Source organism: Microchirus variegatus (genome assembly GCF_963457635.1).
Source record: "Microchirus variegatus genome assembly, chromosome: 10".
NCBI classification, from domain to species: Eukaryota; Metazoa; Chordata; class Actinopteri; order Pleuronectiformes; family Soleidae; genus Microchirus; species Microchirus variegatus.
The window spans coordinates 22,150,919-22,211,866 of record NC_139811.1 but is presented as its reverse complement, the minus strand read 5'-3'; the positions used below and the strand labels follow the sequence as shown (position 1 = coordinate 22,211,866).

At 40.2% G+C, this 60,948-nt stretch overlaps 3 protein-coding genes across 3 annotated transcripts; all 3 read left to right on the top strand.

Annotated features, from left to right (window-relative positions):
* The first annotated feature begins 678 nt into the window (after positions 1-678).
* ints1 (integrator complex subunit 1) lies at positions 679-24,829 on the top strand. Its single transcript, XM_083895941.1, has 48 exons — positions 679-798; positions 1,201-1,260; positions 1,867-2,157; positions 2,257-2,453; positions 2,701-2,838; positions 2,926-3,085; positions 3,190-3,295; positions 3,679-3,865; positions 4,919-5,064; positions 5,152-5,293; positions 5,387-5,563; positions 5,883-5,991; positions 6,091-6,211; positions 6,458-6,535; positions 6,624-6,781; positions 6,921-7,017; positions 7,097-7,188; positions 7,378-7,438; positions 7,518-7,715; positions 10,302-10,431; positions 10,848-11,027; positions 11,159-11,308; positions 11,391-11,570; positions 11,652-11,756; positions 11,859-12,026; positions 12,269-12,380; positions 12,475-12,633; positions 12,882-13,028; positions 13,114-13,212; positions 13,641-13,765; positions 13,873-14,127; positions 14,213-14,372; positions 14,459-14,590; positions 15,123-15,291; positions 16,518-16,641; positions 16,747-16,862; positions 16,953-17,040; positions 17,132-17,385; positions 19,333-19,462; positions 20,621-20,754; positions 20,846-21,038; positions 21,132-21,256; positions 21,374-21,483; positions 22,813-22,926; positions 23,022-23,092; positions 23,177-23,268; positions 23,427-23,536; positions 24,700-24,829. Exons 2-48 carry the CDS (start codon positions 1,206-1,208, stop codon positions 24,813-24,815), a joined length of 6,561 nt encoding a protein of 2,186 aa, XP_083752067.1. The 5' UTR covers positions 679-798; positions 1,201-1,205; the 3' UTR covers positions 24,816-24,829.
* A 16,083-nt stretch (positions 24,830-40,912) lies between these two features.
* Positions 40,913-43,577, top strand: LOC310932555 (uncharacterized protein; the record flags this gene model as incomplete). The annotated part of the gene is made up of 3 exons (XM_083895881.1): positions 40,913-41,147; positions 41,924-42,081; positions 43,143-43,577. 3 exons carry the CDS (start codon positions 40,913-40,915, stop codon positions 43,575-43,577), a joined length of 828 nt encoding a protein of 275 aa, XP_083752007.1.
* Positions 43,578-47,000: 3,423 nt separating this feature from the next.
* micall2a (mical-like 2a) lies at positions 47,001-58,691 on the top strand (the record flags this gene model as incomplete). Its single annotated transcript, XM_083895880.1, has 17 exons — positions 47,001-47,143; positions 47,400-47,448; positions 50,339-50,480; positions 51,261-51,427; positions 51,502-51,632; positions 51,718-52,227; positions 52,386-52,540; positions 53,426-53,480; positions 53,952-54,100; positions 55,090-55,197; positions 55,349-55,413; positions 55,569-55,692; positions 57,714-57,816; positions 58,100-58,173; positions 58,256-58,370; positions 58,485-58,531; positions 58,612-58,691. The coding sequence occupies 17 exons, from the start codon at positions 47,001-47,003 to the stop codon at positions 58,689-58,691; spliced, it is 2,217 nt and encodes a 738-aa protein (XP_083752006.1).
* Between the last annotated feature and the right edge of the window lie 2,257 nt (positions 58,692-60,948).

The window sequence follows — 60,948 nt, the reverse complement described above, 5'->3', positions numbered from 1 at the left end:
CGGATTTTATGAACTTTTTAATGATTTACTTAACTTATTTTCTATAAAATATTTTATAAGCTATTTATTTTGTTCGAGTAAATATACGTAAAATGATTGTTTTAAAATACAGTATTATTGACGAATACAACCGTTGTGGGATTTATTGTGAAAAAATATTCTCCACTGTAGTGCTGTCTAACTTGAAAGTATTTGTAGTAACCAACTTTGAACACTAGAGAGCACTGTCCATGACTCGTAACTACACTTCTCCGAGGAGAATAATATTACACTGAAGAGATTAAAGGATGAAAGCGTGGTACTGTGATAAAGACATTTGAACTGTAGGAGGCGGTATTGCACCTGTCGGATTATTATCAGAAGAAGAAATAAATGGTCAACATACCCAGATCGAAAACTGTACATCTGTGTATAGAAAAACAATACATTTTCCATTTTATTTATTCACACAATAACACATTATGAGCTGTAACCACCTTCTTATATTGATAAACAGCTCACTTGACCAGTTTAACAGCTTTTGAGTTTGCTCAATCTGTGACGTCAAGGTACAAACGTTATGTACGATAACGACATGAGTATCCGGCACGTAATTTCAAAATAAAATACTTCCGAGTAAAACCCTTTGCCACTCCTTTGCAATAGATGGCGCTGTGTGTAGATTTCAATTAATTCAGCGAAGAAGAAGGCGAAGCTCATCAATGGCTGTTTCTGTTAGCTTTCGAACACAATAACGTTATCTTTTGTGTTCAGTGCTGCGTTTAGAAAGCGACCCGTTTAATGAAACCCATGACAAAAGTAAGCTATTTTTAAAAAGTTAATCAAGATCGTTTATGTAGCGGCTTGCTAGCTTGTTGACACTGCCCAAAACATGGAGGCTAGCCATACATGCTAAAAGCCGCCTTCATATGTCTTATTGTTATGTGTCACAGCGCTTGATAATGACATCTTTCAACATTACAGGCGGACAATAGACATTAAACACAATGTTTACGTTACTTTTAACGTGAAATTCCAGTGTAAGGTGCTATATTTTCATTGAAAGTTACTGGTCGTAACTAGCTCAGCGATGTTAGGTGGTACTTGCCTGCTATAAAAGTGTGTTCTTCGTTTATTATTCTGCGTGTATTTGTGTTCACACTGACTTTTCTGCATTCAAAAACACTTGCAGTACATTCAGCTTTTGCTTTTGCGCTTTAGGCAAAATGAATCGCCCCAAACCTCCAACTTTGAGGCGCCCCAGTGCTGCAAAACCATCAGGTATATTGACAACACACCCTTCATTTTATTTGGTTTGTTTGTCATGAACTATGTTATTAAACGTTTGCAAATGTAATATAGTAAGTTAAAATGTTTGTTAATTATCAGCAGTCATGTTTTAGTTGCCTCCCTTGAAAAGGAAGGTGAGTATAAAAGTATTATTGTATCATTGATAGTATTGTTTACAGTTTAAGTGACACCTTTAAAGCACAAAACAAAAAGGGAACTATGAGGACATGATTTCCTGTTAAAGAAGTTGAAACTAAAGCCAGGGTTCTTCTTTAGAAACAAATCTTTTGACTTGTACAGTAGCTGCCACTTTCTTTTCAATTATTGACTATGGTGACTTTGTTTACATGAATGCCACAGTCCACCATGGAGCCCTTAGATTCATAACTGACTGTAAACACCTCACCCACTGGTGTACTCTGTATTCTCTGGTCATCATTGTCCACGTGTAGTCTTTTGCATTGGTACATCTACAAATCAGTCCTTAGACTGCTATCCTCATATATCTCCTCCTCCCTATGTCATGCATTATCACATGAAACTTAGTGCTAGTGTTCTGAATAACAGCACAGCTATGATATTGCCGCTTTCGTCCAGGTCACCCACCTCCAGGGGATTTCATTGCCCTTGGATCAAAGAGCCAGGGAGGGGAACCCAAAGCCCCGGCTGTGCTCCTGAAACCAGCAGCTACAGGTTTACCAGCTGACCGAAAGAGGGAGACATCCTCCGCTCTGCCTTCCTCATCGGGTCTGTCCAGCCTCGCCAAACGTCCTAAACTATCCACCACTCCTCCAGTCAGTGCCCTAGGAAGACTTGCTGATGTAGCAGCTGTGGACAAGAGGGCTATATCACCCTCGATAAAGGAGCCATCAGTGGTGCCAATTGAAGGTCTGTTTTTATGGAAGACATGTTCAAGTTTACACAGAATGGCTATAACCCTGCAATCACAAGGCAGGTTAAAACACTTTCTTTCCTGTTTAAATGTAGTGTCACCGGTGGTGCTGCTGGATGAGATCGAAGCTTCAGAGTCTGAAGGAAATGACGATCGCATTGAGGGGCTGCTGTGTGGAGCAGTAAAGCAACTCAAGTTGAACAGAGCCAAGCCTGACATCACGCTGTACCTCAGTCTCATGTTCCTGGCCAAAATCAAGCCCAATGTTTTCGCAACTGAAGGAATCATTGAGGTGAGACTCATGCACTAATTCTTATGCGTGTGTATCAGTTGGTTGTAGCTGATGTAGCTGTATTGTAAGTAAATGTAAATTGTAAATTTTGGTATTAATGTTTTTGAACAAAGAATAATAATTATTAGTACTAGTAGTAGTGGATTGCTCATCTAAAACATACTTTTATGTGATATTTTTAGTGCTGCAAATTTATTGAGTCACAATTATTGAGTATTTGGTCTTTTGTACTTGCTCTCATCACCAGGCTCTGTGTAGCCTCCTGCGTCGGGATGCGTCCATCAACTTTAAAGCCAAAGGCAATAGCCTGGTGTCCGTTCTTGCCTGCAATCTTTTGATGGCGGCCTACGAGGAGGACGAGAACTGGCCAGAGATCTTCGTCAAAGTATGAATTCCCTTAGAAATAAATGAAAACGAAATATTGAGTTTTTATTACGTTTATATGACCTATAATTCTGAAATGTGTTGACAGGTGTACATTGAGGACTCTCTGGGTGAAAGAATCTGGGTGGACAGTTCTCACTGTAAGATTTTTGTTGACAATATCCAGACTGCTTTTGGCACAAAGATGCCGCCAAAGAGTATGCTACTACAGGCTGACACCACCCGCTCTGGTGGAGATCTCAGTGCAGGTGCAGTGCATTTTCAACAAGGGGAGATTAAAAAAAAAAAAAAAAAAGAAGCTGATTCGAGAAAATAAGTGCTTCAAAATAATGGAGTTTTCTGGGCCTTTTAGGTAGCAGCCCTCACCCTTCGACTCCTGATGAGGATGACAGTCAGACTGAGCTGCTCATTGCGGAGGAGAAACTCAGCCCTGAGGATGAGGGGCAGATGATGCCGAGGTATGAAAACTATCAATATAGATGCTACAATTCTCTAAACCACCCAAAAACTTCCTTATTTATTCTCAACTAGTCCAGTATCCATGCAATGTGTGCCTGTTTATCAACATCTCTTGCATTTCATATATAAACAATGTCAAAGTTGACATTGCACACATTGGGGCCCTCAGGAAATCACCTACCAAGGTTGGCGCCTGTCAAGTGAACTGTTGGACAGTTATGTGATTAACAGACTACATTCCTTCCTTCCATTTGTCGATATATCTCTAGATACAATACAGCTATGAAATCTTCATCCTAGATTTTAAAATTTCACGAACACCTAAATTAATTCCCAAAAAGCGTCCCAGGAGTCGCTGAATGTTTTTGCCTTTTGTCTGTAGGTATGATGAGCTGGCAGAGAGCGTGGAGGACTACGTGCTCGACGTCCTCAGGGATCAGCTGAATCGCAGGCAGCCGATGGACAACGTGTCTCGAAATCTGCTGCGGCTGCTCACAGCAACGTGTGGCTACAAAGAGGCACGACTCATGACCGTGCAGAGGCTGGAGATGTGGCTCCAAAACCCGAAGGTAAGAAACTTTAAAACTGACCCTGGAATAAATTGACTTTTGCCAGGCTTTCATATAAACCGTATCTCTCCAGATATAGTTAAATATAGTTGAATATTGACTAGGGATGAGACTTTTTTTGTCGACAAAATAATCGTCAATTGACACGTGCGCAAGACAAAAAAACAAAAAACAAAAAGTGTCACAAACACCTAAAGTTCATGATCAACGAGGTTAAGGAAGCTGTGCACGAAAAGGTGAGCCTGCTGTCCAGGCTGTCCCTGCACTCTCAGATGATGGTGCGCACGTTGAGGAGGACGAGTCACCGGCCTGTTTTTGTGAATGGAATAGGTGAGGGTGGGTCGGTGAGGTAACTATGGAGCTTCGGCCGCTGTCCGTGGTGCTAAAAGGCTGGTTTGCAGGATGAGTGTGTGGCCAGTCACCTGTAATGTTAGCCCACATGGTGACAACAGCGTGTCCAAGCGTGCGTGTGAACGAGCTTGCGCTTATGTTTAGGACAGGGGTGGGGGGGCACACAAATGAACTACACAAATGAAGACGGCATCTCAACCAGTCAAGATCCTGCACTCTGGTGGACACCTAACGAGCGCAGGTTCAAAAACCTGAGCCGTCTGGCAACACACTCGTAAAACTCTCCGCTGGCACTCCGCTTTTTTTTCTTTTTTTTTTTTTTTGCCCCTCATTTTTATTATCACTGCTTTGATGGTAAATATTGGACATTACAGCCATGTTTTTGAGCCTAAAATTAAGTAGCACAGTGTAGAATAGTTTCCACCCCTGCATTGCTGCTAAGATAAGAAGTCCTTTATTCGTCCCGCAGTGGGGAAATTTACAGCTGTTGCTGTAAAAAAAAAAAAATAGGTATGGCATAGGCAATAACTTGCCTATGCATAAAAATATAGCAAAGGTTGATTCTTTGCTGCTATAACACTGTACATTTCTCCTTTGTGGGACTAATAAAGGACTTATCCTGTCTTGTCTTGTAGTAATATATCACTAAATGTATGTTAAATACTGATCTCAAGCTCCTACTTGTTTTTCCCCTATGTGCAGCTGACTCGCCCAGCCCAAGACCTCCTTATGTCTTTGTGTATGAATTGCAACACCCATGGAGCAGATGACATGGAGGTGATCTCTAACCTGATCAAGATTCGGCTCAAACCCAAAGTCCTCCTCAACCACTACATGCTGTGTGTCAGGTGCAGCGTCTCACTTTTCTCTTATGTATCTTCTCACCATGTTTTCCTGACTCCCACTAACTGGTGCTTTGAATATTGTTTTTCCAGGGAGCTTCTTAATGCGCACAGAGACAACTTGGCCACTATGGTGAAGCTGGTGATCTTCAATGAGCTGTCTAATGCCAGGAACCCCAACAATATGCAAGTCCTCCACACGGTACTGCAGCACAGCCCAGAACAGGCTCCGAAGGTAAAACTTGCTCTTTTCGCTGTTATTTGTATCGGTTTCCTTCGTTTTGTCTTATCTTAAAATAAATGTTTCTGTCTCCTGTCGTGTCTACAGTTCTTGGCGATGGTGTTCCAGGACCTGCTAACCAATAAGGACGATTACCTCCGTGCCTCACGAGCATTACTGAGAGAGATCATCAAACAGACCAAGCATGAGATAAATTTCCAGTCCTTCTGCTTTGGTTTAATGCAGGAAAGGAAAGAGCCCAGCTATGTGGACATGGAGTTCAAGGTAAGAACACAAGAAAGCTACTCTCTTGTGCTCCTAGCTCCTTCCTCTTTTAACCTTTTAACCCCACATGAAAATGTGTTACTGACCACCTTGTTAAATATATATATTTATTTATACCATTACAAAGTTTAAGGTGGAGTTCTGCAGATTGTGACTCAGGTGCACCATCGAGCCATGTTTTTAGATTTGTGTAAACATTCTGAACAGAAGCTTGGAGAGAAACATGTTCTCAGCCACAGATTTCTAATATTTATAAAGTGTATAAAGAGGAGAATCTGCTTTGTCTTTAACTGGTTGTCACTGCATTTGTCTCCCATAGGAGCGTTTTGTTATCCAAGTGACAGATTTACTGACAGTCTCCATGATGCTGGGCATCACCGCTCAGGTCAAAGAAGCCGGCATTGCATGGGACAAAGGCGAGAAGAAGAGTGAGTTTTTTTGTTTCGATTACATATTTATTAACTGTAAAGCAATATTCATTATTGTTAAGGCTTTAATTAAACCTGTGTGTGGTTGGTTTGTTTCAGATCTGGAGAGCCTGAGGTCATTTCAGAATCAAATTGCTTCCATACAGAGAGACGCTGTGTGGTGGCTTCACACTGTGGTTCCCACCATCAGTAAAGTTGGTGCCAAAGATTATGTTCACTGGTTAGTATCTCCAGTTTAAGCCAGGACTGACCAATTTATGGAAATACTGAATTTTCCGTTTTACTGACAGATAATGCAATATAATTGTTTTGTGGAGCATAAGTTAGATTTTATTAAAACATACAATATTAAGTTCTAGATAAGAGCCTTCAGATTTGCTGCCTAAATTGCTGCTTCAATCCACATAAGCCAATGTTATTTTCATTTTTATGAATCATTATTTATCGTCATATCTTATGTCTGCAGCCTCCACAAAGTGCTTTTCACAGAACAACCAGAGACGTATTACAAGTGGGACAACTGGCCTCCAGAGAGCGACAGAAAGTAAGTCTACTTATCTGTTTAGAAATTGAGCATCTGTAGCATTATGTTACTTTAACCCAGCTGATATATCTTCTTTTTCGTTCCTCAGTTTCTTCCTTCGTCTCTGCTCTGAGGTTCCTCTCTTGGAGGACACACTGATGCGTATTCTGGTAATCGGGCTGTCACGGGATTTGCCGCTGGGTCCAGCTGATGCCATGGAGCTTGCAGACCACCTGGTCAAGAGGGCGGCTGGAGTTCAGTCTGATGGTATGTGATAGTTCTAGTTAGTGTATTACTGTAGTCATCACTATATGTGCTCCACTCTGTACACAATGTTCATTATTATTATTTATTATTATTTTCTGATGTCAATTAAAGTCATTCTATACAGTTTCTTTTCACATAGACCTGGAGGTCCTGAGAGTGGAGAGGATCCAGCTCATTGATGCAGTGCTGAATCTGTGCACATACCATCACCCAGAGAATATTCAGCTGCCAGCGGGGTACAGTGAATATCTGTTAAAAACACTTCCAAGTCCGACGGTTAAACGTTGAGTATACTGACTTTTGATTAACTTTAAGGTACCAACCACCAAATTTGGCGATATCCGCTCTCTACTGGAAGGCATGGCTGCTGCTTCTTGTTGTGGCTGCGTTTAATCCCCAGAGGATAGGTATAATTCATTTTATTTTACACACAGAAGTTTTTTTTGGCTTGTTGTTGTTGTTGTTTGATTTGGTAATAATTTATGTAATTTGTGATTGCGAATTGCACCTCAGGGTCACCGTTGATCGGTTACGAAATGTTTTAAATCATGAAAATGTGTCTTTTGATATACTCTGTGACATTTATTTCCCTTGAGGTTTGGCTGCCTGGGATGGCTATCCAACGCTGAAAATGCTTATGGAGATGGTTATGACAAAGTAAGTAAGACATTCATCGTGAATTGTGTCCCAAGTTTATTTGTCCTGCTTAATTTGACAGCAATGTCTGCGTCTACAGTAACTACACATACCCTCCTTGCACCGTTGCGGACGAGGACACAAAGACCGAGATGATCAACAGGGAGCTGCAGAGTTCCCAGAGGGAGAAACAAGAGATCCTGGCGTTTGAGAGCCACCTGGCAGCAGCTTCAACCAAACAGACCATCACAGAGAGCAACAGTTTGCTGCTGTCTCAACTCACCAGTTTGGATCCACAGTAAGACGAATCATGAGAAACTATTTCACTGTTAGTGTTTCACAGAAGCTCACAGGACTGTACTGTTCCCTTAACCTCTTCTTCCCTGACCCTCTTTTTGGAGTCCCTGCTCGAAAATGACATGCCCAAACTAAATAGAGTAAACCTCTGCAGTTACAAGCTCTATGTGGATTATCTTGGTATCAAAATAAAGATAACCCTTGTGAGATTCCACCAGAGGTGTAAGTTTCACTGTAGATGCCACTGTGTCAGAGTAAATGTACATGGAGCACAGCATAACTGAAGGATTTTTTTTCTCTCGCCTAAAAAAATATTGCATTTTTAAAGCAAATATCACCTTTAAAATATGCAGTAGGAGCTTAAAAACACATGGAGGTCATGTAACAACACGTGGACATGAGCTGTGCAAAGTCTGATGCTGCTGAAATAAAGCAGAGTGAAATTACAGAGGTTTTAGTAAAGAGATGCCTGGGCGTTCTCACTTTTGGCTCAGCTTGGCACCATCTGTGCCATTTGGGATTTCTTAGGTACCAAATTATTAAAAACCAATTTAATTTTATTTATATGTCAATATTGGTCTAAAAAGAACTTGTTTTGAAAAAAAAAAAACTAGCCTACGCTGTCAGGGGCCGACAGCAAGGGGTATATCCGCGAACTTGTCCAATCCTCAACTTTCCAATATACCCAAAGTACACGCACTCGCACCTGCCACTAACTGTTTTAATTAATTATTAATAAATTCAACAAAATAATTGTTAAATATTATGATATAATGCTGACTACACTTTATACATGTTCAAAGTATCCATATAAACTCGATATTGAACACAGAATACCTGAACTCATAAATTTCTCTCTAGTTTTTAATAAAACTAGTTAACCTATTATACCTTGTTAAATATTATGAATATTAAAATGCTAACCACACCTGCCATATCTTCAAAGTGTCCAAATGTCATGAAAAAGCATACACTATGTTTATTAAATTTCATGAAAAAGCATACAATATGTTCAAACTTTCCATTCAATGCATTAATAAAGAAATGGAGGCTTAACTATTTTTTATATGATAATTAATACATTGATATTATAATGTAATAAATATTATGAATAAGTGCTAAATAAACCCATGATATCCTCAATGTGTCCAAATGAACTCAATAATAACTATTTTTTCTGTGTTCACTAATAAGTTAACCAGTTAACTTATTATGTAACTATTACCAATCATAGCCAAAGTAATAATGATTGCACTTGTAGATAGTTGTTACATGAATCATTGTACAAAATTTGAAGGCAATATCTCCATCAGTCTGGAAGATAAAGCCGAAAATGTGTTTTTAGCATAATAAATTAATTAATTTGCTAATTAATAATAAAGCTAAAAAGATAGGAATAATTCTCAGGTGGTATTTGATGCAATTTTAAGCCAATACATGCAATACTTTGGGAGATACAGGCGAAAATATTAACATTAATTAATTAACTAACTAATTAATAATAATGGTAGACAGCTCAAAATCAATAGGGATCATCTACAGGGGGTATGTGACCCATAAAAAAAAAAAAAAACTTTAATCTCAAACGCCTTTCCAGTTATCGTGTTAACGGCTAAAATCTGGCAAGACCGATTCCATAATATCTGCGCGCGTTTCGCGCGGATATAATGAATCGATGCTCCCTGTGCGGTGCGTAATAACAAATCTGTGGCTCTGTAGCGTCTTCAGTTACGCAGCGCCATAGCTCTGGCTTTCCTTGGTCAATTAGGGTGATTGACAGCTCGTTTTAAACGTCTAAACCGGTAGAATCAGATCCCGGTCTCCAAATGTGTGTGAATCACTTCATTGGCGAGTCAAAATAACATAAATGCATATGACGCATTTGGGCGGACATTCGCCCTTCTCTAATCAGAACGAATCTAATGTCGCTCTGTAATGATCAATCAGACCAGGATTTGTTCCCAAAGCATGCTGGAAAGTGTAGTTCTTCATTAGAAGTGGTTTTTCCGGTGGAAATAATTTGTTTTGATAAACAGCAAAGGTAAGACAATATTTCTGGTTGTATTTCTTGAAAGTCAGTTGTTGTTTTGCTCTTATTTTGGGGCTGGATCCGTGAATCTTGGTCGTAGAGTGATAAAAATGGTACCACTGGAATCTGTAGATTCTCCGCTGTCCAGCCGACACGTGTTTTTTTTGTTTACATAATCACGCTGGCACTCCGGTGCCGCTTTTCATTGTGTGCGCTGTGATGGTTTTTTTCCGCTCCTACTGTTTGATCAATTGGTGTTTTAACTGTGTTTCGTGAACATAAGAATGATGAGCTTTTAGCTGAGTTTCTGACCTTTCTGTGGGTATGCAGCATGTCTGTGTTTGTTAAAGTTAGATATGGTTTTATGACGCTTTTGTTGCTGCGTCTGATGCTGCCCCCGATCCCGGGGGCAACCGTGAAGAAGAGGTTAACTCTATACCGTATTCCCATTTCTGTTAGATATTCCACTTGAAGGCAAATCCTAACACAAACCGTTAATCAATTAATCCTTTATTAATTTAGATAAATATGCACTTACATCATTGTTTGTCTTTTTAGGGGTCCTCCTCGTCGGCCTCCGCCACCGGTACAGGAGCAGATAAAGAGCCTCAACCAGTCTCTGCGTCTGGGACACCTCCTCTGCCGCAGCCGTAACCCAGACTTCCTCCTCAACATCATCCAGAGACAGGTAACACCAACCGTAACACCAAGTAATGTTCAAGAGTAATCCTGAACTATAAATCAGAACAGGTTTCAAGTCCGATATTCATAAAGCAAACCTTTGAACTATCAATAATTTAAAATAGTGTTTGGTGTGTTTATTAAGTGTCAGTGTCTGATCCAAGAATATTCTCTATTGTGCCATGTTTTAGTCCAGCGGGTGTTGAAACACAACTGGAGCTTTGGTCAAGAGATTAAAAGGCTTTGTTTTATCTGTCCATGAGAAGATTTGGAATAATAACCACCTGTGGCAGCAGAGGGCACCTCTTAACAAAAGTTACACTGTGTAGCATTAGACCAATGAACCGAAACCTCATGTAAGAGGAACTAACACAATTGAGTCTGTCACCAGCTGTTCTAAGTGCATTTTCACTCCCTTCACAGGCTTCCTCTCAATCCATGCCATGGTTGGCTGACTTGGTTCAGTCCAGTGAGGGGTCCTTGGATGTGCTCCCAGTGCAGTGCCTGTGTGAATTCCTCCTCCATGATGCCGCTGATGAGAGTCAGTCAATAGAGGATGATGACGAAGCAGAGAGCAAGGAGCAGAGAGCCAAAAAGAGACAAGTATGTTGATCATGTGAAACATTTTTGTTGTTGGTGTCAAATATTCTACATTTAAAACACATATCCATTTGTATCTGAATACAAAAATGGTACTTAGTGACTCTTGACTGAATCATAATCTTACAATTTAGAGACAACAAAAGCAAAGGCAGCTGCTTGGAAGACTCCAGGATCTTTTGTTGGGTCCAAAGGCAGATGAACAGACGACTTGTGAGGTGCTGGATTATTTCCTGCGTCGCCTTAGCTCCTCTCAGGTGGCCTCGAGAGTCCTAGCCATGAAGGTATTGATTGTAGCACAAAAGTCCTATAATCTCAAGTAGCATGTGCTCGGGATTCCACTAAACAAGACAAATTTGTGTCCAGGGTTTGTCGCTGGTCCTCGGTGAAGGAGGTTTAAAGGACGGAGATGAGCGAGATCAGCCCATGGATGAAGATTCAATGGATGCTGAGCTTTTGCCTGGATACCAGTGGCTGCTACAAGACCTTCCAAAGCTGCCGTTGTTCGACAGTGTCCGGGGAATGACATCCACTGCTCTGCAGCAGGTCAGTGTCTGTCAATGAACTAATGAACAAAGGTGGTTTAATGAGTTGGAGTTCAAAACATGCATTTATGCTCCCTCACAGGCCATCCACATGGAGACCGATCCACAGACAATAAGTGCCTATCTCATCTACCTTTCCCAGCATGCACCAGTGGAGGAGCAGGCTTCTCATAATGACCTTGCTCTGGTAATTGCAGCAAGTTGCTTAGATTTCACCAGTTTTTGGAAAGATATCCTCCTTGGTTGTTTTCATCCAGCGTTGCCGTTGTGAATCTGGTCTCTTTTACAGGACGTTGCCCGACTGATCGTGGAGCGCTCCACCATCATGAACAGCCTCTTCTCTAAACACTCGTCCAGGCCTGAGTCTGAAGCCATGCTCTCTGCTTTCCTCAACATCTTCTCTTCTTACATCAGGAGGATGAGGAAAACCAAGGAGGGCGAGGATCTTTATAGCTGGGTGAGCACTGCTACCTGTGCTACATTTTCCTCTATAATATGGACATTTATCAGGGCCTAGACGCCATATTTCTCCCATATTCCCTGGCAGTAGGTGATGTATGGAAAAATACAAACAGGTCTTTTATTTGTTTGATTTTGTGCATAAATGTGATCAATTAAAAGACCAAATGAGTTTGTGTGTGCTGGTGGGAATATCAATCGGAGTGGGAATTCACCTACCTTTTACTTTTGTATTTTTAGTCTGAGTCTCAGGACCAGGTGTTTCTGCGGTGGACTACAGGAGAGACTGCAACGATGCACATCCTTGTAGTCCATGCCATGGTTATTCTGCTGACTCTAGGGCCACCCAAAGGTAGTCTTTTTCTGTGCTTACAGAATGTAATACTTGCATTGATGAAGAACATGTTTCCTAATGTGTGTGTGTGTGTGTTTTGTTTTATGTACAGGAGAGAGTGACTTCTTTCATCTCTTGGACATTTGGTTCCCTGATAAGAAACCTCTTCCCACTGCCTTCTTGGTCGACACATCAGAGGAGGCCCTTCTCTTGCCTGACTGGTTGAAACTCAGAATGATCCGTTCGGAGGTTTCCCGACTGGTTGACGCAGGTACAACCTCTCATAGCTCACAAAATGACAATTATTTTCAGAATCGATTAGTCTATTTTGATTATTTTGAGTAATCGTTTTGTCAGAGTGTGTCAGAAAATGTTGAAAATGTTAATGTGTGCTTCCCAAACCTCAAAATGATGTTCTCAAACCAATTAATCGATTTTCAAAATGGTTGATGATTAATTTAGTACCAAAAATACATAGATTTCCTACTCGTAATGGATACTTCCTCATGTGTCCCTCAGCTTTACAAGACCTGGAGCCTCAGCAGCTGCTGCTGTTTGTTCAGTCCTTTGGAATTCCTGTGTCCAGCATGAGTAAACTGCTGCAATACCTAGACCAGGCCGTTTCCCATGATCCACAGTCACTCGAGCAGAACATCATGGATAAGCGTAAGATATTCTGCTCTTAAAATAATTGTGAGGTTTGTTGTAAGGTTTGTATGACATATCTAATTTCTGATTTCCTCTGCTCCAGACTACATGGCCCACCTGGTGGAGGTGCAGCATGAGCGAGGGGCCACTGGAGGGCACACTTTCCATTCATTACTGAGTTCCGCTCTTCCAACTGAGAGAGGTCAGAGAGTTAATCTTCCTAATAGTTATTTCTGTGCAATGCCAACTAAAAATAGATAATAAAGAATAATTGCCTCAGTTAAACACTCATTGATTTCTAACGATATTAGTGCAGCTCCAGTCAAGCTGAAGGGTGACCGTTGATAATGTTATCAGTGACATTTTCATTGAATTTTAAAGCCATGGTAAATATCTTCACCATGGTAAAAGAGGTGTAGTTTATAGTTTAAAATCTCTTCTCTTTCTTATCCAAAATGACTTCTTTGTTTCTTTATAAATGCTCTGGCTAAGGCTAAAATCAGTCAAAAGAACCACAGTTTAGAAAATCACAATAATAAACACAAGGGAAATTCTTTCTTTTATTGCTTTTGTTGAATGTTAAGTATATTTATTGCTTCTCAATATTTTTTTTTACATCACTCTGAACAGACTCTGCTGATACAAGTAAGGTCAAGGTTACCGTGGAAACGCCCCACAGCTCTGTGAAAATGAGAGCAGCCTCTCAGCTTCCTGTAGTTGGACCTGAAGATGATCTGACTGGAATGTTGCTTCAGGTAGAGATTAACTCTGCTCACTGTTTCCCGTATCTCTGCAGTAAATTGTTACTTTTACTCTAACCAGGTCAGATTAATTAATGTTTCTATTTCTTTTACTTTGACAGATATTCCCCTTGCAGGTGGACCCTCGCTGGCCTGGTCCACCTCCTAGCCAGTTCTCTCTGGCCCTGCAGCAAGCCCTGGCCAAAGAGCTGATGCGGGCCAAACAGGGCCAAGTTCAGCAGTGCAGTTTGGCATTTCGCCTCCTTCAGGCCATCGCTGCCCTGCTCACATCTGCCCACGCAGGGCCAATAGTCATGTCAATGCACTGCAGTCATGCCCTCTCCTGTCCTCTCATGCGCCAGCTTCACCTCTATCAGGTAAGGCCAATATGCTGATTCATCAATCCTGAATTTAAAGTATTTTTCAGTTTACTCTTGCTCAATGTTTTTCTTTCCTTCCCAGCGTCTGGTGTCCCAGGACATTTCCTTCTCATCACTCTTCCTCAAGGTTACAGTTGAGATGTTAATCTGGTTAGACAATCCGACTGTGGAGGCGGGGCCTCTGAAGACTTTGCTCAGGTCCTTCGCTGGTCAGAGTTCCCAAAAACACAGGCACACGGATGGTGAGCACCTCAGCTTTTCATCTTTTTAAGATGCCGATTCATCCGGCTCATGTAAACGGAGCGTGATAAGTGTCTTTGTCCTGCAGTGCGGACAGGTTTCCTTCACCTGGCTGAGGCCCTGGCGTATCGCGGAGACACTGAGGTGCCACTGAGAGCCATCATTGCAATGCTGAAAGCTGGGAACAGATGTAATGCTGAAGCAGAGCTCATTGGCAAAGGTATACTTGGGATTATATTGACAGAAATATGCACAAAAATGTGTTTAAACCAATCTAACATTTCTCTTAACTCACTTAAAAATAAAGATAACAAACATTTACGTTTTTTTTTTTTTAAGTTGACTAGCATTGGAATTTTTCGATTATCCTGCTCAAGCATTTAGTTTTCAGGTGAAGATCCGTTTTAAGAGAACATTGTGGCATGAATTGCACTGCACATCATTATTATATCTAGAAAATAGGCTTTGGGCGATTCTTATTTATTAATGGGAGAATTATTACAAATTAACTTTTGCTTTCATAAACCTCAGAAATGTTGTTAAGACACTAAAACCTTATTATTATTATATATATATGCCTGTATAGTTCACTTTATATAACATTTTGTTGTAATACCTTTGGCTGCTTTTAAGGCACAGGTAAATTTAATGGGCTTTACAAAAACAATAATTGAAAACACTAGACAAGGATCAAGGAGATCCATGATCTGTTACTAAGACTGCACTTTTATGAGTGTTATTTTATTTTCCAGTGTTACATGGGCTGATGGAAGTAAAGTCACCATATTTGGAGGAGCTACTGTCTTTGCTGATGACTGTTGGTACACAGAATGGGACAGCCGGCCCTGTTGCTATGGTGATTTCCTTGCTGCTCCAGGAAAGTGAGGACCGAGCTGTGAAAAAGGAAGTGGATTCCAAAAAGTGAGCACAGCAATTTGTATTTTCCTCTCAAGTCATGCAAGAAACATATCTGACAGGAGCAGTTGACAAACAGCAGTTTACTGGTCCTTAAACTAGTAAACTGCTTTTGGAGTTGGTTTGGCAACGTTTAATTGGTTCTGTAGCTTTTTCGAGAATTGCATGCTGTAAAAATCTCAGAATATGTATATGTGAATATAAATCTTCTCTATGTTTGGCTCACAGCAACACTGCCAGAGAGGCAGATGCATCTCACATTGTCAAGTGTATGTGTCTTGATTGAAGTGTGGAGATTAGGGTTCATTGTCTGTTTTACTTTGATAGTCAAAAGTCGAATTACCCACAAATAGGAACCGGTACCTTTTTATTGTATTTATATATTATATTTATTCATACTCGCTCAGCATTGTTTCTCTCATGCTGACACATCTTTAAATTCTCACTGGGTAAAAGCATCATCATACGCTCTTCGCAAACACAAATGATGGTCATGATTATTTGCATATAGTGTAGGGAAGTGAGATTCAATCTCGAGTGGTCACGGGAGACTCATTCAGGATGTAATTTAATGCCAGGTATAAAGGACAAACTTACATAAGGCTGTTGCACACAGAAGCTCAAAATATATCCTCACTAGTTGTTGTGCTGATGATGGCCTGCAGCAAAATTATCAGCATATGCCCAAGACAGCCAACCCTAGTGTAGACGGAGCAATAGCACTTCATATCATACATAGATGGATAGTAAAACGAATCGACAACCATTTTGATACTTGGTTTGAGTGTTTTTTAATAATTAAAACAAGTTCTTTGAGTTTTTGCAGCTTCTTAAATGTGAATATTTTCTTGTTTCTTTGCTCCATGTAACAAATAAATCATAAAACTGAATAATTTTGGTTGGTGGACAAAACAAGACGGTTGAGAATATTTCTGCCCATTTCAGGGACCAAACAACAAATCAATTAATCAACAAAATAACAGTAAATTATTGGATTAATGTATAGATGGATTCACTTTATTGAACGTTATTGATCCCAAAACTGAGACTGATGTTACCATCTGAAACATGTCGTTTTTGCTGAGCAACATTCAAAAGCATCCACTTTATTTTAGTTGTATAGTGCATTGTTTCCCTCTGAGGTCATGATTAAGGCTACAGGAGCTGAGTATTATAGTGTTTAGTCACATTTGCTGTAGAAGTAACCTTTCAGTTTTAACCTTTCCCTGCAGCTCTGAGGTGACAAGGTCTGGACTGAGCTCTGGGCTGCTCGTTGATTGGCTGGAACATCTTGACCCAGAAGTCACTTCGGTGTGTCCGGACCTTCAGCAGAAACTGCTGTTTACCCTCAACAAGGTGAGATAAGCCGTGCTGGCAGAGATTATACTCCACACTGAAGAGAGGTGTGTGTGTTTCCTCGGTGTTAGTGATGCGTCCTTACTTGCCGTTTCTCCACTAAAGGTTCGAGGAACCCCTGCTTACAGACCTTATCTGCTGGCCCTGCTCACACATCAGTCAAACTGGTCAACCCTCCTGCAGTGCATCGGTGCTCTTCTCGGCAAGCGGCGAGACTACAAGTATGTCTTTATTTACTGTTGCTTAGCCACAAATTGTACCTTACAGTAAGAATTTTTTTATTAAATAGCTGTATGTTTTTTTTTTTTTAGACTGGACCCATCATCAGCCCTGGATTTCCTGTGGGCCTGCAGCCACATCCCAAGAATTTGGCAAGGACGCGACCAGAAGATCCCTCAAGTAAGATCGAACATTCAAATGCACTGTCATTTTTTTTCTTTTCTGCTGATGATGATGTCTGATGTCTGTGTTTGCCGTTTCGTCTGTGCAGAAGAAAACGGAGAAGTTTGTGCTGCGACTCAGTTCAGAGGAGCTCATCAGCCTGGTGGACCTGATCCTGTCCGAGTCGGAGCTCAACAATCATGACTCACAACAGTGCGACGATAATAGCGGCGTGGATCAGGCCTCCCGCTCCCTCATCCAGTCTCGGCTGCCCCTCCTTCACTCCTACTGCAACGGTGACCTCGAAAACATCAAGAAAGTTTCAGAATACCTCATCAGCTGCACAAAGAAGTGGGAGGACAGGTAACCTGTTTTCCCTGACCCTCAATCCTCAGTTTTCAAAGATGCAAAATTATGTTCATCACATTTTTAGGTTTGCTCAAGTGCTCACCTCATCCATTTCAAAACATTGTATTGTTATTCCTAATAAGCCTCAATTGGTGAAAGTCCTTTTTTTTCCTGTGTTATTTCGTGCTGATAAAGTTGTGAGAGAATAGATTTTCCTCCTCAGTGCAGATGAACTTTCCTGTGTCAGCCACAATGCTGTGGACCAGGGAAAATGCGATAATTAGGTCTATTGGTGTGAAATTAAAACCAGCAGTAGTCGTCTATACTGTGATCTCTTTAAAAGCTCAGTGTGTTATAATGAAGCCAAGAGGATTAAGGCTCGAAGCTCTCAACTTGCCTGTGTTGTGAATTCCTGCTCCGACTTTGCTGTCAGAGATCAGGGTGCAACTCTTTGTGGAGGCAAACCCTCCTCTCATGAATATGTCTCTGGTTATTAAACCACTTTAATGAGGAAACTTTGGCCAAGGTCGAGCAAAATTAGCTTCCGAATTACAGCATTTTAAGTATAGCTAAGCTGTCGGGTAAAATGGCTGCTTGTGAAAATGTGGTGGGATAAAAACACACTGCAAGTAAAGGGTTTTGGCCTTGTGTTGAATAAACACTCGACTGTATGTTAAGCATTCTTCTGGCAGATAAGCTGGTGTTTATTCCAATTACACGTCGGCTACTAAACGAGGAGCAGACTCTTTGGTCTTGGTCAAGGTCGCTGTGGTTTGCTTAATGCCATAGTTGTAATGGACTTCTACTGTAAAGATGCGTCATCTTAGTCTGACATGGGCCTTAGCCAGTAAGAATTAGAATTAGTTAATTTTGCGCGTGCACACACACGCACACACCAATTAGTGATAGTGAATTTGACCTCTGCATTTAACCCATCCTTTTTAGACACCAGTAGTGAACAGTGGGCAGCACTTATCTGCGCCCTGGGAGCAATGGGGATTAGATGCCTTGCTCATAGGCACCCCAGCCCTCAACCCATTAAAGGATTTTGACCAGTGTCCCTTCAATTGCCATGGGCTGCCTGAGGATTGTGTGAATTAACTGCAGGGATATGAAGGCAAATACCTCAGGATTACAATGGAATTCTCCACTTGAATTTTGTGGCATGTAGATTTTAGTAAAATGTTTTATCTTGGGAAAACAAAAACACTATATGTCTACACACCTCTACATCTGTCCATATTAGGGATGACTGGATTTAATACTCAGAATTAGTCCAGTACGAGTTGCAATCACTGGATCAGATATTGGAAAATCCATCCATTGTCTATTGCTTTATCCTTCATATGAGGGTTGCTGGAGCCAATCCCATAGGGCGAAAAGGTGGAGTACATCCTGGACAGATCGCCACTCTATTGCAGGGCAAACCTAGAGAGAGAGATGAGGCAATTTAGAGTGTCCAATTAACCGTTGCATGTATTTGGGCATGTGGGAGGAAACCGGAGAACCCAGAGAAAATTAGAATTAAGTGGTTTCTTCAACTTACAGTCAAGAACAAAAACTTAATTTAATTACCAAATATTTTATCCCATGTAATTCAAAATGGACTGACGTTAAAAATTAGTTTGTTCTAATCGTTTTGGCCAAATTACTTTAGCTCCACTTAATCACATCTGTGATGCCACGTCACTTCGAGCACTGCAGAGTATAGCTCATTTGAGCTGAAAAGCTTTAGGAAACTGTTTGTGGCTGCACCAGAATTGGTCAACCAGTCACTGTCAATTAAATAGCTCCAAGCTACACAACCCAGTAACACCAGGGATTACAGTCTTTATTATTTAGTTACTAAGCTTTTAGGCTTTACTGTGGACAGCTGAACTTTTTTCCCCTCAAAGCCTTTTCCCTAAACCTTAACCTTCAGTATACTTACCTTTTTTTTTCTTTATAAATTGTATCTTTCAGTGCAATGAGTAAGCGGTGCCAGAACTTGCTGCTGCAGATCTACCTGCATTTTCCTGAGGTCATCCAGCACGTTACTCTACCTGAGGGCACATTCAGCAGCGGAGGGGCTGCGGACGGCAGCAGCTGCAAGGTGATGATCTCCTGCACATCAAATACCAACTTAATCTCAGGGGATTTTCACTCATGATGCAATCATGCCAGAGCTGCCACCCTGACCAGAGGCTATCTAAAAATTAGTAAAATATCTGTTCTTATTTAGATTAATTTGAATGAAAACACGTTTTTCTAAATGCTCTTTACCATTCACTTGCAGAGTTATTAACAGTTAGGTGACACATTAAAGGTAAACCTTTAAAATTTGTGTGGAAACAAGATCACAGTACCCCCATACATTGACTGTATTTATTTAACCTTAATTTTACTTATGAGACCTAGAAATACAAACAATATAGATGAAGAACAAAGCACAATAATGATAATCAAAACAATATCAAGCTTTTGAGATTAGAGGTCAACTGATGGGTTTTCATTGGCCAATGCTATTTTTTTTTTTTTTTTAAATTGGGGCACATGGCAAAAGAAGTATAACTTTTTAATGATAACAAAAAAGACAAAAAAAATTAAAGGAATACTTCTTAGTTCTTAATTCTACTTAGAATAGGGGTAGTGTTTTTGAAAAATTGTGCTTCCCAATCTCAGTTTCGCCTGAGTGGAGAAAATTAATATCCTCATTCTTTTTTTAGTTACGTGCCCACCAGTGGCACTTGGTCACTTGGTCCGAGGCTTGAAATTGTTATGCTAATTCAGCACATTTTAGACCCACCCATAGGGGGACCGAACCGCATTCCCAGACTGTAAACGGTGTCCGCCATCTTTGCTGACAGTTATGCTAACAGGGCACTGAGTGTGCCACTCAGGGGAAACTGAGGTTGGGAAGCACAATTTTTCAAAAATACTACCCTTATTCTAGTAATACAAAGCTAAATGCAAATCTGTGAAGTATTCCTTTAAGTAACCAGTTATTACTAAATTGTCTGTCTCGCCAATCGTCATTTCATGTTTGCACTGCACTGCGAATATACACAACAATTAAATAAATGTATAAACTAATTATTAAATACACAAAAGAGGTCATAAAAAAACGACACAAAAAATTGTGCCCTACATTTTTACTGGCACAATGATCAGACTAGAATATATTCCATTGGGGATAATAAATAAATATGTTATCTTTACTGTACAACTCAAACAAAATGTGCTTCATGCTGAATATTATTTTGTTTCTCAGCTGGACATCCTGGTGCATCGCCTGGTCACTCTGCTCGCTGAAATAGGAGACTCAAAGTTGGCCGAAAGTCGCGTGTCTGATGCCAACCTTGCCTGTAGAAAGATGGCTGTGTCACATCCCGTCCTTTTACTCAGGTGATTTTACGATTCACTCTACAGACCTGTAAATTATCTGCTGCCGTAGAAGATGGTGCGACCTTTCTGACCTTTCCGTCTCGCTCCACAGACACCTGCCTATGATCGCAGGCCTCTTGCACAGTCGCATTCACCTGAACATGCACGAGTTTCGGCAGCAGAACCACATGACCTTCTTCAGCAACATGCTCGCCATCCTGGAGCTGCTGCAGCCGCTTGTTTTCCACAGCGACCACCAGAGGGCGCTTCAAGACTGCTTTCTCTCCTTCATGAAAGTCCTTCAGGTGGGTGGCTCACATACACACTTGCAGAGTGGATTTAAAACCGCATTCGCAGTGTTGACGTGTGCTTTGTTTGTGCATCTTTCCTTTTTGTAGAACTTTATGAGGACTCGCTCTCCGCTGGTCTTCATCAACAAATTTCTGCAGTTCACACAGAAGTATATAACGCACGATGCAGCGGCTGCCATTCCTTACCTACAGAAGCATTCCGACATCTTACAGTTAGTATATTATATCACTGAATTATATATGTGACAAATACTCAACCATCATTGTTTTGTTTTGTTTTGTTTTGTTTTATTTTTAAGAGATTTTTTTTCTTCTCTCTCTCTCTTTAGGTGTCTGTGTGCAGAAAACCCAGACCTGGTGCAGCTGAAATCTCTCCTGGCAGGACTCACTTTGCCAATGACAAGTTCTTCTGCTGCAGACACAGCAGAGGAAAGAGATGGTGGGCACCTTTTTTTGTGTCGGTTTATTTCCAGCATATGGAGCAGGGTTTCATGGGAGTCTTAAAAAGTCTAGAATTTAATGATCAGAATGTTAGGCTTCAATGGGCCCCACATTATATCATCATGTACTTGGTCTAACGCATATCTAGGTGAGTTTTTACGACATACTTTTAATTTAATCTTTATTTGCACTTTAAATGTAGTTTTTCTCTGTAATGTCTGTAAATATAAAGCTCCAAAAAGTAGACAGTGGTGGAACTGTTAGCTGAGCCTACAAACAGCCAGGACAGAATTTATCGCAGCACACAACACACACTGCTTGGCTGTGGCAAACATTGTGATAGCTACTTTTCCCACCTTCGGTTTGAGAGCTAACGTGTCATTTACAGTATTATATTCTCTACAAGCTGACTTCACAAGACTAAATTTTAATGAGTCTTTTCCTTGAAATTAACCTAAATTCAGTGTCTGCTGGTGTGAAACAAGTTTTTTTTTCATGGGACTTCTAGGAAGCTCATTATAGTTAGTTAGGGATGTGGGAAAAAATTAGTATTCATTCACATCTGTCTCACTTGATATTGGTTTAGACATCAATTTGCTAGTGCTGTCAAACAAAAACAAAAAAAAGTGTTCAATTGCACTAATGTCATCGTAAACTCGTGATTAATCGCGATTAATCCCACATTTTTCTTTTCTATTTATCTATTCTAAATGTCCCTTGATTTATATTTGTCCCATTATTTTCTATCACTTTAATGCTCTTGCTTTAACCCTCTCACGGATTTCCCGGCTACGTCACCTCGGCTGGTGCCTAGCAGCTGACTTAGAACTGGTGCGGACCAACAAAGCAATGGGAAGCCCCGCAGTGGGTGTTGACGTGATTTTTGCCCAGTGCTCTGATTGTCAAAGTGAGAAATTAAATTTCACTAACCCAGTGAGGCAGGGTGGCGAGCCCCAAGCGGGCTTTCGGTTCTGGTGTCAAGCGGACAGCAGTGGCAGCTCCCCGTTGGCTTGCAACAGGCACTCAGACACCCCAAACAAGTGAATGCAGTGTGCCTGTTGTTTTGTTTCCGGTCTAGCTAGATCCGGTGTGTTGTTGTAGTTTTTCTAACGTTACTAGTTGTTGCAATAGCATGTGAAAAAAACTACAAAGTTTGGTCGGCCAAAATTGACGCCGATAAAATGGGTTTGCAGTTAATAGCCTGTTAATCTGACAGCACTACAATTTACCTTTTTTTTTTTAAACTTGAGGAAACCTCTGGAGCCTCTTTTATCTTAGCAGAGCCGTACATCTGGAAAATAATTGTTTATTTGTCTCTCTTTACCAGATGATGTTGCCACTGGTTCCCTGCCCCTTGTCAACATATCTGCCTCGGTTTCACTGAGCACGGCCGACATGACCATGTATCTGAAAAAGATGTCAAGAGGAGAAGCCGTTGAGGGTAAATAACATACCGCTGCAGGAACGTCACCTGCTTTAAACTGGTTTTAAAAATGAGTAATATGACGGTTTGTTTTTTTCTTTAATCTGATGTAGATGTGTTGGAGGTGTTGACAGAGGTGGATGATAAGTCCAGGAGGAGCCCAGAGATCATCCAGTACTTCATTGTGAGTCATAAAGAACTGTGAAAGTGTTGCACATGTCAGTGTGTGTAACATCATCCGTCATCGCCCTGTGTCTCTTGTTTGCAGAACGATCTCCAGAGACTCATGGTTTCCCCCGAAGAGCTGTGTCGAAACATGGCCTTCAGCCTGGCCCTGCGATGCATGCAGAACAACCCCTGGTGAGTTTTTTTTTTTTTTTTTTGCGGCATCAAACACCTGAGGGGAATCCAGAAGTTTCAATCATGTGACGTTATATCCATCCGTCTTATCGATCATCGTCTGTCGTCACGCTGTTCTCACTTGCATTCGGTAATCGCATTTGTTTTCTGTGCCGCAGCCTGGCAACGGATTTCCTGCCAACTTTCATGTACTGCATGGGCAGCGGTAACTTTGACGTGGTGCAGACTGCTCTCAGGAACCTTCCAGAATACGTGCTTCTCTGTCAAGGTAAGGACGACAGAAGGAAGTCAGCCACATCCTTGTTGTCGGTGAAGTGGGTAGAAGCAGGCTTTCCTGTGACTATATATCTCGTATATACAGTAGTCGCATGACAATGCAAATAAATATAAACTCAAAACCTAATTATAATATTGTAATGACTTATTGTTGACCAGACACAAGCTAAAAGATTGTGAAAATTATGTATGCTTCTGTGGAAGCCACACTGTAGGGAAAGCACATTTTATTACAGATGTCAAGGAGAAGTACGACACTACCCACAATCCTCAAGTGTATGAGCAAAGTGTGTGATTGGGGGAGCTTGCCAACCACAATAATCATGTCAGCTACAGTCAAATAGTTTGCCACAGGGCAGCCATTATTTCCCTCACTGACATGCTGTAAACTCTAAATATACACATGCATACAAACACTGACCACTGTATACAATATACAACAAGAAACACTGAAAGTCAATGGGAAAGGGATTATTTGCTGTGGGTTATGGGATTCATCATTCCATCACTGTTATTACAGGGTTTCCAGGGTCCTTGAAAGTTTGTGAATTTGAAAAAAAATAAAAGATGTCAAGGCCCTAAATAGACATGGGTCATTGAAAGTTTCAAGCCCTGCATCCACAGACGTGGAGTCGTAGTTACTAGCGGTGTTGTGGACACCGTCTCTCTCCAACCTTTGACGTGACATTCCAGGCAGAACATTGAGCGTGTAATGTTAAGCGAGAGAGAGCAAATGACGGTGCAATACCAGAGAAGATCTCTGTCTCACCAAAGAAAATTACAAAGGCTGACTCTGACCAAGAACCCAAGGACAATCACTTGTCCAGATACAGAGCGTGAGAGCAACACACATTTGAGGGTCCTTGTAAGTCCTTGAAAAGTCATTCAATTTGATGTCAACCAACCAAAGTGTGGGAACCCTGTTATGCACTAATTATTAACTAGCCACTGACCAAAATCTTTTTGCTCTTAATTAAGTCTTTTAGGCTTTTATTTCAGGCTTAAAACTCTTTCTTAAAGGAGATATTGAAATGCCAGTCGGGAAAACGAATAATTAAAATTTTGACTTCCCTGAACCAGAGCCTTTTCTAAAAGCGTACATTCACTGCGTCTGTAAATTACTTTTTTCCCCTCTTCTTCTTCTCCTCCCTCCAGAACACGCAGACATCTTGCTCCACAAAGCGTTTTTGGTCGGTATCTACGGACAAATTGACACCAGTACAATGATCTCTGAGTCTATGAAGGTTCTTCACATGGAAGCAACAACATAACACGTTTACTGATCCATAAAAACAAGTGTCATTTATTCTCTGCATTCCCAGGATGGATATTAATATTGTTGTTTTAAATATTGCCTTTTAGTTAAAATATTGCTCTTATTTGAATTCAGCAGATGATAGAAATCTGCAGCTCTTTGGTGGTTCAGACTAAAGGCTTCTTCAGTGAACTGGAGCCACCAATAGTGTCATAATTAACTGACTTCAAAGACGAGTATTAAATCTCCCTGTAAATGAGTCGAAAATGTCATAATGGAAACTGTGAAATTACTATTAACTTTATAAAATCACAATTAGTGCAGTAATCGCTCATTAAAGGATGGAAATTGTTTTAAACTGATAATGTAACAATACATTCAACAGTAATGGAAAAACTGAAACCTTATCGGTTTTCACTGCATCATTTACACAGTGCTTTGTTTGAATAATTGTAATGTAATCAAAATGTATTATATTACAAATATTAAAACCAGTGTTTCAGTTGATTTACAGGGAGATTTGTTTGTGTCTGTGTTTCTGTGATTCATTTTTGTGAGCAATTTTCAACAAAACGTCATAATGTCTCCGTGCTTTATCTGTTACGAGAACACCACCTGTTAGCCACTCTGGTGTGAACTGAATAAAATAATGTTTGAAAAATTACTTATTTTTCATGTTTCACTCAGTTTTTAACTGACAGAAAGGGAAATCTGTGAGAAATTGCTGCAGTTAGAAGACGGTAAAAAAAAAAAAAAGTAATTTGCACAAGAACCAATTATGACCTTTCAAAGTGAGGTTTTTGCACCTCATACAAGATTGAAGTGTGGAAAGTTTGTCATTGTAGTATTTCTTGGATCCTGATGACACTGGAAGCGGCTGTCGTTGGTGCGCTCGCTCTTCACTCAGGTGTAACAGACAAATTAAAGGCGCGATGCACACGCTGTGATGGAAACCATTTTGCCATGAAAGTGTGAGTTGTTTTGCCCTGTGCTGCTGACTTCATCTTAAAACCCTCTTGATGGAGTCGAAGGGTTTTGTCAGACAATATGTAGGCATGCTGGTAAACTAGGAAAGTGGACTTGCCCATTGATGGTAAATTATCCATGGCGGTAATTGTTCAATCAACGTGGACCAAAGGCTTCTTTGAAGACATGGGATGTGGGTTTAGGTGCAGGCTCTTTTGCGGCACTGTCTGCTGCTGGTGTTTGGTTACATGGGAGGACACGGAGGAGAAGCCGTGGTGTGTTCAGGGATCCTCAGTGAGGGTGAGACAGACATGTCCACACTGGTGGGTCACTGCAGCCTGTCCATCAGAATGACATTCAGTGTTGACTCAGACGACATGAGTGCAGCTTTTTCTTTCATGTAATAAATGCAGTAGGTTGGAGGTCAAAAATGTTACTTTTTTTTAATGCAACAATAATCAATTAGAGGGTTTGGACTAACATTGCAAGTAAATATGGTTTAAAAACGTGTTTATTTACCCTTTAAATCTTCATAATGCCACAAAATATTTTTTTAACACCTATAATCTGAGATATATTATTCCTTTTATACTAAGTTTTTTTTTACTAAAATTTGGGAGGCACAAAATTGGACTTTTTGCCAATATCCCAAATGCTGATACTGTATGTCAGAGGGTGTGTGGGCCTTGCAAAAGTTTTCATCTCCCTTGAACTATTACACATTTTGTCACGTTTAAAACCACAAATTTAAATGTATTTTATTGTTGTTGTTGTTTTACGAATTATGTGACTTCTTAAGGCATTTGGTTGCACTGTATTTTACTTGGGGCTTTTCACAATTAAAAGGGGGATGAATACTCAACACTTTTTAGATTTATATTTGAAAATCATTTTTAATTATTTTCCCCCAACTTCTAAATTTGTGTCGGCCTCTTTCATATCTGTGGTTGTAACGTGACAACGATGCGGGTGAACGCTTTTGCAAGGCATTGTATACTGTGTATATACACTGTTTTTCACTGTGTCCAACTACAGCAGTCATTTGGTCTCTTCTGTAGATAAATTAACATATATAACAATATTTTTTTTAAAACCTATAGGCCACAGCTGGTGTAAATATCAATGCTCTTAATTGTGCAAAATAACTCAATATGAGAAAGTCATTGTTGTAAAGGGTGCCAGCATAGATGTCAAGAACTGTTCTAGTCTTTAGTCATATCAGGGGATCATGGCCTGTTAGGTGCACCCCTAGATAAACTTTAAATTCATTAATTACTCAATGCCCTTTTATCATGTCAGATACAGTCTTTTTTTACAAAATTACATGTATCTCTTTTGAACGCCTGAGCGATTAAATTTATTTAATGTAAGTTGTTCAACGAAAATCAATTTCTCCTTGAATTACACTGCCACCCTCACCGACTGTATTTCAGAGTCCAGTGACTCATGGAGGAAGTACTGAACAAATATTTTTAATTAACTGATGATTCTAATGATTCAGTTATACTGAAAACAACTGCTTTACAAATCACTGGTCGTTTTGTTTGTGTGTGTCGCGTGTAATACGAAGTCACCGCAGTTTCAACAATGCTCATTAATCTACAGACAAGTTACTTGCTGTAAACAAGCCAGAGTTAGCTGCAAGTGCTAGTTTCCATCTGTTGTCCCTAGCCAGATATTAAAAGGCACCCTGAAATGCAAAAGTTGATACAAAGTTTTAAAAGATATGAGCATACCCTCAAACAGACTCAGATATTGCTCACCTGCACTTAATTACAGTACAAAGTAATAATACAGTATATATACAAAAAGAAAAGAGAACAGAACAGGCAATAAAAGAAAAGTATACTTAAATATATAAATATTTGGTGTATGGTTACAATTGTAATTGTCCCTAATCCAGGTTTTGAGTCGGTTTTTTTGGGGGGGTTTTTTAAATGAAAAGACTATGACACTCCCTTAACTTATTGGGCAGACTATTCCAAAAAAATGTAGCTCTGACAGAAAAGGCTGTGTTTCCAATCCTACGTTGTCTATATTGAACTATGCAGTCTCCTCTGGTGGTTGTTCTGGTTACTCTATTGACCTGTCTTTCTGTTTTATGAACACAGTGTTGGTGGAACAAGCCCGCGAGTACCTTAAAGACAAGACAGGCATCAGCAAAGTGGCTGAGGTTTTCAAAGCTAAACATGTTGTGTTTTTTGACTATGTGACCATGATGATGGCTATTACCCTTACGGTCCAATGTCTTTAATGCCTGTTTATAGAGTGACTCCAATGGTTGCAAGTTGTTTTATTGGCTTGTGACCAGCTAGTTAAACAGTAAGAGAAATGTGCAAGAAGAGCTTTACAGCCTTCATTGGTAGATATGGTCTTATGTGCTTAAAATGTGTTGTTTGTTCTGTAAAATACAAACATACTGTTTCGCTTACGTTCAGGTGTTAGCATGAATTAGTTCGCCAGATGGATACCTTGCTCATGGCCTCAGACAGTTGGTATGCAACGTATTGTTTATTTTTAGCATGCACGTAGAGGACTGTGTCATCTGCATGCATTTGTAAATGTACAGATGGAAATACAGTGGGCAGGTCATTTATATAGAGACTGAACAGAAAGGGGCCCAGTATAGATCCTTGAGGATCACCTAGGGCCAATTCCAATTCCTATCTTAATCCTCAATCTTAACCCTCAAGCTCAACCCTTAATCTTAACTGGCCCTCAAAACCAAGTGTTGAGGGTTATTTTGTCACTTAGAAATGGGACACCCCTTAAATGCAGATACGTCTTCACACTGTAGGGGGCAGAATAACGCGAAAGCTGTGTCCAGTCTATCAACTCCAAAAAAGAAGAAGAAGAACACATTTACGTCACGATTATTTATTACGATCTTGTCAGTCATGTTATTAGGTTGTCAGTTATTTATAAGATGATACTCATACAAATACCACAACCACGGACATATTCAGCTGACAGTTACCACACACCACGGCTTATTAAAGGGTAAACGATAGCTATTGACAAAAGATCGTAAAATAAAAATAAATGTTACGCAACAGTGACGTAAGTAATCCATAATATGGGCCTAAACTAAGATAATACAATGGTTTTCATCATTTGTATCTCTATTAACAAAGAAAATACTTAATTTCTTGCGTACTCGTTTCGCTGCTTTCAGCGCCATCTTTGTTGTGGCAAAACACGCAATGCATTCTGGGTAGCCCTTGGTCTCGGGAAATCTCAATATTAAGGGCGATACAGCCCTTAAACTCGCCCCTCAACTTAATTTTTCTGAGAATCGGGACAGCACTTGCACTAGAGGGAGCGCGCATTTTTGAGATTGAGGGTTAAGATTGAGGGTTAAGCAAGGAATTGGAATTCACCCCTATTTTACAGTTTAGGTATGTAGACAAATGTGTGTGCTTTGTTTTCTCTCAGATAAATATGATTTCATTTATTTGAACGCATCCCCAGAAAAATCAAAATACGTCATGATAGACGGTGTCAAATGCTTTCTTTAAATCTAAAAATATTGCACCCACTATGCCTCCTATGACTCATTTTGATTTCTCGATTTAAAAAAAAAAAATCAGTCGGCTGTTTCTGTGGAGTGATTACTTGGAAAGCCAAACTGCATTGGGTGCAGTGGTGTATGGCCTTTGCTAAGATGAGTAGTCAGCTGTTTTGCCACCCATTTCACAATAGATTGGATATCACAGGTAGTTTACTGATGGGCCTGTAGTTCTCCACCAGTGTTTTATTCACCGGCCTTGAACATGGGGGTTACCACAGCTGTTTTCCAGAAGCTTGGGAAAATACCTTGTTTAATTGATAAATAGATTAAGTGTGTAAGAGGTTTTATTAAAGGCTGTTTATGAGTTTTTAAAAAATGTAGAGGCTTTTGAGTTCCTTAATGAATTTATGGTGTTCTCTACCTCAAGTTCACTAATTTGCTCAGTTCTAAAAAGGTTTGTCAATATCAATAGGAATGCTCACTGTATTACTACCAGCAATTATGTGCCAATTCCTCAACTGATTGGATACAAAAATGGTTAAAAGTGCTTGTTATAATGTCGTCTTCTCTGGTTATGTTTCCATTTCATTTCAGTTCAAGTGCCGGTGCGCGATCCTGAGTGTCTTTCCCAATTAATTTATTGAGATTCTTCCAGATTAATTTCCCATCTCCCTTTGCATTATCAATTACTTTTATAGAGAAATCTGCTTGCAGTTTTCATTTCGCTCCACTGTTCTGCTTTTATTTCCTGTTTTATCTTTAAATAAGTCTTCATACCATATATGATCACTTCGTGAAGCATTTATTTGATGTTTGTATTTTTTGGGATTGTATCAGACTTTATGATTTTCGTTTTCCAATCTCTTATCCAGTGATTCTGACTACTACTAATTGTGTTTTTTAATTATGGTCTGCCTGTGTTTTTAGTTAAATTTAATGTATAAACTTGTCATATAAACTCCTGGACATTGACATTTATCAAGTTTGTGAAAAAAGTATAAACGTACATGAATATGTTGTAAATGGCTTATTAATTAAATAATAATTGCTGATGCTTTAAAAAAGAATTGGCATGATAACTACCTCGACCTACTCATCTCTCAGTGATGTGTGATGTGTTAATTGCACCTGTACGGTGTCCTATAACTAGATGAACGCTCTGTTTATGGTTATCAATCAACCCGCTACACATGTCCTAGCAGCCTGGGCTCTTGGTCAGGCGCCAGCATCCTATTGGCTGGACAGCAGTGAGGCAGAACAGAGATGAGTGACAGCTAACGAGCCGGGTGGGTGGGGAGGAGGAGGAGGAGGAGGGAAAACGGGGACTGAACACGTGACGGACCACTGACAAGTTAACAACCTCTGCCTTTATTCATCCTCACATGCAGCTGCTCATTTGTCCGTGCTGAACATTTTTTACTTGCATGGTAATAAAATATCTTTATAGAAAAAAAAATAGAACCCATTTATTGACGTATCCATGGAAACTAAGTGCGCATACTTAAGTATTCTGTGTGTTCACTTTGGTTGCTTGAGCACATCTAGTGACAAGTTGCCAAATTCACTATCCTACATCAATGGTTAGCTCACCGATTGTGATTTTATGTGAACACAAAAATGGAACATTTTCTCACTTCTAACAAAATTATCTCCTGACTCAGTGGCTGTGAACCAAATAATTATTCATAAATGAACAAAGAATCAATAATCAACCAGTTACAAATGTGAAGTCCTCATAGTGGGAGTGAGAGTAAGGTACAAAACCATGCACGAGACAAACACGAGGTAAAAATACACTTTTGAAATACCAAATACAGTTTAAGGTGTGAAAAATTGCTCATAATTAAATTGGGTAACAAATTAAATGTGTCTAAGTAGTAGTATGAAGAGTATGAAGTAATTTTCTCCAGTGAAATTATTGAATTCTTTTTGTACAGATGTAAAAAATTGATAGAAAAATTATACACGATATTTAACAGAAAATGAATGAAATTCATGCAAAGTACAAAATCTTTGTATCGTAAAGGACTTAACAGTATGTTGATTATGGATAATACTTTATATGAAACTGTATGTATGTATGAATGTATTGTTCTTCAAAATTCAAAGTTTTGTTGTCGTTCTCAACCAAAATCCAACTTGTTCATCATAAATCAGAGACCTAAAACAAACATGTTGAAGAAACTTAATTCCTTATTTATTAATATACAATTGCTAATCTAGTTTTAAAAATACCAATATGAAAAAAAAAATATTCGCCCAAAAAAATTTGTTGTGTACATATTGCGCAACATCAACTTTTTAATCATTTAAATCCTTATATTTGGGACTCTGGAGGTCTTATCAGTCAGCAAAAGATGACTCATTTTTTTTGTGGTCCTCCTCAGTCTAAGTACAGGAGATAAAACACGGGTCGTTTACTTCCACACTCATTGAGACGTCACAATGCGCAAAATTCCTGGAATTGTCTCGCGGAGCTCCGCTTTGTCCGTAAAACTTGTGAGAGAGCTGGCGAGGGCATCGCTAACCCGTAAACCGGAAGTCCGCGAAAAGTTCTATTCTTGGCTCCACAGTGCAGCACAGAGTCCTACACAAACTTCCATCCTCAGAGGATTTATCTGTCCAGTGGATACATGTTATATATAACGGCAATGTGCCTGCAAATAATCCCTTTTCCAAATTCTAACTGCTGTCAACTCCCAGTTGCCTCTGTGGCTGATGTAATTTCCTGTCCCTTAAGTTTTGTTTTACTTTTTTTTTCTTATTAAAGCACACATAGAGTGGTCCTGTTGCACATATATAGTTATGGAGGTCTACTTACATATATTAACTTGTTTTTATAGTCAAAAACCTCCTAGTTGCTGGAAACGAGCTGATAGAAATCTGTCCTTTTTGAAGCACTTTTCAGCCGTGCTATTTCAGATATAAATCTCGCCCGAGAAGACAGAGTCTTGTGATTGGCCAGTACCCGGAAGTGACATAATCAGCACACCCGCTCTCAGAAGCGCAGCTCCACCCTCTGGAACGGTGGATGCACTGCTCCTCATTATCAAAACATTGTTTTAATAGTGTTTAAAAATAGCTTCTTCACGACTCCCCACTGCAGTCCCTTTATGACTTTGACCCGGAGTCAGACCCAGAGTCGGAAGACACTGTCGCTCGTGAAATGGGATGTGCCCGGACTAGTGCCCGGAGCAGGAGGATCTGCTGTTCAGGAGAACCGCTGTTTACATAACTATAACGGGATTTTCCGAGTTCTCGCTGAGCCCGAGATTACAATAAAACACAGCGTTCTCAGCAGTGGCTGAACTGTTTGTTTCAAAACTTCAGGGCTTCATAAACAAGGTAAAGACGCAGATACACACTAAAAAACAGCGTTAATTGGAACTTCTGGTCTAGGTCCGCTTTAAGAGATACTTCCAAACAGAGCATTCTGAACAGGGCTGTTTTGGCAGGGTGATTGAACTGAACCTGAACTTAGGTTTCTTTAATGTCACTCAGGTTTGTTAGTATTTCTGACTTGAGTAAAGGATCTACAAACTTCTTCCAGCAGTATCATGTGAATACTGTGTCCAATAGCCAGCTCATGGTTGTCAGTGTGTCTCACTGCCCATGTGAAAGTGGACAGTCGCTGAGCAGCAAACAGGAATGCGGCCAGCGGAGGTTCCTCTGTGCCTCTCTGAGTTTGGAGAGGGGCCCTGATGTGCTGCTACCTGCCCATGCACATCTGTCTGCTCTCCGTCTTCCTCTCAATGGCACCCTCGCCTTAGATCATCTCCTCTTCCTCCACGCTTGACTTGCACTTGGCTTGCATGGAAAAAATGTAGACCGTCTCTCGCCTCTCTCGTCCCTGGAACTTTGATGTCTCAAGTGTGATTGCTCTTGGATTGTGGCCGCTTTCCCTTGAAGGTTTTTGACATGAAAAGCACACTAGGCTCTCAGGTTTATCCCATGGCCAGTGATCCAGGACTAAAACAATCAGCCTGGCTCACTGTGGGATACTGTTACCAGGGAGAGTGGGGCACCATGCATAGGGGTTTCCTCAGCCATGAAGTACACTTTTCTTCCGAGTTACAAACACATTTTAGGTGTGTTGATTGAATTATACCAGTCCACGCCGTCAGTAATAGATTTTTGTTTGACTTAAGTGCAGGTTGATGCTCACGCACAAACAGGCAGAGGCTACATTTGTGTGTTTGCACAGATGTGGGCCACTAAAATGATTCAACGTTCGTAACGAATGAAAAAAGCAATGAGGCCAGTAATTTGCTTTAAGATTGACCCAATCTGATAAGTATGATAATGTGACATGCCATTAACAGCAGCGGCACAAGTGACAACCCTTAAGCTTCACTTACACTTTCATTAAATATTGATCTTATCTGCGCTCATTTATGCTCCAGCCGGCAAATTACAGCAGATAGACATATTCCCGTGACAGCGGCGCTGACGATAATCGTCCGTCTTTCGCGTGACATTTGGCATAACTGGTGTTTTATGAGCTGAAGTGCCATCGGTGCTGCTGGTGGAGGAGAAAGAATAATTCCATGCTGTGCTCAGGGTCTCCATTATGCCAGATTGTATCTCGTCACACTGAGGGCACAATGTGTCAGTTAATCCACTTCAGCACCATCTCTCGTGGAAAAGAGAGGTTAAACAGCTCACATTATACTTAGCAACTTTGGTAAGGTGGTTCGTGACACATTTTCTTGTGCGGGTTATAAAGACAGAAGATTTTTTTCTGTAGAGTCCCCTAATGCAACCAAGGTGGACAGTTTTAGATCCTGCTGTGGGATATTCCAGGTTGAAGGAGCATATAATAGCAAAACACAGAATTGTTGGCATCTTACATATTTATTAAAGGTCACATAGAGTGGTCCTGTTGCACATGTATGTTAGTTATGGAGGTCTACTTACATACATTAACTTGTTTTTATGGTGAAAAACCTCCTAGTTGCTGTAAACGAGCCGATAGAAATCCTCTTTTCTGAAGGTGTTTCCCAGCCGCAAGATTTGAGACTCAAATCTCTCAACCTGGAAGTGACATAATCAGCACACCCGCTCTCAGAAGCACAGCTCCCCCTCTGGAACGGTGGATGCACTGCAACTCATTATCAAAACATTGTTTTAACAGTGTTTAAAAATTGCTTCATCACGACTCCCTGCCGCAGTCCCTTTTATGACTTTGACCAGGACTCAGACCCAGAGTCAGTCGCTCGTGAAACACCTCCACAAAGGATGTTATTCTTCTTCTGAGGTTCAATGTACGCAACTGGATGTGCCCGGACTAGTGCCCAGAGCAGGGCGATCGGTTGTTCGTAACCATAACGGGATTTTCAGAGATCTCGCTGAGCCCGAGATTACAATATAACACAGTGTTCTCAGCAGTGGATGAACTGTTTGTTTTTCGAAACTTTAGGGCTTCGTAAACACGGTAATGACGCAGATACACACCAAAAAAACAGCGTTAATTGGAACTATCGGTCTAGGTCCGCTTTAAAGGATAAACTGAGGATTTTCTTTTCTTTTTTCTTTTCAATCAAACAATCAATAAATCAATCATCCATCCATCCATCATCTACCACTTTATCGTCCACCGGAGGTGTTGTGGCTATCTCAGCTGACAATAATTGGTTTACACCCTGGACACCCTGGATTTGCCAGTCCATCACAAGACCACAAAGAAACAAACAACCATTCATCCATTCATTCTCACATTGACCGCTACGGTTAAGTTAGAGTGACCAATTTACGTAATACCCATACTGCATGCTTTTGGACTGTGAGAGGAAGCTGGAGAACAACCCACCCACACACAGGGAGAACATGCAGAAACTCCATGCAGAAAGGCCGTTGTTCCAACCAGGGCTTGAACCCGGGTCTTCTTGCTGCAAAGGAAAGAGCTAGCCATTGACCTGATGAAATCTAAAGCTAGGTTTATGGTCGCCGTAGTGTCCCAGGTGCGCGCCAAAAATGACGTCATATCCTGTATCGCGGCGGGCGCGTGAGCTCCAAAAGGTGCCGTGGCACTAGGGCGCGCACATCTAATACGATTATTAATATGTTACAAAAAGATGATGGTTTTTGCCGTAGGAAAGAGTGGTGACCCAGCGGGAAAAGCCCTCCCAGTGGTGGAGGTGGGATGGCTGTCCCAATAAGTGAAACACAGATAGACGGACAATAATTTTGAGACCAATGTAAGCCATATGCGGAAAGTTGTTGTTTACTACTGTTGCTAGGCAGCGGACGTTTATCCTGCAGCACAAGTTGAATATTTTGGTTGTACGCCCCCTGCCGTTGCGGCGAATACTGTAATGAACAACGTGCTGAGCATGAACGCCTCCATGCAAAATCAATTCTAAAATGAACCAGCAGCTTATGAAGTTGATATAAAATAAAGGCAAACATCCTTTACTGCATCCTGTACTGTGACGGCCAAACATTTGAGATGAGCGAAGGAAGACTTTAAGTCTTTTCCGAATTACAGAATCATGTTATCCAAGATTCAACAACACACCTCAGAGGCAGGAGTTCCGATGCCTCTTCCCCTTGAGTTTCCAATGAATGAATGCATGCTCAAACAAGTCCATCTCCATGTCGGCTAAACTGACAGATATTATACATCACGTCCACGCCGTTGACGGTCTTCTAATGATACCATGATTACCGTTTCAGGTGCAGGATCTCCAGTGGTGTCTTATCATCCAGGGAGCTCAACATACCTGAGAGACCAGAGAAGCCTGGCATTAGCAGCTACTATTGTTGTCTTAATGCCTCCTTCAATTATCCACAAGCAGCTCTTTACTGCGGCCACTGTGTCGGAACCTCCCCCGACTGGTTTTTCACCAATTTTGTCCCTGATTATCTGGATCAGTGGGTGTTAAAGGACCCACGCATAGACAAACACAAATTCACGGGGGGGTGGGAGGAAGGAGCTCTGACTACCTGTGTGTCGGAGACAAACGAAGGAGGCTTTTCAGTCGTCAGTCCCACCACACACAGTGTTTATTTAGCCACAGCTCAAAGCAGACACTTTTAATCTATTTTTCTTTTCTCTGCAAAACCAGGAGTTCTTTTTTTTCATGTCTATTTGTCCTCAAAAACATTCAGAAGTATCTAAATATACCTCATATTTAAAGTTAATAATATAGACATTCAGATTATAGTGTTGGACACTCTAATTCTACCTTAGGTGTCTTTATGTTGCCCTGTGATGGACGGGCGACCTGTCTAGGGTGCAACCCCGAGATTGGCATCAGCGTGATGTAGAGGATATCCTCATGTAGAGGATAAAACGGTAGAAGATGAGTTAGAGTGAGTGAGATTATAACGTTTGCTAAATAGCCATCCGATAATCCAGTTTGCATATCACACTAGTCCGACTATGACTTGCATGTAAATCATGTTCTCTGCAAAGGAAAACTCCAATAATTATACTGTAGTTTATACATTTCTACATAATGTGACTATAATTTGTGTTTGTGTCTTCCAAAAGTTTTGTTTTTGGGGTGGTGTATTATTCAGATCATGATCTTAATCTGGTTAATATGGGTATTGAAGTGTGAGGATTTGACACTAAGTGTCGATCCCTATAACTTTTTTGATAGGAAAACCTGTTAAAATGTGTCAAATATCAGACTTTAGTCTCACCCCTAACCCTAACCAATTGTGATGGTTTTTCACAATAATATAACTTTCACAGTTTTGTCCTCAGAAGCTAAAATCAGAAGTGTTTCTCAATAGAATCTGCACTCTCATTATTTGCTATTAGAGTCATTCATTTCATTCCCAAAAACAAACAAAAAGTTCACAATTGGCCCTAATCTTCTTCTATAATACTATATATTGTCCATTGGCTGCACTGATTTCTGTAGGATCAGCGTCAGCCACAGAAAAACCTGCATTTGTCGACCTCTAAACACAGGCTTTCGAAAAAAAAAAAAAAAAAATACAAATCAGTTTGAAAACAATCCTAATCCTGACCTCTGCACTGCCCGCACTGAGGCATTACTGTGGTGTTTGAACAGGTGCAGATGAAAGGGCCACAGGTGAGGCAGCCGCATGCTATGATGACCACGCTGTGACTCAACCTCAGCTCCGGCCAGCTGCCTCCTGCACAGGTCCCGCTGATCAAAGCTGACACTTCCCGCGGTGACAACACTCAGCCGTCACCGCCGTCGATGAGCGCGTTAGCGAGATGTGCTGCTGCTGCTGCCGTTGGGCGATGTGTGTATCCTCAGATTAATTGACACACCTGTGTTTAATTCACACAGACGTTGCTGGCGATCATCTCATCACACATCCATCAACACTTAAGCCACAGCTGCTTCGCTCGAAGAAAGCAAAGGAAAAAAAAAAGTGCTAATAATCTTTCCTGTCTTGGCTGTTAATGTGCTGATGTGTGAGCTTTGATCTGACACGGAAAAATCCTGTAAATGTCTGCTAACGCTGACTGTTTGGATGCTTTAGAGCAGTAAAACATTACCTGCAATTATTGTAATATAACAAAAACTGTGTTTTTATATTACTACCATTTGACTTTAGGACCAACTTATATGAAAGTTTATTGTAATAAAAATAAAATTCAAGATGTACAACTAAGTCAGTCTGACTTTTCGTACAGATAAACACACAAACTTGTTTTTATATCTTAGTGAGGACACATCATTGGCATAAAGTGTTCCCGAGCCTAAACCTTATTTTAACCCTAGAATAAGGTCTTAACCCTGATAAAGCCTTTTAAAGTCGTGGGGCCCAGACAAAATGTGCCCACAAAGATAGGTTTGTATGTTTTATTTGGACCACATAAACATACACACACATTCTTGGACAGAAGTCTTAGTGAGGACACCGGTACACATAATGCATTCCCTAGCCCCCTATACCCTAACCTAAGCCATCAAACCAGATGTCTAATGGTAACCTTTTAGTCAAACCCTAACCAAAATCCTATCCTATTACTAGCCATAAAACCAGGTCTTAACCCTCAAAAAGCATTGTGAGAATCAGCCAAAAATGTCCTCTCAAACATCTATTACTAAAACAATAATGCCAGAATCTATCATACACAAAAAGAAGCTGTAAATAGAGCTGAGGAAAAGCTATCCCAACAGTTTGTAAATGATAAAACACCACAGGTGGAGTTACAGATAAATAAATACATTATAATATTATAATATATAATATATAATATATAATATATAATATAAATACATTATATAATCACTAAAGAAATAACTTCTCACTGAAACCTTCTGAATCTCAACATTTCTTTATAATTTCAAAATAAGACAGGTGTGGGTAAGAAGTGTTACACTGAAAAAATGCTTGCATACCTTGAAATATAAATTCCCTTTACACTAAAAAAAAAAACATTGTCAAATTAGTTCACACAATGCTGATAAAGGGTCTCCTCACCACACTTTTTCCTGTGTCACCCACAGACACTCCCAAGCTGTGCACAGGAAATGTTCTTTAACGCCACAACTCACGGACACAGTTGTACAACAGCTCCTAAAGTGAGACGGCTTTAGTTTCCGCAGTTTGATGCAATGAATGCTTATTGCAACTGGGTATAGTAGAGAAGTCAGGGTGGCGCAAGATCACCATCATCGGCAGTGTTTTGGTAATAACTCAGAAATCCTCATGAGGGCCACAGAAGGATTCACTTTGAAGCAGATTGTTGTTTATCAATTCAATGCTTCATTTTTCGGCAGAACTGAAGATGCTGAGATTTTGGTTGGGAGTGATCAGGTTGGTGTAATCGCCAGGATTACAAATTAGCATATTTAAGGGACGGTTTGGAAATAAAGTAAGAGGTTGAGATGGTTTGGCCACGTGCAGAGAAGGGAGATAGTAATTCGACTAATGGACAAAGGATGATTAGGATGGAGAAAAGAGGACAACCACAGAGAAGGATCATAGATGTTGTGAAGGGGGACATGAGGACAGTTAGTGTAACAGCAAAGGACACAAGTGATAGGACAAGATGGAGGCTGATGATCCACTGTGGTGACTCTTAAAGGTAGAAGCCAAAAGAAGAAGGATCAAATTTAAAGCGGAACTAGACCGGATGTTGTTTTTAGTGTGTATCTGCGTCATTACCTTGTTTAAGAAGCACATCCGGTTGCGTACATTGAACCGCAGAAGAAGAATAACGTCCGTTGTGGAGGTGTTTCACGAGCGACATTGTCTTCTGACTCTGGGTCTGACTTCGGGTCAAAGTCATAAAAGGGACTGCGGCGGGGAGTCGTGAAGAAGCTATTTTTAAACACTGTTAGAACAATGTTTTGATAATGATTAGCAGTGCATCCATCGTTCCAGAGGGGGGAGCTGCGCTTCTGAGAGCGGGTGTGCTGATTATGTCACTTCCGGGTACTGGCCAATCACAACACAGTCCGTCTTCTCAGGCGAGATTTATGTCTGAAATAGCGTGGCTGACAAGTGCTTCAAAAAGGACAGATTTCTATCGGCTCGTTTCCAGCAACTAGGAGGTTTTTGTCCATAAAAACAGGTTAATATATGTAAGTAGACATCCATAACTAACATATATGTGCAACAGGACCACTCTATGTGACCTTTAAGTATGCAGTTGGTGGTGTGGTTTAATGTAGCGCCCCCTAGGACCATATTGCCATTAGGCCCCAAAAGCTCATTGAAACAGCCCAGGTTAAGAATAACAACTTGTATGTATTAGTATTACAGTTGTCCAGCTGTTTCACCGGGTTACATGTTCTGTCATTGATGTGATTTATGCTCTTTTCAAAGCCAGGGTTCACATTTGGGGGCAACATAATCATAAAAAAAATAAATAAATACAATCATGAGTAAGTGTAAGTTTAGAGGGTTTAGGGGATTTTTGTTCGCAGTTCATCACTGTGTTTTGATAATGGGTGTGTGTGTGCTGTTTTTCCCTCTCCCACAGGACCGAACAACCTGCGTGTTTTCATTAAGTCTCCTTTACAGCAATTTGTTCCCATTATACTTGACAACTGTTAAACCAGTCAGATAAGAGAGTGTGTGTGTGTGTGTGTGTGTGTGTGTGTGTGTGTGTGTGTGTGTGTGTGTGTGTGTGTGTGTGTGTGTGTGTGTGTGTGTGTGTGTGTGTGTGTGTGTGTGTGTGTGTGTGATTTCACCGCTTGAAACCTCAGAAGCTGAAAGATGTTGCAACTTGTCCTCGACTCTTCACAGGAAACATTCCTTATCTCTACCATCTATATCAAGAATAATATATTAGGATCCAGGATGTGACCGGGAAAATAAATGACGAATGCTGCGGCAAACACTGATGCGTCAAAACAGATCATCTACCAACGGATGAATCACAGGTTGGATTTTCACCCTGGTCCACTTAACCCAACCCTGCTGTCTGTTTGGAGGTCATGTGACCAGGAAAAAGGAGGTGGGAGAGAGGATTGAAGGAGAAGAGCAGGGAGATCAGGTGAGACCACCTCCACTACTCAAATCTTACATTTACTATTCAGGTAACACCTTTGCAGAGGCACAGCCAACAGCCAAGTAGACAGATCTTAACTGTTTTCTACTCTGGATGTTGGGATGCATGTCACTATTCAACCAGCATCCCAGAAGATTAAACCTGGAACTGCCGTGTAAATTGGACCATTAATAGCTTGGACATGTTTGGCCCGGGGCAGCTGGTCTCAACTCTCCTGCCTGCAGTTTTCCACTCACCTGCAGCTCACTTTTTCCCCGCGTTCCCAACGAGGCTGGGATCTCAGCCTCAAATTCTCATCCCGGGGCCTTTCATCAGCTACGAATCCTTGAGGAGTTATCTGCAGCCAGAGCCATGCAAGGAGGCTCTGCTGCTGGCCACACAGGGGGTCGGAATAGGGCCGCTCGCGAATGGAATAGGTGAGTTCACAGCTACTGTCGCCATTTGGATTAAACTGCATGTATTGTGATTATTTAGGATGATTTCTTAAAGTGTTTACTCCCAGAAGTCTGATATTTTAACAACCAAAAGTCACAGATGCCAATTTACTGGACGTTCTGTTGATTAATCTGCATCCAGGGTTTTGAAAAGACACTTTTCTAATATGTTGATTTGAAGAACCATATTTGTGCTGTGTCCTGTTTTGAATGCATTTTATCAATTTTTTTATGATTATGATTATGATTATTTTTCTACTTGGCCTGATAGTATTTCATTTATTATTAGCAGGGGAAGCTAAAAGTAGCTGTACATCTGACACAATTTAGATAAATGTCAGACGTTGCGTTGATTTTGTAAATAAGACTTGGTTGGCTATTATCTCAACAATTGTATTATTTAATTTTCGATTAAGAAGGAAAAGAAACTCACAATATCACCGAAAAACAATCAACCTGAATCGCACCCCAGTATTATGATGTGGTTGAATCATGATACAATCATATAGCCCTAATGATAGGACCAATGCCACCAAACTGGCACAGCGATAGCACAGACTCTACAAGACAGACAAGGAGCACCATCTGACAGCAGTGTAAATGTTTACAAAAGATTGGTTAACAGCTCGTAACTAACAATCAATTATCAGTGTTAAAGTGGGCCTAATGATCGCGGCGCTAATTACCCAATCTAGAGCCATTAGCTCCTTGTCACCCGTTGGCGATTGTGTAATTGCTGCCTGTGCTGTACTTTCCAGATGAACAGAGGCCAGTGAAGCAGCGTCGCGCACGCGCCAACTACAGCAGCTGGCAGCTGGAGGAGCTGGAGAAGGCCTTCGAGAGCACACACTACCCCGACATCTTCATGAGGGAAGCCCTGGCCCTCAGACTGGACCTGATCGAGGCCAGAGTGCAGGTAACCCCCCTTTCAGTGTGTTGTATTTTCACGAATCTCTTTTATTTTATCTTAACTTTTGTGTGTTTGATTTAATCTTCTTATTTAAGATGTAAAGCGTCCTTAGGTGTTGGAACGTTGCTTACAAATAAAATGTATTAGTATTATTATTATTTTATCATTAAAACATATGGTCAAATATATAGGCAGCATAATAACAATACCATCAGAATGTCTATTAATAAACAAAATAGTAACCGCTCAATATTCAAATAGGTGTAAAATGAATTAAATGAACTTTTAGTCCTCGTCTAATGCCCCCTTTCTTACTTACAAATATCAGGAAGCAACACAAAACAACACAAGAGTAAAGAAGAAATAATTGCAAAAGACATAAGAAAAAGAAAAAATCAAGTCAAAAAGTCACACTGCACTCTATTATTACAACCCACCAAATGTATTTAATGTTTTACACTACATTTTTCTACAATTGTTCCTTAAATTAACAAATGAATTATAGATACACTTGATGTTGATATTCCCAGTAACTGGCTCAGTGAACACTTCTAATGTTCAAATTAACCTCAGTTCTTGATCTGACCAAACAATTAAATAAACAGAACTATAGTTTTTTATTTATTATTATTATTTTTTAATCATCTCCATTTAAGATCTAAGAATGTTCAACAGTATCACACATCTCACAATGAATTGTGAGAAAATCTATTGCATTTTGACAAAAACATTGAATATTTCTGTGAATACATCTTAAAACTATGAATTACTTTTAATTATTATTTGACTACTTAATTATTTTGTCACTATTTTGAATAAATCGGGGTCAAAGTGAAAAACTGGCTTTAATGGGTATATTTGGTTGAGTCGTTTTAATTTAGTTCTATTTATATGGATATGATGGAAAATAGCTAAATTAAAGCTTCTATAGATAAATGACCAATAACTAATAACCATTTAATATTTGAAAGGGTTTAGGATGAAGTTGAGGGTTTTTTCTCGGAGGGAATTTACATTGTTTTATGTACGTTTTCATACATTATTGTTATGTTTTTATTGGTTTCCAGGTTTGGTTTCAGAACCGTCGCGCTAAGATGCGGCGTCAGCTGAAACTCCAGAGTCAGCTCGTCGCAGGGCCGTATGTCAAAAACGACAATGACGAAACCTCAGAGAGCGCGAGCAGGAGCCTGAAGCAGCAGCAGCAGCAGCAGTCGGACTGTTCCGACAAGGAGCGCTCGGAGAGACGGCAGGAAGGAGAGAATTATCCATGGACAAAGGCTGCGAGTGTCGCGCTGGGCATACGCAAGCAGCCCGTGACCCAGAGGTCAGGGAAGTGGGAGAGGCCGGAGGGGCCGAGCTCCGAGGAGCTCCGCTCCTGCAGCATCGCCAAGCTGAGGGCCAAAGCTCGAGAGCACGAGGCCGAGATCCACAGCACTGTAAACATGTCGGGGGCCGACACACAGTCACAAACACAGGAAGCTGATGCCACGCTCAGTGATTGATTTTTTTTCCCCTCCTTCCTGTTTGTATAGATAGTCGTAACAAAAAGAAAAAACAGAGGACACTTTACACTATCAGTACACCGGGACATTCTTTTTATTTCCTTTATGTAGCTGAAATTAATCAAATATATATTATATTATATTATATATGTTGTTTTTTAAATAACTAAAAAGTTCTCATTTTGTTTACGTTTTATAAATTGGCCTTAATGGTACATTTTTTATTTAAGCAGAACTTTTGTTTTTGGTGTGTGAACATATCTAACTTGTGCTGTTTAAATGCATTTACATGTTTCTGTGCTTTGTTTTGTTTTTCGCAGAATTACTCAAAAAACAACCACTGAACAGATTTCTAAGACAATGTAAGGAACAAAAAAAAACAACACTTAAATTGCAAAACAGATCCATTTGATTTGTGAGAGAATCTGCCAGTTCTTATTCCAACTTTATGGATAAAAGCACTTTAAAGACAACACAGTTGGCTAAAGTGTACACAGACATGACAAATACAAAAGTAAAAACATTATAAAAGACAGTTAAACAATAAAAATAGTAAAAGCCATCATCTCAAACTGTGTTAAATGTCTATAAAAGATTACATTTGGTGCAAATCCAGATAATAATCCAGATTTTGGTGGCGTTTTGTCAGGATGCACAAACTATATTCTGGGACTTAAACTGGACTCAACAGAGTCAAAGGATATCATGTCATCCTTGCATCAGAAATGGGATACGGTCGCGTAATCTTTAAATGAATTTCACCGCTGACGAGCTTATTCCTGACCTCTCGGGTTAGGTTTCACAGACGGGGCAGGATGTCTGCGTGCAGCCACACGTCCTCCTCACAGGAAACAATGGAAGTGGCTGAAAAATAAAATCAGGAACAGCGAGACCGCAGTGTATAAATGACACAATAAAGTTCCTGTACAAGTGCATTTAATGACTTTATGCACTGACATTTTAGTATTGAGCGAACAGTGGGTTTTTAAATCCTGCATACAGTGTTATACATTATACTTTGCCCACTGAAAACAAAATACAACATGATAGCAAATCACAGGTTTAAAACAGACGAAAATGTACATTTTATAAACCACTCATACATTTAATTTTCTGGTTGTATAATTGTAATTCATATGCTGTGCTGGCTGAATTCCACTTCAGCTTTTTGTTTTGATCACTGGCTTTGAGTGGCCACTGAACTCAAGTCATACAGAGTTACACTGCCCCCTTCTGGCCATGAGCATATCCTCAGACAGGTGAGACACAGTACCACACAACTCTGTTTAAAGGTCGGGTGTGTAAAATATTGCCAAATATTTTTCATTTGGCAGAAATTGAAAATAAAATAATTGTACATTTAAGTGTTCAATAACCTGATTGTATAAATAGTTTTTTTTGTTTGTTTTTGCTCCACCATGTTTTTAAAATAGCCCACTGTGGACAAACGAGAAAACTATCGTTTCAGTTTTGACACAAACTGACAGCCGCATAGTTTCTCCAACACACTTGGAAGGGGAAGGATCTCCAGCTGCAACTTCACAAATAAACCTTGTTAAATTTGACAAACTGTACATTTAAATCCTTTAAAAGGTCTATTTCTTTGTGTGCACTCTCTGAGGCCCGTTGTTGGGACAGTTGATGAACTATTCATGTCCACAGTACGTGTGTAATTCGTCCTCAGGAATGAGGTCACTGTGGGTCGCTTACATTTCAGAGACTAAACTTCAGCTCTGGTCTCACACTAATTACACTGCCTCACGGTCACTGATGACGTCAGTGGGTCAAATCTTAAGTTATACCTTTCAAGAGAAGTGTATCAGATTTCTTTTTGAATGTGTTGAATAACACTTCATGATCAGTGAGGTGAATGAAAGTCTCAATGGTTTACCCCAGGACACTATAATGTTGACTAATTAGGTCAAGACAATAGTTATCCATAATTATTCCTCAATTAGGCCCCGCATGAAGACAATGACTGAGGTTTAAACAAAAAAACAACAACAACATATCACAGATTCTGTTATTGCCGACATGCTGGTTATGATGTGGTGTTTAATTACCTCACACATCCAACAGCAACCCCTGTCTTAGTGAAACCCCCCACCAAAAAACATGACTTGTAAATGTCCACATGACTCCCGACAGAGTGAGAAGAGGAAATTCAAACATGCCATTTGAATTGAAATTCTTATAGTGGCTCATTAGTAAAACAGTATTTCAGAAAAGTATGCATGTAGAGAGACAGCTGTGTGTTGAGTTTGACTCTTGTTCAACGTGATGCTTCCTGATGCTACTACAGACAGAAGAAGTTCTTCTGTCTGTAGTAGCATCAGGCAGTAGCATCAATAATCCAAAGCAGTGGTTCTCAAACGTTTTATACCACTTGAGAAATGATCACCAACGTTAAAATAAAAGTGTCGTAAATGGGCCGAGCAAGGTCGGCTCCAGACTTTTTACAAGACGCAGATTTAGTCCCACCATAGGAAACTCGCATACCATTGGTGGTAGATGTATCACAGTTTGAGAACCATGGATCTAAAGCATGAGGAGCAGAAACATATCACATCACAATAGCCCCATTTTAAATAAATAAATAAATCTGTCTGTCTGTCTGTCTGTCTGTCTGTCTGTCTGTCTATCTATCTATCTATCTATCTATCTATGTTAGTGAGCCAGAAACCATCACCATCACAACTACCGTGCCAGCTAACCCTGTCTGGGCCAACCCAAAAGTTGTGGGGCCCAGACAAAATGTCACTCACAAGGTCAAAATGTCCCCACAAAGAAAGGATTGTAAATTTTTTGGACCTTACAAAGATACAAATACAAGCACTCACACACACAAACACAAACAAACGCGTACATACACTACAAACAGGTACAATTGGTTCTGTATTAATACATTTGGATTATAATGTCATTTAGCAAACCCTATTTCCATCATGTCATTTTCAGATTACATATACTTTTTTTTTTTTTTTTTTTTTTTTTTTATTATTCTGCACTATCTCAGTTTTCGGGATTTTATTTCTTAAAGTGACAAATAGACTGTAAACACTATTTTAAAAAACAAACAAACTTTTGGACCTGCGCCTCTGCGTCTGAATCTAATTCAACGCTCCTGAGTGACGGATCATCAGTCGGTGTCAATTAGCGTAATGAGAGACGCTCACAGCGTCCAGCTCGTGCTGCAGACACAGACGCACTGAGAGTAAACTCACTGTGGTAAAGACAGAGCAGAGGAAACAGGACGCAGCTGCTGCTGCTGCGCTGAAGCTTCGCGGACAAACCCGAGCTTTTTCCTTTTTTTCTTTATCTGTCTTTCCTCCGGCTCCTCCTCACCCTGAATCCCTCTGCTTTTCTCCTGCAAACTCAGTGCGTGTTGTCCAGCAGCAGCAGCAGCAGGGTGGGAGTGGGAGCATGGCTGCCATCAAGGCTCTGGAGCTGTGGTGTAAAACGCAGTGTGATGGATACAGAGATGTGGCCATCACCAACATGACCACTTCATTCAGGAACGGACTGGCTTTCTGTGCACTTATACACAAGTACAGACCGGACTTAATGTAAGTATTACAATTTCTGCATTGTTTTACTTTCTATTGTTTATTTTTGTTGATGTAGTTTTGTTTGTATCTGTCTCTGTATAACCTCTTAGAGTCCTGCTCTTATGTAGCCTTATCATGTGATGCCTGCAAACTTGTATCAAGTTATTAATAGTTTATTCTCTCACACTCTTGATCCTTAGTCAGGGTTTTTTTTTTTTTTCCATAAAGACGTCTTATTTGAGTGCCTGTATTCACTGTGTTCCTGTTTACGCAGAGACTATGACTCACTCAGAAAGGAGGATGTGTTTGAGAACAACAGACTGGTGAGTTTGCTGAGCCTTTTGTTGCTTTTGACTTCACACACTCCTCCTCCTCCAGGTTCTAAATCTGATGTACACTCCGCTTTATTAGGTACACAGAGAGGACACCCAATAAAAGTTGCAGGGGTGGCACTTGGTGTGTTCTTCTGCTTCAAGGTTCCACATGTTGAATACGTTCAGAGATGGTTTTCTCTTGGTTCCTTGGTTCAGTTACTGTGGTTTTTCTGTTGCCTTGAATAAGTCTGAAAATCACAGTAGATCATGAGTCTGAAACTGTCGTCTTAACCACGTCTGTGTGTCTAAAATGCACCGTGTTGTCTCTATGTGATCAGATATTTACGTCAACAAGCAGTAGTTCTTAGTTCTTATCACGCTGAATATGACCCCCTCGATCTTCAAATTCCTGAATCCCTGCTCTCCCTCTCTGCACTTGACCTAACTTATTTTGTTAACCCTGACGTCACCTTTGAACGGCACAGTCGGGACCATTCCATTATTTAGTCTTCCGCCGCTTCACAAGCTTCCTGTGTGGGTCACAGGCCTCGCGGGGGAGGCACAGTGCTGGACACTCCCTGCACAACTTCCCTGTTGTATTGGATGAACCTGGCACTGTCTGCAACAACACCTGAGCTCGGAGGGACATGCTCTCCACACACGTTATTCATTTTGAATGAGTCTTGCTTGTTCCTGCCACTTGATACACATGATGACGGCTCACTGAAGGATGTTGTTGTTATATACATCTCTCCGAGTCGATGCGAGGAGAACTTTAAACCAGATTTGTGGTGAGAGAATAGTGCGTTTGATCAAGTCCTGATCGGCTTCTGAAGATGCTCCCCTGCACTGCAACATGAGAGTGATGACTACGCACGCGTCTATATTTCATGAATAGTGTCCTGTTACTTACAGGTGGTTATTTCAGGGCTCGTTCAAGAGACAACAGATCTTTGTGTCCCTGTAGAGGTTCCAGGTGCTATATTATTGTTTGGTTAGAGATGTAAAGAGTAAAGATTCTCCGATGGATTTGAGAACTTTTCCTCGTAGCCAAGCTCCAGAGGAAATATGCAACACCATCATAACCAAATGAAAAAAAAAATATATTTCTTAATTTCCTCTGAGGTGGTTTCAAGACGGACGTCAAGAGTGAGGCCACCTTCTTATCTCGTCACTGCAGAAGTAGCTAAACACAGCTATGTCAAGCCACACCCAACCATGTTAATGTGTGTGTTTTTGTAGACGGGAACATTGAAGCATAGGGTTAAAGCCTATGTTCCTCTTCCGCAGTAATTATTTGTAAACAATCTTGTCAGCTTATTAAAATAATAAATTCTATTCCTGACAAATTATTTTTTCGCCAATATTTCCACAACAAAAAACGACTGTAGTTTGAACAACTAGAGTAGTATTAAAATATTGTCGGGTTACTGTTACTGGAGCTAAAATCCTGTACAAGGTTCAATCTTTTTTCCCAGTTGTTTCTGTCATTTTGGCTGCTACACCGTCGGCCATATTCAGCGATACCAGGAAAGTGAAGTCATAATTTTTGCGACAAAAATCAAATTGTCATTGTCCCACAGAAACTGCACCGAGGTGGCAGAGACGATAACAAAGCAAAAAAGCAAAGCTTATACAAAACCAATTTTAGAACGGACTAAACATAATAATGACAAGTTCAAACCAAAAAAAAAGCTTTTAAAAGGACACTGTGTAGTATTTATGGGTTTATATGACCCCAAATCCACTTTTTTATACATGTTATGTGCTCCTGCATTGTCTAGTCGCTGTATAATAGTTTTTGTTTCATTTTCGTAGTGTTTTAAAAAGTAATGTAAAATAACATGGTCGCAGGCCGCTGTTGCATAGCCACTGTTCTACCGGAGCCTGTAAGGACAAACGCGAGAGAACAAATCAATCGTCTCTTTACTTGTAGCGGAAGTCCCGCCTCCACTCTCTCCGCTTCGTCTGCTACGGCCGCAGTAGCTCGCCCTCTCCCTCGCCTCACGAACCTCATCTGCTGACATGGAGAAAGACGATGAGGACGACATTTGACCAGCTGAGGATACCGTAGCGCTCAGGGAAGGGAGGGGATGAGCAGAGGAGCAGTTCTTTGTTGTAAATTTCAGCCTCTCCTCTAGATGTCACTATAAACTACTTACTTCACCTTTAAATATAATAAAATAGTTGACATTTGGTTTGCACACTTTGAACACTCCTCAACTTCCATCCCTTTACTAGTGATTTTTTTTTTTTTTTAAACCATCGTGTGAAAAATAGTGACATCTAATGGTGAGAGTGTAGGTTGTAACAAGCAGAACTTCTGTTCACCTTCTTCATTTCCCAAGTGCATGAGGGAATTATGGTGGCCATCACGTACCAGAAATGATGTCATTTTTCTTGATTTGTGTTGTAAGGTTCCAATTCAATATGAAAAAAGCACACTCTGGCTGGTTTGACTGTTAAACAGTCCTTGCCTCAAGAGCAAATAAAAAGCGTATTCTTAGGCTACGAGAACCAGTAACACTCCTATAGTTTACACAGTGGACCTTAACGTCAGCAGATTTAACTTTAAAGATCATGCCCAGTCTGATCTTAAACTAAGCTTCGATATCCTGCTCCCTCCATTCCCATTCTTCTTATCTCTGCCAGCTCACAGGAAGTTTTCTATTCATTAAACAGTCATTTTCAGACCTGTGCGTGTGTGTGTGTCGACTGGGCCACAGAATACTCTGTTTAAAATAGAGTGTCTGACATTGTTACACATGCCGTAATGGCAGAAGTCTTTGTGCCCAAGTTGTTGTTGAAAAAAAAAATCTTTGGCCCATTGTGCACTATCATTAAATCTCAAATGACTGCTGGTTAAAAAGTTTGTTTATTTTTGTTTCTTCTTCTCAAGGCTTTTTGGGTCGCAGAGGAGAAGTTGGGGATCCCAGCTTTGTTGGACGCTGAAGACATGGTGGCTTTGAGGGTCCCAGACAGACTCAGCATTCTCACCTATGTGTCCCAGTACTACAACTACTTTAAAGGACGGGCACCAAGTGAGAACATGGCTGTTTGTTTGTAGCATGTGTAGCAATTGTCCATCATCCTGCTCAGGTTTTACCCCCAATTTGCCAGGAATGATCCTTTAGACCAGTGTTTTTCAACCTGTGTGCCGTGGCACACTAGTGTGCCGTCGGAGATCGTCAGGTGTGCCGTGGGAAATTATCCAATTTCACCTAATAAAAAAAAAAAATCAGTTATCTGCAAATAATATGGATATAAATATTCAAGACACTTTGATAAGAATGACTAAATTGTTGATATAGGCTACAGAGTATAATTTTTTAAACATTTTTGTTAGGTGGTGTGCCTCGTGATTTTTTCAATGAAAAAAAGGTACCTTGGCTCAAAAAAGGTTGAAAAACACTGCTTTAGACTCACTGATAAACTGCTAACATTTACATTCAAGGTTGTTTGGACATGAAAATATATTTTTTTAACATATCTCTGGAGCAGGTTGATGGAATTATGCCATCATTATTATTCGCACATTTTTACACCTCATGACATTTTGAACCTCTTCTGATAAAACTTTGTCTCGCACAAATGTCTATTTGGGTGAAAAGATGAAGTGTCATTGTTTAAAACCCAACCTTTCAGCAAAAAAAATAAACACCTGTATGGTCAATATTTACTGCCATAATTTGAGGTTGACAGGTTCAGAATCATTTAACTTCTCTTTTATCTATCTTCATGCTGAGGTGTACAGCTCAGTTTCTCTCCTGTTCTTCACTGTCATGTCATGACATTAATGGTGTTTTCTGTTCCTTGATCAGTGGGAGGTGTGAAAAGGCCAGCAGAGGGCTCCAAAGAGGAGCCATCAGAGAAGAAGAATCTACCAGTGGCTGCCAAAACTTTTGCACCTAAAACCACCCCTGAGAAATGTGTACCATCCACTCTCACGACTCCAGCCTCACCCAAAGTGATCAGAGCTGCAGCTCAGGTCAGTACCAATGAGCATCTTTGTTGTCTTATACATTTTTTAGACGTCTCTCAGTTGTACCTTTTCTGTCTCAGAAGGCAGTTTTGGCAGAAAACACAAACAAAAGTGGAACTCTCAACAGCAAATGTGCCGCATGCAAGAGCCACGTTCATCTGGTTCAGAGGCACTTTGTGGAAGGCACGCTCTATCACAGAAGCTGTTTCAAGTAAGTGTCGTGTTACCGGATCTCTTTTAATCAATACTTTCCATTTCATGTGTTGTTTTTAATCACACTGATATTTTGCATGCAGATGCAGTGAATGTTTCGCCGTGCTTCATGCAGGAGGCTACAAACCGGGCAAGAATCCAGACACTTACATCTGTAACACCCACCACAACAGTTGCAAACCTTCCTCCTCCGAGGCGGGGACTAAAAACACACCCACCAGTTCGGCTGCACGACTAAATGGTGCCGCTCGGAACCAGCCGGTGTCACACCCCTCGTCCGTGCTGTCGGCGCCACTGAATGTTGTCCAGAAACCAAGTAGTCCTGCTCCACCTTCTCCGTCTTGGACGGCCTCGGCCCAGAAGACGCAGGTGGCCCGGCAGAGGTTCTTCCAGCCTGCGTCTTCAGTCACAGAGTCCTCAGTGGACAACAGAAAGTCTGCAGAGTTAACTGATATTCTGGCGTGGCCAAAGGTCCATCTGAGCTCTGATGAGGAGAAGAGCAGATCCAGGACTGCAGCTGGAAAGACACTAGCAGAAGAAAACTGCAACAATAACAACAAACGGCCATTCACCATTCGCTCAGCAGAAAGACGGTGAGCTCTGTTTACATTCTGTGGCCTTGAATTGATTTTTATTTCCTCCTCCTCCTCCTCCTCCTTGGATATTTTTAGTGTTTTCCCATTGTATGTTTGTGGATCGTAATGACTTTTGTTATTAAGGGCTGACGGTGAGGCTTTCTCTCTCGCCGCAGGTTTGAGCCAAGTCCAGATAAATGCAGCGAAGGCCCAACAGGAAACTGGGCAGGACGGCCCACGGCCCGCCAGACAAACAATAAGGAATCGTCAGGTCTTAAGGTCATGGGCAGAGACGACACGAGGCCAATGACTGTACACACAACCGCTCCAGGCAAGCACTGCTGAATTCATTTCAGTTATTCTTGATCCATTATTTGACATCTAGCCAACATACTCCCCACCACCACACCCACCCATTCTCTCTGTCTGTCACTGAATGCATTCATGGAAAACAAAGCCCTCTTTGTCCCCTTTTTTGCCCTATTTACACAGACAGTGCATTTATCTCGTACATTGTTGGCTGACATTTTAATTTCTGTCTCTCAGACAGAAATACAATTACTGTTGGTTGTCATTATAAATGTTCCCCATATTATCAGCGTTGATGGAAGCCTTTCCATCACGGAGAGAATAATTCTTTTTCATGCCAAAACAGAGTTTGTGCATTTTCCCCCATTTGTGTCACATACATGTGCAAGTCGGGATCAATAATGTGCTCTGATTTGAGATAATTAGCTGTGTTTCTTATCAGCTGTGCATGTGCACGCATCATCACAAAAGCAGATTTCACACCAAAGTCGATGTGGAAATTTCTCCTTGTTCATAATTAATTCAACATTTTGTGTGACAAGATAATGTAATGATGATAATTTTGCCTTATACTGTTGTTTTAGAGCCAAATTAGTTAATCACACATCCTGCAGTCTATTATACTGTTATGTTGTTTTTCCTGCTTATGTTTTCTTTTGTTGCTTTATTTCTGGTATTCATTTGGAACAGCAGTTTATTATTTTATGTTATAAAGATGCAAATGCAGTGATGTATGAAAACTAAAGTGACATTTATATCACTTTTATGGAGACAATACACAATGTCGACTAAAGAAATCCTGAACCCGTAAAACTTTTTTAAATAAAAACTGAATTATAATCACCAAATCAATCAATAATAATAAAAATCATCATTAATTTTGTTTTTATTACATTGTTTTTCCCAGTCTGCCGTGAGGGGCAATCAAAGATCAAACCTATGAGAACCGAGCTCCGTCTAAAGTAAGTATTCTCAGTAATCTAAAAATCAATATTACTTCATATTATTACTCACTCAGCTGGGAATGGGGAGATCACGCGGGTGGAAATGAAACCTCTTGAAAGATTTTCTTCACCCCCCCTCAAACATCTCTGACCATTCAGCGTCTTCATTCACTCTCTCAGAACGCAGAAACCTCGTGCTTCAGTCGTCTCTGTTCTTGCTGACTGGCTCAGGCTGCAGCCACTAGCTCTGTCCCCCATCCTAAGCAGCGCTGAAGAATGCCGGGCCTGAGCTTTTCCCCACTCCTAACGCTAGACTTCTCATTTCTAATCTCTGCTGATGATTCCCCCGTTGTTCTCCCCACCTTTTTTTATCAATCCGGAAGGTGAGGAACCCTTTTTTTATCAGCCATCTGCGTCACATAACAAGCTGTACTTTTTTTCTGAACGGTTGCCACCTTTAAGGCTCGATTCATTGTGACTTTCTTACAGGGATGCTGAAGCCGAAGCCTCCACCAAGCAGCATAAGGCTGGAATCAAGTTCTCGCCTTCCTCTAATGTCCTCTCACCTCCAGCACCTTCACAACCTCCTCCACATAGCTTTGCTAAACAAAAACCTCAGCCCACCTCTGTAAACCTGGGTAAGTCACTTCATAATAAAGGTCTCTCCTCACGTCATGGTCACATCTGTCCCCTCTGGTCCATATTTCACACTTTCTTACCTGATCTCTTTTTTCCTTTCCACTCCAGTGGTAAATGGTCTATATTAATCTATAGCTTTTCACATTATGCATTCATACATAGCATCTCTTTACATTCACATGCTACCAACACCGTTACCAGATGCAATGTGCGGTTATGTGTTTGCCCAAGACACATCTGAATCTATAATAAAGGAGCTGGGAATCGAACCTCAGCTCCATCTTAATCTAATTTTGCTATAGCAGTGTGTGGAGTATTATGTGAGGAAGAGGAGGATGATGAGAGAATAAATTATTTTATTGAGAGTAAATGGATCACACGTGTGACACATTTACATTTACATCTCGTCACGTTTGAAAAGAAGTAGGCAGAGGTATAAACTTATATCTACCTATTACACACAACTCAATGTATTACTTTATCCACCACAGTATTTTATACATATCATATACAAGTTCTTAATTTTCTCCGAATACGTCTGGCTTTAAACGAAACCATTTCCATCACCGCCCTGGATTATACTGCTGTTCTTCATCCTTAATTTGTATTTTGTAATTAGTATAATTTGTATTTGTATATTCTTTTAAACTGATTTTATTTATTTTTTACTCTTTGCTATAATGAATCTGTCAGACTGTTCCATAATGTAACCTCCCAAGAGTGAAACACACATGTTTTTAAAGTTGTCCTGGCCCACTTGCATTTTTAAATTGTCTATCTGAAAACAATGTCTTTGTTTTATTTGGGAGTAACTTATTTCTTTACTGAATCACAAATGAACAAATTATGACTAAAGTTGTTCAGTTTTCAGTTTGGACCAAAGTGTCTTGACAATCATTTTTTTGTTTGTTTGTTTGTTTTGTGATTTTTTTTTTTCACAACTTTCTGCTGTTCCACATCATATTAAACCCTGATGTCCTTATTTCAGGTTCTAAACCCGTGAATCCCTCGCCTGTGAAATCCCCGTCCAGACGTCCAGCTGTGGAATCCGTTCGCTTTTCAACACCGGCTTCAGCCGATCATGGACGTGCGTCAGGTTGGTTCTCGGCTTATCATCGTATAGCTTCACATGCAGCGCATTATTTTCATATTTACTTCAAATAAAGCAGGTGAAATTGTTTGCGACAATGCTTCCCTGAATTGCTGCCATGAAAAGAATATCAAATCCTATTTCATCTACCTCCTAGGTGCTAAAAAGGGAAAGTATTTGTCACCCACCAACGCCTGCAGGAGTGAAACGAGGTCACCCTCTGTAAGTTCCCTCCATTAAGTCTCTTAAGAGATTAATTTACAGCTCTGCAAAGATGCTTTCATTACATTCCCAGGGAAAAAAAATATATACTTTAAACTTCTTTACATTGGAGTACCCTAAACTGTGACTGTGACTCTTTTTTTGTTTTATATCAGGTGAGGACTTATCATGTCCCGGTGGAGCAGATTGAGAGGGAGCTGAATGACATCGAGACAAACTTGGCTCAGCTGGAGAAGGAGGGTGTGGAGCTGGAGAAGAAGCTTCGCTGCTGCGAGGAAGGTACTTTATTTTCCTCTCCTCCCCCCCCCCCCCACAAGTCCCCCGTCCTCTCCCACTTCCTGCCGTTTTCACAGATAAAACCTGAATGTGGACGAATTTAGAAACACACTTTTCAATTTGGAAAGTAAACAGTCCTTCGAACCACCCACTTATTCTGAGGCAGAAGGTGATGTCTGTGGACTTGTAGAGAATAACCTTGCCACAAACTTTGATATTTTATTGAATTTGTTCAAACTGCTGAATCCCACTGCTGCATAAGTTGTGTCCTGGTTGCTTCACACACACACGCACACACACGCACACACACACACACATTCACCCACCATCAGTGTGTTCCCTGTCATTTCTATTACTGTTTCTGCAGCCAAATGAGGTGAGAGGCAAAGACAGCCCACTGGGACAATGCTTCTCTTTTTAAGGTAGCTGGAGTAGGAGGAGGGGGAGGCTGATTGCTTTCCTCAAGGTCAACATGACTTGGTTGTAGTATAGTCATATATATATTGCCTTTTTTTGTTTACTCCCTGTGTCAGGACACCTCAGAATGCAATCCCTTAGCTAAAATTTGACATCAGTTACACACCACCTTAGAGATCATCTACTTCTCAATTAGAATTGTCTGTTTTTGATTGTGCAACTGCATTGTCCTTTAATTTAATTCTGTTGTGTATCTGCTGGATTGATTGGTGACTAATTGGAAATGGCAAAAAATAATTTTCAAAATCAATTAATCCACCTACGCAGGTATTCCTGTCTGGCATGTACAGTATAGTGAAGCAGGAAATGTGAGCTGTTGATATTGATGACCGGTGTCACTATCACTAAATCGGAGAATTTAAATCAACTGTACACAGTTTGAGCATATTTTAGAAGTAGAAAAGCTACAAAATGTATAGTTTTACTTTTTTCAAATAAGCAAAGGTGAAATGATCTACAGTAGACACTTCCCTCTGTGTTGGTCTACACCGACTGCATGATCATTTATTTATTTATTTATTTATTTAATTCAATTTGTTGGCATTTCTGCAGGATATTAATCAATAATGACCGTGGACGTCATTAAATACAGGCTGCATCAAAGTGAAAAGTCAGAAAGTATGGGGAAACTATTTAAAGTTTGCGAGAACAAAAATGGACATTTAAAAAACACCTTTACATGTGATAACACCATCTAAACCCTAGATTACTGTCATATATGATGAGAAAATCAACAGATCTTCATCCAGGAATTGTGTAGAAGACCATCCTGTATATGAGCTGTTGAATCCTGAGTCTTTATTGTGTCACACTTGATGAGTAATGTTGAAACTAAACAGCAGATGAATGATTTGCTGCAGGAGGAAATGATTCCAAAAACCCAATCAGTGCAATTGAAATGAAGTGTATTATTGTGTAATGAATACAGTAATGTGAATAAAGATAATGAGTTGATCGGGTGAACAGAAAAAAAAAGACACATTATTGTTAACTTTCCCTTTAACCACAGTTGTTGCATTACTGGACATGCGAATAAGGTGATTCTTTTATTCTTTATCCCTGACTATAGGTTCATTCTTTTAATAATTTATGATAACAAAATAATAATGTCCAGCTTTTTTAAATGTGAATATTTTAAACTAAAAATAAAAATATTTGATTTGTGGACAAAACGAGACATTTGAGAATGAAATTATTTTTGTGATTTTGGAATCAACGATCAAAGTTTTTGACATTTTATGGACCAAATAATGGAGAAAATAATCCAATCCAATCTATGTTATTTATAGAGCACATGTTTAAAAAAAACAAATGAATTAATTAATTATGAAAATAATGGTCATTTGCAGCACATTATATTGCTGCCTTAACACTTTCTTCCTGCATAATTGTGTTTATCTTTAAATCAGACACATATATTGCAGTTAAGTTTCATTAAACTATTGAACTAAAATACTAAAATATTTTAGAGATTATCAAAGTGTGTCATATTTATATTTGTTGTACTATTTAAATCAGTTATACATGTGTTTTTCTTCTTCTTTTAGAGGGAGACGGCGACATACTGATGGACCCGCTGATGGTTGACTGGTTCAATCTGATTCGAAAGAAGCAGATGATCATTAGAAAAGAGTCCGAACTTGTATACATGTGAGTGAACGACTGTTTTACGCGCTTTTGTCGCTTACCTTTCTGCAGTTTAAGCTGCTCTTGTGCCATCTGTGTGAATGAAAGGCCGTCTCCCATGCACTTACATAACTCCACGGAAAAATGATCGCTTATTATTAACCCGTCAAAGAAAATACACTGGTTTGAGATCGTTACCGTTTTGGGGGGGGGTTTGGGGTAGAATTAGAATTAATTTGCATAATAAATTACATTTGCTTCTTTTTTTTTTTTTGGGCCTGTAATTAATGACACACACACACGTCAGAGCCAGGACTCAGGAGCTGGAGCAGCAGCAGCCAGGTGTGGAGGGAGAACTTCGCAGGCTGCTGGAGAAGCCAGGTGAGACACAGCATGCGGGGGTTCAGTGGACGGAGTTGACTTGCTCTGGTGCTGATGTGAAGTGTCCACTTTGACTTTGCAGATCATCTGAAGTCCAGAGAGGAGCGACAGCAGGAGACGCTGCTGATGCAGAGGCTGGTGGAGATTGTGAACGGCAGGAATGCCATTGTGGAGGGTCTGGATGAGGACAGGCTCAGGTGACGACATGAATTAATTTGTTACAAGACGAATAATATGCAATACTGTTTCTATAACAACATGACTCTGTGATGCACTGAAGGCCAAATAATTACACGATTTGCCACCTTCAGGGAGGTGGAGGAGGATCAGTGGTTGAACGAAATGATGAAGAATCTCGGTAAGTGTAGTTTATTGTTATTTAAATACAGTGTGACTACGTTATTCTAAATATACGTGTGTATCTGTGTTGATGAATAGGAGTAAAGAAAACAAAAAGTAAGAGGAAATCCTCCATCTCAAAACTCTTCAGGCGAAGAAGTAAGAGACGAGTGGAATGATCCACACGGTTTTTATATTTGTATGTACTAAACTTAGTTTTATATAAAAGCTAAATTAACATTCTTTATATACATTTTAAGGTTTTTATATATAGTGCTGCATTACTTGGATAGCACATAGCATTCGTTGTGATTGTTTTTTGTGGATTTTCATATTCAGATAAAATTATATTTGGTTTTGAATTCTATACGTTATGTTTTTTTTTTTGTTTTTTTTTTACAGTAAAAAGAAAACACGTTTAATAATTACCATGATTTTTCACTTGAATGGATCACAGAAAATCACAAGAAATATCACCATTTGCATTTATAATCTATATTTATTTTCTATATTTATTGAGTTATTGGAGTGAGGTATCTAATTTATGAGGTGAGCAAATTAAAATGTGCTTGGTCAAAAAAGGAAAATGGATGTCGAGTCAAAATGAACTCTCACAAAGTGTAAATTACACAGGGAGCACTGGCTGCTCCGAGTGCAAATAGGAGGGAGGAGAATAAAGAGTGTAATCCTTCAGCAGTCTCTGAAAATGAAATTATTTCACTATTTATTTAATAATGGATTTTAACAAATTTCCTGTAAAGGATATTAGCAGCAGGAAAGAGCCTCGACAATTAAGTTTGAATGAATGTGTAGCGTTGGGGGGGGTGGAGGAAAAATAAAACAATGTGATGGAGCCACACATGTTGAGCTGCCTTGTTGCTGCTGCTGCTCCTCCTCTCTCGTGCTGTACTGTAGGTGGCAGCCTGGGTATGCTGTATCACAGGGCGACAACTCGGGGAATCCAATTTTCCACAGTGCAGAAGACGGTTAATTTCTTCTTGCTAATTTTTATAAATGCTGCAAAAGTGTTTTTGGGCTGTGCTGATGCAATAACGTTATGTGGAAGTAGAGGATTAGGTGGAGTCGGTGTAGCTTATGGCCGGGCGAAGGCTTATGAACTATAGGTTGTACCGAGCGCTTTATCTTCAAACCTGGTTTAATTAAACATCACTCTTTTACTAATATCTGCATCAGAATTGCTCGGCACCTGAGCTATTACTGAGTTGAAAGGGTGCCGCTCATTCACTGTGTTATTTATTTACTTTTTTTTTTAAAAGGAATGGAATGGAATGTAATGTTGCATTCAATAGCATGAACTTGTACTCTATTTTTTAACTTGTTGTCCAATAAACCCTTTGAAGATTAGCATGTGTGTTTGCTCCTTTGCTTAACAGAACTTTTTTTTATTTTTTTTTAAAAATGTATTTATCACTTCACTTCAGCTCCACCGTCGATTCAACGAATGCGAGACGCTAAGAAACCAACAATGCTGCGACTCCCTTCCATTAAAGCAGTGGCCCTTTTTTTTTTTTTTCTCAAAAAGACGCCATCCTGATGGTAATTCACGTGCCGTCAATATAGCATTTCAGCTACTTACGAACGAGACATCCCCCTCATTTTGCGTGAAATTGTGATCGTGAAGTTGGAACACAAATCTTTCTAGCTGAGCAGAGTTGGGGCTCATGATATTGGTACCAAAAAAAAAAAAAATGCCATGCGTGATGCGGGTGACAGTCGAGACTGAATGTGTGATATTAGAGTTAATTAAAGCTTTGCGCCCCATCTACTGCAAATGCTTGCACTTCTGCAATTAAGAATCAAAGGCGAGGGCTTAGTGTCAGGAGGGGGGGGGGGGTGTCTAATACATGGTTTTAACAGGAATGGGACCTGATTTGCCAAGCTCCTAGCGACAAGCATTAACAACAGCCTCAAATTAGAGGGACATTAATATTCATAAGTAAAACAATTCATCCTGTGAATGTGTGATGAAATGGAATCCTCTGAGGTGAGCTCTTGTGTCCAGGCTGCCATCATTCATTAAAATATGCCATTACCCATGAAGTGCTTAATCTTTATGAAAGGGAGGTAAAAATCTGTTTGAACTGCTCTGACAGAAAGGTGGAATTGGTAATATTGTTCGGCACCTTGCATTATGTTAATCCTGTGCATTTTTGCATGTTTTATGTTCAAATGTGGTGATTTCAAACACCCGCTTTTTTTTTTTTTTTTTTTTTTTTTTTAAAGATTTTTATGTCTCATTAGCTGGTGTAGGTATGGGCTGGGGAGGTTTTCCATGTTGACATCAGTGTTTTAACCATTAATGAGATGTGAGTGCTTTGTGATGTTTTAGGTTAGCTGTTGTGTGCTGCCACTTGCAATACAATCTGAATTCTCTCTCTCTCTCTGTGTGTGTGTGTGTGTCACTGTGTGTGTGTG

Excerpts from the sequence above, each read along its gene's own strand:
- ints1 (XM_083895941.1), top strand. The coding sequence starts at position 1,206 with ATGAATCGCCCCAAACCTCCAACTTTGAGGCGCCCCAGTGCTGCAAAA. Across the intron at positions 13,213-13,640 it reads CGCTCTTCCAACTGAGAGAG|ACTCTGCTGATACAAGTAAG; the intron begins GTCAGAGAGTTA and ends CACTCTGAACAG. Across the intron at positions 17,041-17,131 it reads GCGACCAGAAGATCCCTCAA|AAGAAAACGGAGAAGTTTGT; the intron begins GTAAGATCGAAC and ends TCGTCTGTGCAG.